Genomic DNA, 67,703 nt, shown 5'->3' on the forward strand with positions numbered 1-67,703 from the left:
TTTTTTTTTTTTTTTTTTAAGAGACGGGGTTTCACCATGTTGGCCAGCATGGTCTTGATCCTTGATCTCTTGACCTCATGATTCACCCGCCTCGGCTTCCCAAAGTGCTGGGATTACAGGCGTGAGCCACCGTGCCTGGCCAAAAAGTTCTTATTTTCATTAGATCAAACATTATATGGATATGTTAAAGGAATTTTTGTTTTTTGTTTGTTTTTACTTGAGAAACTTTAGCTATTAATGTGGAGAGTAGTTTTGTTTTTTATTTTTGTGGCATTTTTACCAGTCAACAGAGAATGTGTTGATGTCTGCCACTATACAAATGTACTAAACACAATTGATTGATACAAAGGGAATACAAAAAACTGGCTGTTGTCCTCAATCTTATGATTTAGTGCAGTTGTTCTCAAAGTATAGTTCCCCAAACCAACAATCTCAGCATAATCTGAGAACTTGTTAGGAAAAGCTAATTACTGGGCCTTCCAGGACATTCTGATACAGGTTAAAGTTTAAGAAACAACTATCTGGTGGAAAAATCTTTGTACTTGTAAATGATATTAAAAGCAACATTTTTTAATCGTCCATAAAACCCTGAATCAAAGTTTAACATTTGCTTAATCACCCCCAAGCTGTATTCATTGATGCCTATTTTTTGTTTTCGTCATTTACTAATTATTTCCCTACTCCCTTTTTAACAGGTAAAACAAAGAATAATAAAAATATATCACAAAGTATTTCCAGTCAGCCTATGGAATCCAATCCCAATATAGTCTTAGCAGATGGAACTAATCTAGCAGTTAAAGGTTCTTTTGAAACAGAAGAATCTGGTAAGAATTTCATTTTGTTAATATCACCAATCCAAATCTTAATATTAGTCTCAGAATTCAAAGGCAGAAAATATTGTTTAATTTGGAAGTAGAAGTTGTTCAGATTATCACAGGTCATTTTTGTACTTTTAGTTTTCTCTCCATTAAAAACAATTATAAGTCTTTGGTAGTTTAATTTTTAAAAATTTGGGGTATTCTTTTACTATAAGCTTTTTTGTTGGTGTATGTTTGTTTTTTTGGGACAGGGTCTCGCTCTTGTCATCCAGGTTGGAGTACAGTAGCACAATGATAGCTCACTGCATGCAGCCTCAAACTCCTTGCCTCAAATGATCCTCCCAACAGTTTGAGAAGCAGAGGTAGCATTACAGGCATGAGCCACCACACTCAACCTCATCCCTTTATAATGCAGTCAGTTCTTGACATGTACAATTTAGTTTTAATAATGTTGTTCAGTTGGTCAGAAGTCTATAATGTTTATTAAGGCACATCCTTTCTACTCACCTGTTTTTAAATGTTATCACCTGCTCCCACCACTAAAAAATGTAATGGCTTCCAATGTTCACATCCTGTCCTCCAGAGACTAGTTTTGGAGAATCTCAGACTGCATGCCTCCTTTAATTCCTCTGCCAACAGTGAAGTCCAATTCTCCATTTCTTCTTAGGCTGAATTATAGTGGGTTGTGTTTTTCTCAGTATATGTAGTCTAGAAGATTGTGTTTCACTTGAGTCTGTCCTGTTCAAAGTGAAACTTGAAACCCTGCTTTCTGAGAAAGTCTTCCCACTTCACTGAGAAACTACTTATCCTGAATTTGTGTGGCCTCTACCCAATTTTCATGATTCTCCCCACAATAAGGATTCAGATGTACTGTGTACTAAATATCAAGTGTCATATTTAATGCAATTAAAGTAGTCCCCTCTTATCTGTGGGGCATGTATTCCAAGGCCCCCAGTGGGTGCCTAAAATTGGGCAGTACCAAAGCTTATACAGTATTTACTGTTTTTTCCTATTCCTATGGTAAAGTTTAATTTAAAATTAGTCACAGTAAGAAATTAACAATAGCTAAAAATAAAATGGGGCAGTTATAACAATATATTGTAAAAAAATAAGTTATGTGAATATAGTCTTTCCTCAAAATATCTTTTTTTGTTTGTTTGTTTGAGACAGAGTGTTGCTCTGTCCCCCAGGCTGGAGTGCAGTGGTGCGATCTCGGCTCACTGCAACTTCCGCCTCCCTGTTCAAGCGGTTCTCCTGTCTCAGCCTCTCAAGTGGCTGGGACTAGAGGTGTGTTCCACCATGCCTGGCTAATTTTTTGTAATTCTAGTAGAGATGGAGTTTCACTGTGTTAGCCAGGATGGTCTTGATTTCCTGACCTCTTGATCCACCTGCCTCGGCCTCCCAGAGTGCTGGGATTACAGGTGTGAGCCACCATGCCCAGCCTCAAAATGTCTTATTTTACTGTACGTACCTATTTTTAGACTGTGGTTGACTGTAGGTAACCGAAACCACAGAAAGCAAAACTGCAGGTAATGGGAGACTGCTGTACATGCTAGCTGACATAACTTTTCTGGTTTTTTAGAAAATATTTTTCATACTCGTTCAAATTCATGTCTTCTGTCCTAAATTGTGAGTGCTGTAAGACACAGTGTATCAAAAATGCTGTGTTGTTTTCTGAAACACTTTCCAAGCCAGGCACAGTGGCTCATGCCTGTAATCCCAGCACTTTGGGAGGCCAAGGAGGGCAGATTACTTGAGGTCAGGAGTTCAGGACCAGCCTAGCCAACATGGTGAAACCCTATCTCTACTAAAAACAGAAAAATTAGCCAGGTGTGGTAGCACTTGCCTGTGATCCCAGCTACTCAGGAGACTGAGACAGGAGAATCGCGTGAACCTGGGAGACAGAGGCTGCAGTGAACTGAGAATTGCACTACTATACTCCAGCCTTGGAGACAGAGTGAGACTCTGTCTCAAAAAAAAAAGAAACACTCTTTTTCTCTCACTCAGTTTATGATACCATCTTTATAAGATCTCCTCGTACAGGCCTCCTTTATAATCCTTTCTCATGTGGTGCCTTTTGTTCCTGTACCATTACAATTTTTGCCATGCTTTCTTACGACTTTCTGTTCTATAGTTGGTTCCTTGACTAGACTAACCTCTCCAAGATTAGAGACTGGATCATTCATCTTTGTATCCCAGTAACCAAGCATGTTTGGTCTTCAGTAAATATATGTTTAATATTAAACAGTACACAATGAGATCAAGTGTCAGTCATGCAAAATGTACTTGGCCTCATTTCACCTTTAAGAATATGTCAGATAGGTCGGGTGTGGTGGCTCACTTCTGTGATCCCAACACTTTGGGAGGTCGAGTCAGCAGATTAAAGTCAGAAGAAATGGTAGAAGTTGAAAAAGTTAGCATTTCAAAATAAACTGCATGTTTGGAGCCAGCGCGTTTTCTACCTATTGAAATATTCTATTTTTTTTTTTTTTAAACTTTTTACTTTTTCCTTCGTTGTATCATCTGTCTTCCGAGAAGCTTAGGAAACAGTTTGCCAGTTGTGTAAAAAGTCATCAGTAACGGCTGGGCGTGGTGGCTCATGCCTGTAATCCCAGCACTTTGGGAGGCTGAAGTGGGTTGATCACAAGGTCAAGAGATTGAGACCATTCTGGCCAAAGTGGTGAAACCTCGTCTCTACTAAAAATACAAAAATTAGCCAGGTGTGGTCGTGGGTGCCTGGAGTCCTAGCTACTCAGGAGGCTGAGGCAGGAGAATCGCTTGAACCCTGGAGGTAGAGGTTGCAGTGAGCCAAGATCATACCACTGTACTCCAGCCTGGCAACAGAGCAAGACTCAGTCTCAAAAAAAAAAAAAAAAATAAGTCATCAGTAATTAGAAAGTACCTGTAAATTTTTTGATACACAGAAAATGAGAAATACAGTGTATCAGACTTCCACTTACTGGTATACAAAGATTAGTTATTTCCTTGGCAAAATAAGTTTTATGGCAAAGATGACTACCTCAGAAGCTGAACATATTTACCATATCTTTATACCTTCCTGGTACTTTGCAGATGGTCAGTCTGGTCAGCCCCCATTTTGTACATCCTATCAGAATGATGACCCATTAAATGCTTTGAAGAATAGCAACAGTCATGATGTGCTTAGACATGAAGACCAGGAAAATTTTTCCCAAATAAGCTCCAGTATACAGAAAAAAGCTGTACTCATTGAACAAAAGTGTGACATTGACATTACCTTTGAGTCTATGCCTAATTTGAATGACTTTAACCAAAGAGGGAATTCTAATGCTGAATGTAACCCACATTGTGCTGAATTATACACCAATCAGATATCTACTGAAACTGACATGGCTATAGAAATTGAAAAGAACTCTTTATCTTCAAATGTACCAAATGAATCTCAGTTACAGACTGAGCAGCCTGATATACCAATTACTTCATTTGTTTCACTTGGTTGTGAAGCTAACAATGAAAACTTAATTCTCTCTGGGAAAAGTTCTCAACTTTTATCCCAAGATACTTCATTAACTGGAAAGCCATCTAAAAAAAGTCAATTTTGTGAAAATTCTAATGATACAGTAAAACTTAAAACTAATTTTCATGGTTCCAAGTCACCAGATCCTAGTGAAATTCACAAGAGTAAAATAGAAATTAATAATGTTTTAGAACCAGTTATGTCACAGCTATCAAATTGCCAAGATAATTCTTCTCTTCAAAGTGAAATATTACCTGTGTCTGTTGAAAATTCACATTTAAATGTATCTGGAGAACAAGTAGAAATTCATCTTGGAGATTCGCTGTCTTCTGCTAAACAACCATCTAATGATTCAACATCTGTTGAGTTAAGTCTTACAGAAAATGAAGCTCAGCCATCCAAGTCTGAGAAGTCACAAGAGCCTTCATCTTCTGTAAAAGAAGAGGATACTATTTTTCTCTCTTTAGGTGGAAATAACTGTGAGGAAGTTGCACTGATGCCTCCAGAAGGTACTCCTATAGAAAACAATGACCCTCTTCCTCCAGAATCTGTGTGTTCTTCAGTGGGAGATCCTCACCCTGAGTCCCAAAATGCTGATGATAAACATTCTAGCAACAACTCAGCAGAAATAGATGCATCAAATATCGTCTCTCTCAAAGTTATCATTAGTGATGATCCATTTGTTTCCTCAGATACTGAACTTAACAGTGCTGTTTCTAGCATCAATGGAGAAAACCTGCCAACTATAATCTTGTCTTCTCCTACTAAATCACCTGCCAAAAATGCAGAATTAGTTAAATGCCTATCTTCTGAAGAAGCTGTAGGTGCTGTTGTTTATGCTGAAGTAGGGGATTCAGCTACAATGGAACAGAGCCTTTTAGCATTCAAACCTGAAGACTCTGCAGTAAACAGCACTCAGAATGAAGATGGCATTACTTTTTCAGCTAATGTTACACCATGTGTTTCCAAGGATGGAGGATATATACAGTTGATGCCAGCCACGAGCACAGCTTTTGGCAATTCAAATAACATTCTGATAGCCACCTGTGTGGCTGATCCAACAGCCTTAGGAACATCTGTAAGTCAGTCTAATGTAGTGGTGTTGCCTGGAAATTCTGCACCTATGACTGCTCAACCTCTACCACCTCAGTTACAGACACCACCAAGGTCAAACAGTGTGTTTGCTCTCAACCAAGCTGTATCACCAAACTTTTCACAAGGTAACTTTTGTAACATAATTGAAATTTGTTTCTCTGGGTTGGGATCTAATTTCTTTTGTATGTGATGTTATTGACCAGGAAGTAATAACTCATGGATGGTACAAGAAAAGATTCTGAAATTTGTATTACACTGCTTCTTTATGATAGCTAATTCAAACCTTTTTTTTTTTTAATCTAGTAAGCTATGGGCTTTAGTAGTTTTTTTCCTTTCCACAAATACTCTCAATCTATGTGCTAATAAGCTACAAAAAACAGAAAAGACAGACTAATTGATCACCAAGCTGTATAAAACCCAATGTTGTGGGGGAGTTTTTAAAAAATAGCTGTTACAGTCATGGTCTTCAGGGAATTTATCATTTATTTGGAGAAACGTTCAATAAAAACTGGAATTTCGACTGGGGTTTGTTGGTAGCCCCTGCCTGTAATCCCAGCACTTTGGGAGGCCGAGGTGGGCAGATCACCCAACGTCAGGAGTTCGAGACCAGCCTTACCAACATGGTGAAACCCCATCTCTACTAAAAATACAAAAAAGAAAATGAGCCAGGGGTGGTGGCGGGCACCTGTAATCCCAGCTACTCGGGAGCCTGAGGCAGGAGAATCAACTGAACCCAGGAGGTGGAGGTTGAAGTAAGCCAAGATTGTGCCATTGCACTTCAGCCTAGGCAGCAAAAACAAGACTCTGTCTCAAAAAAAAAAAAAAATTGAATTTCTTCTTTTATAAATCCTAATTTTTCACTGCCTTCCACCTTCTAGAATCGATCCCTGTCTTTAAAATCCTCTGTTCATGTCTGGGCGCAGTGGCTCATGCCTGTAATCCCAGCACTTTGGGAGGTCGAGGTGGGTGGATAACCTGAGGCCAGGAATTCAAGACCAACATGGTGAAACCCTGTCTCTACTAAAAATACAAAATTTAGCTGGGCGTGGTGGTGGACGCCTGTAATCCCAGCTACTTGGGAGGCTGAGGCAGGAGAATCACTTGAAGCCAGGAGCCAGAGGTTGCAGTGAGCCAAGATCACGCCACTGCACTTCAGCCTGGGTGACAGAGCAAGACTCCATCTCAAAAAAAAAAAAAATCATTTTTTCATAGGGGCTTTTGTGGCATTTATTGCATGCTGTGTTATATGTAGTTAGTGATGGATATGCCTGTCATGTTCATAATTTTTATTGTATGTTCCTCAGAGACAGAGCTTACGGCACATTCATTTACATTTCCTTATGTGTTGGTTCCCAAGCTTCCCTCCTTTCCCTTTTTGTTACTTTATAACCATAAAATAAAATTTCATTAAATATCAGCAATTAGTATTAAACCTAATGGGTCTGTTTTAAGTGCTGTTACAAATTCCATAAAGGAGAGGTCAGAATGGAGTAGAGAAGGTAGGGCTTGAGCTAAAGCTTAAAGAATTAAGGTAGGATTTGGACTTAAAGGACTTTTTATAACTTATAAAATCCATAAGTTAAAAAGAGAAGCAGCACCAGCATAGATAGAGATGCCATAGTGGGTTGCATGAAAATGAGGGGATCAACCTGACAGCAGTTAGTGTATTAGGCAAAAGTTTGTTTATGGGACAGGACTAAAGTACAGTAGCCACAAACTATATTGTTGACTTCTAAGGACCATATAGTAATTATAATTTTACAATTACAAAAATTACAGAATTATAGTTTTCCCTCCACAGTTTTGTCCAATTACGTGTTTACCTTACCCCTTTTTGGGCCAATACCATTGAGATATGTAATAGGTTGGGGTTATAAGCGTACTCCTATAAATATTCAGTGGGGGTTCTAATTTTCTGGTATAAGACTCAGACTTGAAACATTTACCACTCATTTTCTAACTAGTTTCATTATTTTTAGAGGAATCCAGATATGATTATAATATAATTTCTTGGCTGTAGAGTCTTATGGTTGCTCAAGATGGTTCACTGTGACTGAATAACACAAGACCATCTTAATATTTGGATTGACTTTTTCTTTGCCAGCCTTGCTGCTGTTCCTAAGTCAGTTTTGGTTTTTTTGTATTTTTTTTTTTTTTTTTAAGGAGAGTAGATCATAAGGAAGAGTGATTGTTCATAAAATTTATTTCAAAGCAACAATTAATTTGGTGTGTTGTACCCAAACATTTGAAAGAACATCTTATTTTAACAAGAATTGTTTTTTTAGGATCTGCCATAATAATCGCCTCTCCAGTCCAGCCTGTACTCCAAGGAATGGTAGGGATGATCCCAGTATCTGTGGTTGGACAGAATGGAAATAACTTTTCTAGTCCTCCTCGGCAGGTAAGATTTATGAACTGAAAATGATGCGGTGATGCTTTTCAAGCTTAGTGTAATTAATGGCTTTTTCTCTTCTAGGTCCTTCATATGCCTTTGACAGCACCTGTATGCAATAGAAGTATCCCTCAATTCCCTGTCCCTCCAAAATCTCAGAAGCCTCAGGGACTAAGAAACAAGCCTTGTATAGGTACCATTTTTAAGTTCATTATTGTCAACTTTATGTCCGTATATTCATTTGTTTGCAGCAACACCTCAGTGTTTTTTTTGAATACCTAAACCATTTTACCAGCAAGTCATCACCCTACATTTGCTCATAACAGATGTCACAATGCCGCCAACTGTTACTGAACAGCTTTCGTTCTGAGAAAATTGTTTCCTTTGTAGATTCTGTTAGCTTTTGCCCACTAGTCCTTGGTTTGTTCTTTGCAGCTACCCTAAGTTAAGTATGATCCCTATTTTTCCCAACAGCTTTCAAGTGTTTAGTGAATGGCTTGTATAATTGTATGAGACTTTAGAGCAGTTCTTCGTGTATTTTGGTGTGTATATGAACTACTTGGAGATTTTGTTAAATGCAGGTACTGAATTTAACAGGACTGGCACAGGGCCTGAAATTCCTCATTTCTAGCAGCTCCTAGGCAATGCCAGTGCTGCTGGTACTGGACCATACTTTGGGGAGCAAGGCTTTAAAGTTTGCAAATTACCTTCCTTTGTTCGAACCTACTTCAGCCAGCTTCACAACTATCTCTTTACTCATGCGAAAAGCCTGGCAGTCGTTCTTAAAACATATTTTTCCTCTCTTTCTTAGTTCAAGTATTTGTTACTTTTCATCTAAGTTGTATCAATAGTATTTTGTAGTCTCCCTTCTTTTAGTCTCTATTGTTTCAGATCACCTTATATCTGCTTGCTGAGTAACTTTTTTTTCCCTAAAGTACAAATCTGAATATGTTGCTTCCCTGCCTAAAATCTTTCAGCAACTCCCCTTTGCCCACAGGATAATATTGAAATTTCTCAGGGTGAAGTAAATGCATACATTTGTCATCTCGTCACTATCAACCTCTCCATTCTCGTCTCTTACCACTTCCCAGCATGGAACCTTTGTACAAACCATAGTTACTGTTCACCTTATACTTGGTGATCTTTCTTGTCCCTACACCTTTACCAATGCTATCTCTTGTACTACCTAGAAATCCCCCTTCTTACGCAGCTCTTAGCCTCAGTCTGGTTCTTATTTATCCTTCAAACTTAACTCAAATGTAACTTTATCCTAGGAAGCATTTTTAACCAACGGTGGCTAAGGTGGGTATTCCAGTTTTATTGTTTTCTTTAATTCTTAGTGATACCTATGCTACAGCACTTAACACATTACATTGTGAGTGTTTCTTCTCAGTAGTCTGAGTGTCTTAAATGCACTGATTATAGAGAACTCACTAAATGCTCTCATCAAATCAGCCTTTCCTTAGACTAAACAGTGCACATCTATTGATGTAGGCTTAAGTTGCATTTTGACTTACTGAGGCACCCTCTTAGATTTGTGTCATGTTATAGCTACTCTGTTATTTTTATGTTCTTTCTCTAGTTCATTCCTCTTAATGGCCATTTGATATCTATCACTTGCATAAACCTATTTTATTTATCTCCTATCAATGGACTTTTAAGATATTTTTAGAGTTTTTGATCTGACATACAATGTTATGAGGAATATCTTTGTAAATGCCTCTGTGTGGACCCATATGAGAGTTTCTTTGGAGGCTTATTCCCAGAAGTCTTTGGGTATATGGGGTATACATAAAGAAGAAAGTTTATACTGCGACCATTATTTTTTCTGCTTCCCTCACAACACTACCAATGTTTGATGCCATGTGATAGTTTAACTTTTGCCACTATGATGGATGTAAGGTGGTATCTCATATCATTCTTTTGCTTTATTCTGATTACTAATAAGTTGAGAATCCTCTCTTGTAACTATAAATAATATTTTCCCTTCTATGAATTGCTTATTCATATCCTTTTCCTACATCTCTATTAAATTTCCTGTCTGTTGAGGTGTTATACTTTTATTAGTAACACATCACATGTGTCTTTATAGTCTGACACTTGTTTTTATCTCTTACAAAGTTAATACCAGAAAAAAAATTGGTGAAGTTAAGCATCCATTTATGATAAAAGCTCTTAAAGGCTATCTGTAGTAAACGCCGTGGGTTTCCTTTAAAGCTGTGAACAAAACAATTATACTCATTCCCACCCTCTATATAATAAGCCAATGTTTCCAACACCAGTAAATTAATTATTAAGTAATCAAACTTTTCCCCACTGACATCTGATTATACCTCCACCATAGACAAGGTCCCATACATATGTGACTCCAGAAAATTTAGTAAGAAAATGCAACTCGACATGGTGGCTCATCCCCATAATCCCAGCATTTTGGGAAGCCGAGGCAGGAGGTTTGCTTGAGTCTAGGAGTTTGAGACTGGCCTGGGCAACATAGTGAGACCACGTCTCTAGAAAATAAATTTTTACAAAGTAGCCAAGTGTGATGACAGGTACTCCAACTACTTGGGAAGGTGAGGTAGAAGGATTGCTTAAGTCCAAGAGGTTGAGGCTGTCATGAGCCATGATCATGCCACTGCACTCCAGCCTAGGCAACAAACAGGGAGACCCTGTCTTAGAAAAGGAAAGAGATAGGTGTAAAGATTTGAAGAGTGGGAACTAAACTATTATGGGAAATGATGTGATTTTTCACAATAAAGCCACAAAGAGTTAATAAAGAAATTAATAGAACTAATAAGAATTCGGTAAGGTTGCCAGGTATGATTAATTTATTGAAATTTTGTTTTTAGGTGCCAACAATAAGCACCTATTAAATGTAATAGAAAATAAGATACTGTTTATAATAACCACAAAAATGATAAAATATAAAGGAAGAAACCTAACCAAAAATGTTGGAAATGGAGAATATTTGAAATCTTTCATAAAGGATATATAAATAGAAGAGAACCATGTTCATAGATTTTAAGATTTAACAGTGTAAAGATTGCACTTCTTCACAGTTGAATCAAAAATGCAATATAGTTTCCCTTAATCCCAGTAGAATATTTTAGGAGATGGGAAAAACTATTAATAAAATCTATGAGAAAGAATGAAAGTCCACAGCTAGCTAAGATATGAAGAGCAGAGGGCAGACTCATTCTACCAAATAGGAAAATATTGCAAAGCCACAGTAATTGCAAAGACAAATGGAACAAGATAGTTTTGAAGGAGACCTTGTACATGGTAATGTAATGGTAACATCAGAAGTCAGAGCAAGATGGATGGTATAATATATGAAATGTATTGATCATTAAATATATAATAGAGAGGAAAAAAAAAGTAGATCTCTTCCTCATTCAGAGGTGAATGCCAAGATGTTTAAAGACCTCAAACTAAAAAGTCGAACAATTAAATTCTGGAAGAATGTATAAGAGAATATTTTTATGACATTGGGATAAAGGATTTCTTTTTTTTAAATGAGAAGACTTCAGGCACAATGACTCACTCCTATAATTCTGGCACTTTGGAAGGCCGAGACAGGAGAAATGCTTGAGCGCAGGAGTTTATCACCAGCCTAGGCAACATGATGAGACTCTGTCTTTACAAAACAATTATTTTTTTTAATTAGCCAGGTGTGGTGGCGTGCACCTGTAGTCTCAGCTACTTGAGAGGCTGAGGTGGGAGGATCACTTGAGCCCAGGAGGTTGAAACTACAGTGAGCTATCATCATGCCACTGCACTTCAGCCTGGGCAATAGAGTGATACCCTATCTCAAAAAATATATGTATAGAAGAAAATAAAATGAGAAAAGAAACTGGGTGTGGTGGCAAGTACCTGCAATCCTAGCCACTTGGGAAGCTGAGGCAGGAGGATCACAAGCCGAAGAGTTTGAGACCAGCCTGGGCAACATAGTAAGAACCATCTGAAATAAAATTTTAAAATGAGAAATACGTAACTTATAAATTGAAAATTTTGATGTAGTGAACTACTCCAGAATTTTAAGTTCCTGTTCAAGAAAAGATACCATACAAAAAAATAGCACCAGATTTTTATTCAGAACTTGGATGATTAAGGTACCTGGTTCTCAGATTTCTCTCCCTCAATTTTTTCATCATCGTGCATTACAAAATGCCCACTTTGTAAATTTGCCTACCACCCTAACCCTCAAAGTTTTTTGATAACTTCCACTCCTTATTTTATTTATTTAATTTTTTGGAGCTAGAGTCTAGCTCTTTTCGCCCAGGCTGGAGTGCAGTGGCATGATCTTGGCTCACTGCAAACTCCACCTCCCGGATTCAAGAGATTATTCTGCCTCAGCCTTAAGAGATTGTTCTGCTTCAGCCTTCTGAGTAGCTGGGACTACAGGCGTGTGTCACCATTCCCAGCTAATTTTTGTATTTTTAGTAGAGACAGTGTTTCTTCATGTTGGCCAGCCTGATCTTGATCTCCTGACTTCAGATGATCTTCCCACCCTAGCCCCCACAGTGCTGGGATTACAGGCGTGATTCACTGTGCCTGACCCAGATTTTTTCCACCCCTAAGACTTATTTTTACTTCAGCCACCCTCTCCCATAGCCACACCTTGAATTTTTCACCTTTTTATTAGACTTACAAGATTTTAAAAGGTCATTGATATGTCTTAAAACACTCTCATTTCCATTTAACCATTGAATTCCTCTTCAACCAGTGGTAGCTTCTCTTACTTGAATCTTCACCTTTCACCTGAACTTGTGTCTTTCTGGATTCACTTCCTTTACTAAACAGCCTAGAGCCCATGAGCTACCACATTAGCCGCTTTTGCCAGTACTCTTAATAACCTGCATATCCACATTCTTCTACATACCCACCAGCTGCTCTACAACCCATGATCTGTCCAGCCAACCATCTCAGCTTTTACACCTGGGCTTCTTAGCATTGCCTTAGAAGTACGACCATTCCCTACCACTTAAAAATTTATTTCCCACCCACCTGCCACTTGGCACTCATTTTAAATGTCTGCCTGTCTGCTTTCTCTTCTGTTCTTCCTTCAGACTGTTCCAGTCTTGCATAGCACTTCTTCAATCTAGTCCTACTCCTCCCACTCTTAGCTAGTGGTTTTTTTTTCCATCTTACCAGTATTCACCTTATTTTATTTTTTTAATTTTTTTTACACTTCACTTTCTAATCATCACTTCCATTCAGTACATAACCTATCCTACCTCCAAAATCATCCTTCTTTCTTAAAGAAATAACTTTCATTCTTTCTAAGGTTAATGCAGTCTACTTATGCTCCAGATTCTATCTTCTATACATGTTTTAACTTTTCTTTTTTGGCCTCTCTCTCTGGCTGTAAACATAGGTTTGTCCTAGCTGCCAACCTTTTATCCCGAACCTCTCTTAATCTCCCATTTCTTCAACCCAATTACTGTCTTTTCTCATGTTTCTACTGAAACTGTCTACACTAGGGTCACCAGTGGCCTCCTAATATTGCCACATGCACTGAAATTTTTCTATTCTTGCTTAACTTTGCTTTCCCTGTAACTGTTGGTACTATGGTGGCTTCTGGAGCCATAACTAAATGGTTATGCTCCCTTGCTAATTTTGTATGACTCAAGACCTTCAAACTCTACATATTTAAATCTCACCTCTCCTTCTCAAAGACTTCTGCCTAGGTTTTTTCCCCCTTGGTTAATGTCACAATTGATTTTTTCCTTTACTTTTTGTTTCCATGTAAATGCCCATTGTTTCTAAGACCCTCATCATCTCTTACCTGGAATATAGTCACCTACTTCGAGTTTCTGCTTCTAGTTTTCTCTCCTCTCTCTTCCATCTTCCACATAATTGCCAGATTGATCTTCCAAAAACAAAACCAATTCATGCATCTTCCCTATTTAAAACCCTTAAAGGGGCCGGGTAGGGTGGCTCACACCTGTAGTCCCAGCACTTTGGGAAGATGAGGTGGGTAGATCACCTGAGGTCAGGAGTTTGAGATCAGCCTGGCCAACATAGTGAAACCGCTTCTCTACTAAAAATACAAAAATAAGCAGGGGCATGGCAGTGTGCACCTGTAATCCCAGCTACTCGGGAGACTGAGGCACTAGAATCACTTGGACCCAGGAGGTTACAGTGAGGCTAGGTCACACCATTGCACTCCAACCTGGGCAACAGAGCAAGACTCCATCTCAAACAATTAATAATAAATAAAATAAATAAAACTCTTAAAAGATTGCCTCTGAAACCTTTTGCATAATACATAACGTTCTTCGTAATGTCATCTTTGCTCTTTCTAGTTTTGATGTCTTGCTGCTCTCCCACATAAATACTGAAGCTCGTGGAAATTAAAATATGGCTATTAAAACTCCAGAGCATGTGTTCTGAGTGGCATAGGCTTTTAAACATGATAGGTATCTGGACAGAATTTTAAAATAGATATAATCTATTGTTTTCTGTAAGTGACTACCATTACGTGCTATATTGAGCATTATAATTTGTATATCCAAAGACCAGATTTATAATATTTGCTCATGCCTGTAATCTCAGCACTTTGGAAAGCCCAGGTGGGCAGATTGCTTGAGGCCAGGAGTTCAAGACCAGCCTGGCCAACATGGCAAAACCCCATCTCCACTAAAAATACAAACAGTTGGCCGGGTGTGGTGGCTCATGCCTGTAACCCCAGCACTTTGGGAAACCGAGGCGGGCGGATTACCTGAGGTTGGGAGTTTGAGACCAGCCTGACCTACATGGTCTCTACTAAAAATACAGAATTAGCCAGGTGTGTTGGCACATGCCTGTAATCCCAGCTACTCGGGAGGCTGAGGCAGGAGAATCACTTGAACCTGAGAGGCAGAGGGTGCAGTGAGCCAATATTGTGCCATTATACTCCAGCCTGGGCAACAAGAGTGAAACTCTGTCTCAAAAAAAGAAAAAAAAATTACAAAAAATCAGCTGAGTGTGGTGGACACCTGTAATCCCAGCTACTTGGGAGGCTGAGACAGGAGAATCACTTGAACCCAGAAGGCAGAGGTTGCAGTGAGCCGAGATTTGCTGCTTCACTATAGCCTGGGTAGCAGAGTATGGCTCTGCCTCAGTAAAACAAATGAAGTATTTGCCTGAAATCGATACATGTCATTTGCTCCATATTTGGATTTTCTCTGTAGCAGTGGGGGAATGGCCATCTTGTATGTATTTCAAAAGTGCTTGTTAAAAGTTGGCATGGCAAAAGTGTTCTATTTGTACATTAGCTATCATTTAAAAATTTTTCTCATAATATGTGATAATTGTCATCTGTTCCTCTTTAAGAGGAGTATATTCTTTCTCTCAGGAATGTTCATTTATAATTTCAGGAAAACAGGTAAATAATTTAGTGGATTCGTCAAGTCATTCAGTTGGATGTCATGCACAAAGGTGAGCATAAGGTAGTTTCTATCATGGATTGTTTGAATGCTCAGATTTAAAACATAAAGGATTTCTTTATGCTGCTAGAAATATTTTTGTTTTGTTTTAGAACTGAAGTTTCTGACAAAAATATTGGCACAGATCTTGGGAAGAAATCAGAAGAAACCACAGTTCCCTTTCCAGAAGAGAATATAGTTCCCGCTGCTAAACCATGCCACAGACGTGTACTCTGTTTTGATAGCACTACTGCTCCTGTGGCAAATACACAGGGACCAAACCATAAGATGGTGTCCCAAAACAAAGAAAGGAATGCAGTCTCTTTTTCTAATCTCGACTCACCCAGTGTGTCCTCCACCTTAAAACCCCCTTCTAATAATGCTATCAAAAGAGAGAAAGAGAAGCCTCCTCTGCCTAAGATTTTATCTAAATCAGAAAGTGCCGTGAGCCGGCATACTGCCATAAGAGAAACTCAATCAGAAAAGAAAGTTTCACCAACAGAAATTGTGCTTGAATCTTTCCATAAAGCAACAGCTAATAAGGAGAATGAATTATGCAGCGATGTAGAAAGGCAGAAAAATCCAGAAAATTCCAAACTGTCTGTTGGGCAGCAAAATGGGAGTTTGCGAACTGAGAAATCTATAGCTTCGCTGCAAGAACTGAACAAGAAACAAGGCACATCTTCAAACAGTAAAAATGGCCTTTCAGTGGGTACAGCTGTGAAAGATCTAAAACAAGAACAAACTAAATCCGCCAGTTCTTTGATTACCACAGAAATGTTACAAGATGTACAGAGGCACAGCTCAGTAAGTCGGCTTGCTGATAGTGGTGATTTAGCTGTACCCCGGACACCTGGCTCAGGGGCAGGGGAAAAACATAAAGAAGAACCTATAGATGCTATCAAGGCCCCCTCTAGTAGGCGTTTTGGTGAAGACAGTAGCACATCAAAAGTAATGGTCCCTCCTGTCACCCCAGACTTGCCTGCCTGCAGCCCTGCCAGTGAAACAGGCAGTGAAAACAGTGTAAATATGGCTGCCCACACATTAATGATTCTCTCTAGGGCAGCCATCTCTAGGACTACTTCAGCAACTCCTCTGAAAGATAACACACAACAATTTAGAGGATCTTCAAGGAGCACCACAAAAAAGCGGAAAATTGAGGAATTAGATGAACGTGAACGAAACTCTCGAACTTCTAGTAAAAATCTTACAAATTCATCAATACCAATAAAAAAGAAGAAAATTAAGGCAAGTTTGAAAGTTTTAATTTCGAAACCACAGCTTTTTTTCCCTTTAATAATGAGAGAATTCAGCAGTTTTTGCCACAGCAACTTGACTGAATGTTATGGCCAAGACAGCTTTTAGTTTTGATTGACAAAACACGTTGTCCAGCATTGTTAATGTAGTATGCAGAAGGTGTCCAGGTGAAACAGCATTTTCAGAACAACTGCTGAAGCTACTACCTCAGCCTCCCAAGTAGCTGGGACTACAGGCATGCGCCGTCACGCCTGGCTAATATTTTTTTATAGAGACGGGGTTTCACCATGTTGCCCAGGCTGATCGTGCTGGGATTACAGGCATGAGCCACTGCACCTGGCCTTACCTGTGTTTTTTCTTTAAGCATGGTTGTCTACAGGAAGGGAATGCAGGGATAGCACCGATGAATGAAAATCCATATATTTTCAATTTGTTTAGCTATTTAGTAAGTGGATTGAATAGAAAGAAAGTGCCTAAAATATACAAGAAGTATCAGGAAAATAATCTAAGCTTTGTTGCCCTGCAAGTCTGGGTTTGAATCCTGTATCTGCTGCTCATTGGTCCTGTGATCATAGTTAAGTCTGTAGCTTCTCTGACTCTTAGCCTCATCAGTTGACATGGTATGAGGACTAAAAGTAGTATACATGAAGTAGCTGGTATATATTAAGTGTTTGGAACTGATGAGTACCTATTAACTCTTAATATCTCTGTTAGTAAAGCTTTCTAAGCAGTAACAGTCACCTAACATAGAAAGCATGTTCTATCTTGTCTCATTCAACATTCTGACACTCTGGATTTCTATAATGTCTTTTGCCGTAAACTAACATTCAGGTACCATTGAAGTATATTTGATTAACTTTGGGTTTATATGTCTCTACTTCTCTATGGAACTAAAAGTCTAGTAGACTAAAAAAGTTTAACAGTACTGTTTTAAGTGACTTACTAAGAAACTTTTTTGGCCTTGTTTGAGTTTATTTTTTCTTTTCTTTTTTAACAGAAAAAGAAGCTTCCTAGTTCATTTCCAGCAGGAATGGATGTGGACAAATTTTTGTTATCATTGCATTATGATGAGTAAACATTCTGGACACATAAGAACAGTAGCTGTTCAAAACTCGTATCCCTTAAAACTGAGTGTAGGGAATGGGATATTGACAGAATCTGAAAGCATGACCTGCACTTTCATTGTACTGAAATTTCACTTTATATCTAAATCATGCTGTTTCTGAAACAGCTTCCTAGTTTGTAAATAGACTTACTTGGCATATTTTTATTTGGGGAAAAACATTTGCAGAAATGTAAGTAAAGCCAGTCTGCAAAACTGTATAGCTTTGACAATTGCATATTGTAAATATTATGTATATTTGTTGAAATAGAGGTTAAATCAACCTAATGTTCTTACACTGTGTTTTTTGACTTCCTATAATTGAGACTTAATCATCTGGAATAGTTTCTCACTTCTTTTGGAGGAAAATTCTGCTTATTCTTACAAATTGCTTTCAGTAACTGTTCAACAAGACATTTAAATACACAACCACTAAGTACTACAAAATGATAACCACCTCAACTGATAGTATAATAGCTAATTAGAAATCTACAGTTTGAGTTTTTTCCTAGAGTGAATACTACCCCTTTCTTATAATTGCTGTAAATATTGTATTTCTGGAATTTTACACTTTACCTGTTTCTTCTGGTCACTCTGTTCTCTTTGTTTTAAAGAGAGAATTTTGTAAACCTTTTATTGAATGTTCTAATCTTTCATTTATAACTTCTAAGATTTTTTACAGAACTTTAAGTTGTTAGACTATTGAGCCATAAGAAGTTGGGTTTGTAGTAGTTGAGATATCTTGGTATGTACTTTTCCCCTAAATACTGGGGACTTAAAGAATTGCACTAATTCATAGAACTCTTTACATTGTAGTGACCAATGCACATATAATTTAAATCTTGTGTTCTGTTTGAAAGTTTATGTGGAGGATTATCTTCTGGTGTTATGTCCATCATAAGATGTAAAAAGAGAACTCATAGTTTTATATTTTAATTTAGTTTCTCCTACAGTGGGGTATGTGAAATAACTATATCTACAGTTCGATATAGTGCATTGTCTGCGTTCCTTAAAGTGTTACAAAGAGTTTCTCTCAAAAGGTCCGTAAGGAGAGTGAGAGGTAAGAGAGGTGCCTTCTCTGTATTAGACTCACATGTCAGTCAAGTTGAAGAATTGGTTTAAACTTTTAAATGATTACAGAAATTACAATTAGTACCCGACCAATTGTGCCTAGATATTAAAGTATGTTCTCTTTAGTACTTTTCTGTTCAATTAAATATCAGTATATTAGGGATTTTCTTCTACAGGTGTATATTTTGTTAAAGAGTCACTTTGCTCAACCATTTTTTTGTACTGGACCTTTAAAAAAAATAAATCCATCCAACTTTAATACCACATTTCTCAATGTAGAAATCATGTCTTTTTCATTGCTGAACCTTATTGCAAAAATTTGTGAATTTTTATGATGTGGCAGTGTTCTATTCCTAAGGAACTAAATATCATATAGTTAATGTTTATTTAACTCAGCTTGAGACTGTACTACAGTTAGGTTCGAATAAATATTTTCCACTAACTTCAAAAGTTTGAATTACTTTATATTGACAGTCTTGTTTAGAAACTTTGATTAAATTCCTTTGCAAGTCAGTTCTTACTCTTGGGAGTTCATACAATGCAGAAAATCACGTTTTTCTTACTCAATTCATATTGTATGTGCTAGGTACTGAAAATTCATATACAAATAAGTTTACTTTTTTCAAGATTCGTAGTTAAGTAACCAGGAACTGCTAAAGAAAGTCCAAAGATAACTTGTACTTGGAGTTTTGTTTTTTTTTTTTTTTTTTTAATACTTTAGGTTCTGGGGTACATGTGCAGATCATGCAGGATTATTAATGCACATGTACATACATGGCAAGGTGATTTGCTGCCTCCATCCCCCCATCACCTATATCTGGCGTTTCTCCCCATGTTATCCTTCCCCAACCTCCCCACCCCCTGTTTTCCCTCCCCCAGCCCCCACCAACAGACCCCAGTGTGTGATGCTCCCCTCCGTGTCCATGTGTTCTCATTGTTCAATACCTGCCCATGAGTGAGAACATGCCGTGTTTGATTTTCTGTTCTTGTGTCAGTTTGCTGAGAATGATGGTTTCCAGATTCATCCATGTCCCTACAAAGGACACGAACTCACCATTCTTTATGGCTGCATAGCATCCCATGGTGTATATGTGCCAAATTTTCCTTGTCCAGTCTATCATCAGTGGGCATTTGGGTTGGTTCCAAGTCTTTGCTTTTGTAAACAGTGCTGCATTGAAGATACGTGTGCATGTGTCTTTATAATAGAACGATTCATAACCCTTTGGGTATATACACAGTAATGGGATTGCTGGGTCAAATGGTATTTCTAGTTCTAGATCCTTGAGGAATCGCCACACTGTCTTCCACAATGGTTGAACTAATTTACACTCCCACCAACAGTGTAAAAGTGTTCCTGTTTCTCCACATGCTTTCCAACATCTGTTGCGTCCAGATTTTTTATTGATCACCATTCTAACTGGCGTGAGATGGTATCTCAATGTGGTTTTTATTTGCATTTCTCTAATGAGCAGTGATGATGAGCATTTTTTCATATGTTTGTTGGCCTCATATATGTCTTCTTTTGAAAAGTGTCTGTTCATATCCTTTGCCCACTTTTGAATGGTTTTGTTTTTTTCTTGTAAATCTGTTTTAGTTCTTTGTAGATTCTGGATATTAGCCCTTTGTCAGATGGGTAGATTGCAAAATTTTTTTCCCATTCTGTTGGTTGCCAGTTCACTCTAATAATTTTTTTTGCTGTACAGAAGCTCTGAAGTTTAATTAGATCCCATTTGTCTATTTTGGCTTTTGTTGCCATTGCATTTGGTGTTTTAGCCATGAAGTCCTTGCCTGTGCCTATGTCCTGAATGGTTTTGCCTATGTTTTCTTCTAGAGTTTTTATGGTGTTAGGTCTTATGTTTAAATCTTTAATCCACCTGGAGTTAATTTTAGTATAAGGGGTCAGGAAGGGGATCCGTTTCTGCTTTCTGCGCATGGCTAGCCAGTTTTCCCAACACCATTCATTAAACAGGGAATACATTCCCCATTGCTTGTTTTTGTCAGTTTTGTCAAAGATCAGATGGTTGTAGATGTGTGGCATCGCTTCCGAGGCAGCTGTTCTGTTCCATTGGTCTGCATCTCTGTTTTGGTACCAGTACCATGCTGTTTTGATTAGTGCAGCCTTGTAGTATAGTTTGAAGTCAGGTAGCATGATGCCTCCAGCTTTGTTCTTTTTGCTTGTGGACTCTTTTGGTTCCATATGAAGTTTAAAGTGGATTTTTCCAGTTCTGTGAAGAATGTCATTGGTAGCTTGATGGGGACAGTGCTGAATCTATAATATCCCCATTTTACCTTGAAAGTCCACAGGTCGTGGACTTAATTTTACTATTTGGTAACTTATTTGAATACCTGAATGCTCAGTGACTGCATTTCATGGTTGACGTCTACTACAACAATCCATGGGTGTTTTTATAACTATGTGTAAGGATCCAGTCTATAGTTTGGACATTACTTAGAGGTTAATGCAGTCAGTGTATGCCAAATCTGAGAAGTGTTGTAAGTAAAATTCTTGTTACAGATTTAGCCTTGGGTATCATTAGAACTATAGTGTGAGGGCCAGGTGTGGTGGCTGACACCTGTAATCCCAGCACCTTGGGAGGCCGAGGTGGGTGGATCACCTGAGGTTGGGGTTTGAAACCAGCCTGACCTACATGGAGAAACCCTGTCTCCAAAAAAAAAAAAAACTATGGTGTGTTGAAATTGCACAAGAAAAGCATCCATCAGCATTAATGCAAAGGATACATGTCAGGAATGACTATTAGGAATAATTTCAAAAGCATATTACTGTGTATCGGCATTCATCCTTTGGTCTTCTTTCAGGCTTTCTGAAATTTTATGTCAAGTTTTGACTTTATTATTATTTATTTTGCTGCTTCCTTTAAGCAATGGACTCAATTCTGTACCTTTTTCTTTTTGTAAATAATGTTGTTTTGTCATCTTTTTCATAAATTTTTATCTACATTGTTGAACTCATGGCATATATAGCTTCATAATGCTTTTTTGTTTTATTTGAGAGAGGGTCTCAATCTGTTGCCCAGGCTGAAGTACAGTGGCAAAATCATGGCTCACTGCAGCCTCGACCTCCCAGGCTCAAGTGATCCTCCTACGTCAGCCTCCCGAATAGTTGGGACTGCAGGCATATACTGTCACACCCAGTTGTTTGTTTTGTTTTTCCCCAGGCTAAACTCGAACTCTTGGACTCAAGCAGTCCTCCTGCCTCGGGCTCCCAAAGTGTTGGGATTACAAGCGTGAGCCACCACGTCCAGCAGCTGCTTTTACTTCCAATAATATAAAGCTTTTTTCCAGTTTTTAGCTATTATAAACAAAAACAGCAGTGAACATTTTTATAAATAAACATTTGTTTATATTAACTATTTCCTTAGGAGAAATTTTAGAGGGTAGAATTACCAAATCAAGAAGTAAGTGTACTTTTTTTTCTTTTTTCTTTTTTTTTTTTTGAGGGAATCTCACTCTGTCGCCCAGTGGCGTGATCTCAGCTCAATATAACCACTGTCTCCTGGATTCAATTGATTATCCTGCTTCAGCCTCCCGACTAGCTGGGACTACAGGCGTGTGCCACCACACCCAGCTAATTTTTAGTAGAGATGGGGTTTCACCATGTTAGCCAGGATGATCTCAATCTCCTGACCTCATGGTCTGCCCGCCTCGGCCTCCCAAAGTGCTGGGATTAAAGGTGTGAGCCACCATGCCTGGCTAATGTACCTTTTTTTTTTTTTTTTTTTTTTTTTTAGGATCTCAGTACGTTTTGCCAAATGCTGCTATTAAACGTGCATCAATTTACATTTTTACCAGCAAAATGTCAATTTTTTGCATGGCATGTGCTTCTCCATTTCCACAGGCATATTCAACTATATCATCACCTGTTTCTAGGTTTGTATTTCCTGATTTGGTAAAATTAGGAGTTAGCTCTTAATCCGTTTATAATTTGTTTTGGTACCTGATGTGAAAAAAGGGTCAAAGTACATTTTTCCCCTAAATATTTAACTGCTTGACAATTTTTCACTTGACAATTTAACCACTGCACAGTTTGTTCAGATAAGCCTTCCTATCCCCCTACTCATTTACTTAAGATGTCTGCCTTATCCTGTACTGATTCACAATCTCTTATTCACAATTCTAAAACCCAAAAGGTTCTGGCAACCAAGGTTTTTCCCCTAGATTTAACATCAGAACTCATTCTGTGGCAAAGCCTGACCTGAAATGACATGAGGCTACTTACAATCATTATCTCGTTTGTAGAAATGTTGATTAGTCTGCTGCTCCAGACTCAACTGTGGGCATATGGTGCAAACATTGAGTTATTTTTTAGAAATCCAGAATATTCTAATTTATGAACCCCAGCTAACCCCAAAGGTGTATGATCAAAGCTTTTGGCCCTGTATTAAATGTATACACATATATACACACTATATGGTATGTGTATAGGCTATTCTGTGCCACTGATTAAACCATTATAACTTTGTGTCTATTGTTACTGTTTTTGTTTTTTCAAATATTCACCCTTTTATGCTTTCTAATGAACTTTAGAACCACTTGTATTATTTCAAATTTTTATTGGAATTTTGAAGTACATTAATGTCATAAGCTAATTCATAAAGAAGCAAAGGGTAAAAACCATACGGTATATATCAAAGTGTTATAGTTATCCCTATCAAATTTGTTGCTAAACTGGATGTTTTTGTTTGTGACTATTTTTAGGTAGCTCTTCATGTCATAATTAAACAGGTTGTTGCTGTTATGTAGGGATGGTCTTGCTTTATTAATACAAACTTTTTATAGAGACACAAAGAGAAAAGTACACCACTATAAATTCATGGACCTCAGTGATTTTTCTTTAAATACATCCACATAATCACCATGAACATTATCGGTACTCTAGTCATTATCATGACTTCTACACCAGAGATTAATTTAGCTTTGTTTAACGATATCAGTGGATACATGGCGTATATATACTCTGTGAAAAACACTCATGTTTTGTATACTTCGGCTTAGTCATCCTCAATGCTGTGTATGTATTTATTGTATTACATTACAATTAATTCATTTTATACATGAGAAAAGTTATTACGAACAGACTGCTGTGAATGTTCTTGTACTTTGTTTTGTGAATATATTACACTTCTCAGATAGATAGTTAGGAATAGGGTTGCTGGAACACAGTTGCATATATTCAAACATGCAAATTTTTCTATTTTCCATAGTGGCTATAACAATTTATGCTACACTTAACAGTATAATAAGAGTTTTTGTTACTCCCTGTTATTTCCAATGTTTGGTATTTTCATTGTAGCCGTTTTAGTGGTGTATATTAGTATATGTTGTGGTTTTAATTTGGTGTTGTATTTTGGGGGCTGGCTTTTTTTTAATGAAGTTGAACACCTTTTCAGATGCTATGGATATCTTTTGTGGACAGTCCAACGTTTTTGCCCATTTTTGTATTGGGTTGTCTGCCTCACTGATTTTTAGGTGTTCTTTCTATATTCTGGATACAGTCCTTTTTCGGATGGACATTAGATGTTTGAGTATTTTCCCATGTTATTCCTCTAAAAGCTTTATGGTTCAACCTGTTTCATTTTGATTTGACCATCCATATGGAATTGATTTTCCACATTGATAACCAATTTACCCACACTGTTTATTACCAAAGATTTTCCTTTTCCAATTACATTGCATAGTTACTTTTCTCATAAGCTGGTAAATTGTGTATGTGTAGGTTTGTTTCTGGCCTCTATTCTGTTTGATTGGTCTGATTTCTTTAAGATGTGCAAATAACACACTGTCTTAATTACTGTAGGATATCTTTTTTTTTCCTTGTTTTTTTTGTTGTTGTTGTTTTTGTTGTTGTTGAGAGCCTTGCTCTGTTGCCCAGGTTGGAGGGCATTGGTGTGATCTCTGCTGACTGCAACCTCTGCCTCTCAGGTTCAAGTGATTCTCCTGCCTCAGCCTCCCAACTAGCTGGGAATACAGTCATGGGCCACCACACCCAGCTAATTTTTCTATTTTTAATAGAGATGGGATTCACCATGTTGTGCAGGCTGGTCTTGAACTCCTGACCTCAGGTGATAGTCCCCCTTGGCCTCCCAAAGTGCTTTGTTCACCGTGCCTAGCCCAAAATCTTTTATATTTTAGTTGCTATTTTCTGTTCTGAATGAACTCTGTTAGTGCTAATGGATTTACCAGTGTTACTTTTTCATTTACTAAGTATGTATTATATATATGTAATTATTTTCCAATTTTATTTCTTTTTATTACACTGATACTAGCACTTCCAGTGCAACTAACAGTGATCAGAGTCTGCTTTATTGTCTTGTTCTTCTTTTTAATGGCAAAGTATAACGTTTGCTTTTGTTAAGTATAATGTTTGCTTTTGTTTGTAGAGTTTTAAGATTTTACATCATAAGTACCTGTCAGTTAAGTGCCACGTTTAAGCATCAATTCAAACATTTTCATTGAACTCATGAATTTATTTTTATATGAGTGATTCTTTAAGTAAATTTGTTTTGTGAACACTTTATTTAAATGTTTTTTGTTTTTGTTTTTGAGACGAGGTATTTCCATGTTGCCCAGGCTAGAGTGCAGTGGCTGTTCATGGGCACAGTCATAGCCCACTACAGCCTTGAACTCCTGGGCTCAAGGGATCCTCCTGCCTCAACCTCTTGAGTAGCTGGGACTACAAGTGTACACCAACACACCCAGTTAAAAGTTTACTTTTAATGAGATTGGTTTCAAACTTATGACAGTTTTTAAAATGAATTTTAAACCTCTCCTTCTCTTTCCAGTTTATTTGAATTTGGGGATAGTAGTACCAGTGTAAAGTTGATGTGAAGTTTAAATTTTACAATATATGTGAAGTTGCCATTAGAGCTGAGGCTGTTTTTTCTTTTTTCTGCAACAGTTTATTTAGAATGGGAAATAACTATTTCTTGAGACTAAATTATATAGGCCTGGAGCCTTTTGCTTAAGCAGTTTTCCGGGTTCTTTTCTCCTAAATTGCTTTGTGGCTGATTTATTACCTGTTGGGGTTTACCTTTTTTTCTGAGTCAAGTATCACATTTTTTCTAATTTTTGCTTTTGTTCTCTTTTAAATTAGATGTGATTTTTTTCTGTCAAAAACACTTAGATTCAACAGTTGTATACAAGTCTACTTTATTCTTTCTGCTTTCTCCTTTTCTCAGGATCCTTTTTGTATGTTTATTTAACTTAAATTGAATAAAAGTTATTTGATTTTCCCCACCCCGCCCCCCTTAAACCATGTAAGCATTTAAGGCTATGAATTTGCCGTGACTTCAACTTTCAGCAAAATTTGGAAGATGGGGTAAGTACTTTGACTTTCATACATAATTACTTGCAGTAGTGTTATCAAGTTCTTTTTTGCCTTAAAGTGTTTTTATTGTTACCAGGATAAGTTGCAGGTTTTGTAAATGTTGCACGGGTACTTAGAAATGTATTGTTGCCTGGGCATGGGTGGCTCGCACCTGTAATCCCAGCACTTTGGGAGGCCATGGCAGGCAGATGACTTGAGCCCAGGAGTTTGAGACCAGCCCGGGCAACATGTTGAAACCCCATCTCTACAAAAAATGCAAAACATTAACCGGACGTGGTGGTATGCACCTGTGGTCCCAGCTACCAGAGAGGCTGAGATGGGTGTATCACATGAGCCAGGAAGTCAATGCTGCAGTGAGATGAAACCATGCCACTGCACTCCGACCTGGGCAACAGAGACCGTGTCTCAACGTTTTAAAAAAATGTTTAAAAAGTTAAAAAAAAAAAAAATAGGTATTCTTTAGAGTCTGTTTGAATCCTGTCTTTGCTTTAACGCTTTTTTCGCAAATGTTTAATCCATGAAACATTATCTTGGCCATAGTTTTGGCTTTGTTTTCTGCACAGTCTACCACCATCATAAAAGTAGTTCTTTCCCCATTTTAACAGTTTCTGCCTTGACTTCTCCTAATTTATGATACATGCCAACCCTTTTTATTTTTTTGAGACAGAGTTTTGTTCTTGTTACCCAGGCTGGAGGGAGTTTCATTCGTGTTGCCCAGGCTGGAGTCCAATGGCACAATCTCCACTCACCGCAACCTCCGCCTCCTGAGTTCATACGATTCTCCCACCTCAGCCTTCCCAGTAACTGGGATTATAGGCATGCACCACCATGCCTGGCTAATTTTGTATTTTTAGTAAAGAAAGGGTTTCTTCATGTTGGTCAGGCTGTTCTCACCTACCTTAGGTGATGTGCCCGCCTCGGCCTCCCAGAGTGCTGGGATTATAGGTGTGAGCCACTGCTCCCAGCTTCATTTTACTTTATAATTGGAGTTTTAAGCTTTTGTCTTCTATAGTAACTTAAGATACAGAACTATAACCATAACAGGTCCATTGCACATTGTGTGTGACAAGTCAGTATGCCAAGACCCTGGGTTGCAGCAAAAAGGCTTAATTGCAGGGCCACTGAATGAGGAGACTGGAGAAAACTTCAAATCTGTCTCCCCGAGGATTTAGGAAGTAGGCCAAGGTGCAGCCTGTTTAATGCCTAGTTACAACTATTTCTGTCCAGGAACCAGCATGCAATTCTTATAAGTCCTGTGAGGGCAGTCTCAGAACTTGTTCTTCTGGTATTTGCCTTTATTTAGCGGATATATATATATACATGTTACTGATATTTCACCACGTAAAGGCCAAGGGGAACCAGGAGCTGGGGTAAAATACCAAAAAAAAAAAAAGAAACTCAAAGCATTTTAGAATACTTCACTGAAGGTAAGTAGTGCATCCAAAGGTCAGTGATCTGGAAAACATTTGAAAGGTGCTCTTACAATTCTTGGAAAAAAATGGAAAAGGAGAGAAAAAATAGAGAACCAGCCAGTAAATAATATTTCTGTTAAGAGACAAGGTCTCCCTCTGTTCCACAGGCTGGAGTACAGTGGCAGGATCATAGTTTCCTGGAACCTTGAAGTTCCCCTGAAAAATCAGTTTGCAAAAGGCAGATTAGTTGCAGAAAAGGAATGTATGTTTATTTAATGTGTATACATGGGGGCCTTCAGATGAAGATCTGACCCCACCCCCAGTGGGGTGTAGAAACTTTTTTTTTTTTTTTTTTTTTTTTTTGAGACGGACTCTTGGTCTGTCGCCCAGGCGGGAGTGCAATGGCATGATCTCAGCTCACTGCAACCCCTGTTGAAACGATTCCCACCTCAGCCTCCCGAGTATCTGGGACTACAGGCATGTGCTACCACACCTGGCTAATTTTTGCACTTTTAGTACAGACAGGGTTTCATCATGTGACCAGACTGCCCTCCAACTCCTGACCTCAAGCGATCCATCCGTCTTGGCCTCCCACAGTGCTGGAATTACAGGCGTGAGCCACCGCACCTGAGTATAGAAACTTCATACCCTCTTCAGGTTACAGAAGGAATGTGAGCTCCAAGCATGGCCAAAAACATGTTATTTTGGTAAATCAGGTTTTAGTGGCAAGACAGTTTATGGAGAGGGAGAGGAGACCTGGCTGGGAAAGGCGGTCTTGTTATGTAGCCAAAACCTCACAGATAGTAGCTTTCTGAGAGGATGGATGTTAAATGTTTAAGACCTTTAAAGTCAGACAGGCTCTCCTTTAACCTTTTCTAGATTCCAGACAAGGGAAGTCCTGGCTGCATTAATGGACATTCTCATAGATGCAAATTTCTATTAGCCGGGTGTGGTGGTGCATGCCTGTAATCCCAGCTAATCGGGAGGCTGAGGCAGGAGAATCGCTTGAACCCAGGAGGCAGAGGTTGTGGTGAACCAAGATCGCGCCATTGTACTCCAGCCTGGGCAACAAGAGCAAAACTCTATCTCAAAAAAAAAAAAAAAAAAATGCAAATGTTTTCCACAAAAGACAGGTTTGTAGGGCCACTTCTGTTTCCTGGCCCTCTGACAGCCATCTAACTCTTCTGTGTTTTGAGACACACATTCTAGTATCTTATTTTGTTCCATTAAAAATAGGTAGATATTGGTCACTTGTTTTTTGGGGATTGAATGTAATAGAAATAAGAACTCTGGTTACCTATTCTTAGATGTTAGAGGAATTTTTTAAATACATTTTCTCCAGAATGTCTTAGTATGATTTTCTATTAATTTTGCCAATAAAATATGCTTTTTAGGGCCGGGCACAGTGGCTTACACCTGGAATCCTGGCACTTTGGGAGGCTGAGGCAGAAGGATCACCTGAGGTCGAGACCAGCCTGACCTACATGGCAAAACTCTGTTTCTACTGAAAATATAAAAATTAGCTGGTGTGGTGGTGCATACCTGTACACTCAGGAGTCAAAGGCACAAGAATCACTTGAACCCGGGAGGCAGAGGTTGCGGTAAGCCAAGATTGTGCCAGCCTGAGTTATAGAGCGAGACTCTTGTCTCAAAAAAAAAAGAAAAATATGCCCTTTAGAATCTTCTCCTTTATGACTTAAAAACCTGAGTTTTTCTGTTATCTTTCTATTAGATTATTGCTTCAGAGTTGGTTGGCTTTTTTTTTTTTTTTTTTTTTTTTTGAGATGGAGTTTCGCTCTGTCTCCCAGGCTAGAGTGCAGTGGCATGATCTCAGCTCGCTGCAACCTCTGCCTCCCGAGTTAAGCGATTCTCCTGCCTCAGCCTCCTGAGTAGCTGGGACAGCCGGCACTTGCCACCACGCCTGGCTGATTTTTTGTATTTTTAGTAGAGATGGGGTTTTGCTTTGTTAGCCAGGATGGTCTCAATCTCCTGACCTTGTGATCTGCCTGCTTCGGCCTCCCAAAGTGCTGGGATTACAAGCGTGAGCCACTGCAGCCGGCCCAGAGTACCATTTCTTTTTTGAGAAACACCATTTAACCTGGACATGGTAACATCTGCCTATAATCCTAACTACTCAGGAGGCCGAGGCAGGAGGATCACTTGAGAACCCAGGAGTTCAGAGTTACAGTGAGCTGTGGGCATGCCACTGTACTCCATCCAGCCTAGATGACAGACCAATTACCTTGTGTTTTTAAAATAGACCAAAGAAAACCAAACTTACTTGGTGGTTCTCTATTTTCTCTCCATGTTTTCCCAGAATTTTCAGAGCACTTCTCAGATGTTTTACAGATCAATGACCTTTGGATGCAATGTTAGTTTCTGCTTATCTTCATTGAAGTGTTCTTATGTTTTAGGTTTCCGTTTCTCCTATATCTTACCCAGCGCCTGTTTCGGTTATAAGTTCTCCTAAGTTGGGGCAGATCATTATTGAAAGGTAACTAACTAAAGCATAGTAAGTTAAGAACGTGGACTCTGGAGCTACACTGACTTGGAGTTGAACCTTAGCCAGCTACTTACCAGCTTTTTGCCCTTGGAATTTATTTAGGTAGTCTGTGCCTCAATTTCCTTATTTATAAATTAGGGATATTATACCTATTCTTAGAAATTTTTGTGATGATTAAATGAGTTAATACATATAAGAAGGCTTTGTGCTAACACATGATGAACCTCAAAAGTTGGTGATCATTACAGATGTTTTTGAAAATACTCTTCCTCTGAATCTTAAAAGCCTGAGCAATTGATTTTTCCCATATACTGTGTTTTTGTTCCTTCAAAGGATCTACAGTACATTGGCCAAAGGTAACGTGTACATGATGACCTTTACTGCCCCTCCCCTTCCTAGGGGGAGTTCTCCCTTTTTAGAGCTACAGTTGAGGGTAGTAAACGTAGACCCTGCCTGTAGTGCTCTAAATTTTTTCCCAAATAAATGCAATGCAAGATTCTTGTGCTACAGTCTGCCCTGCTTAAGAACAGGCATTGTGGTATAGTGGAAGTGTTGAGCTGCTCCCTAAACCCATTCGGCCTATCAGTTTCTACATCCTTTCCCGTGCTCTAAGCTGCTGTAGTAATTCAGAGCCCAAACTGCAGGGTTTTCTGCTTGACCTCCCCCACCCCTGAATTTGGAGCTTGTAAGAAACTGCCCCCACTCTAGACCCCAAGCACATGGGCTTCTCTCTCGTCTCTAGTACTACTGCACACTGGTTTCTTGAGTGATTATATGAAGCACTGCTAGTTTGTCCAGAATAGCCAGCTCTTACTGTAAAGAGAAGTAAATTACCTAGAGAGCATGCACTTGACCTTTAACAATCCTCAAAAATATAAATTTCTCAAACATGGAAGCTTCTAGAAACTTATGTTAGTCATTATTACACACTGGTATTTGTACTATATTTCTATAAAAATATAGATTCAGAATGCAAAAATATATCAAACATTTAAAGATTACCCAAAAAAGAAAAAAATTTAATTTCAAAAGGTTTTATGATTTCATCATTTTAACTTTTAAAAGTTAACAGAAAATAATAAAAAATGGAACAGTCTGAATATAAGCTGACTCAAAGTAGTCACACTGATTATGGCAGGCCTTCTGGTCACATAGAGTTGTCTCAGCCAAGGTTGTCTACAGTTTCTGAATCAGCATAGCAGAAGCACCACCTCCTCCGTTGCAAATACTGGCAAGACCGTATTCTCCTTTCTTCAAGGCGTGAGCCAAATGAACGACAATCCTGGCTCCAGACATCCTAAGATTAAGAAAGCATTTAGGTGGGTGTTGAACAATGAGAACCCATGGACTAGGGGAGAGGAGCATCACACACTGGGGGCAGTTGAGGATGGGTAGGGGAGGGATAACATGGGGAGAAATGCTGGATATAGTATACACCTAAAGGAAAATAAAATTTAAAGAAAGCATTTATTTCTTTAATGAAGTACAGAATTTATGACAAACCAAAAATATTTCTATTCTAGTTTAACTTCTTGAAAACCTTCCTAGCCACTACTTCTTACTGAATTAACTACTACTATTCTAAAACTTGAAGGACTTGTTTCAGGAAGGGTCACAGATCTTTTAAAGTACAGAACAGTAAAATGGACGATGGAAAGAGGACGTGGAATAAAGTATGTATTGGGTACAATGTATACTACTTGGGTGACAGGTGCACTGAAACCAGCCTCCACCATTGTAAATTCATCCATGTAACCAAAAGTCACTGTACCCTAAAGCTAATGAAATAAATAGGAAGGAGGAAGAAAAGGGGGAAAAAGTCTAAATGTACGCTTTTTCTTCAGCATTAAACATTATTGGGTTTGAAACAACAGATGTGACACGTCTCTGTTCAGTACTGATACCATCTATCAGAAATGGTTTTTGCCTTGTGAAAGATGGGTAGGAAGGAAAACTTAATAGGAATTATCATGAAGCAGTTTTTAAGTTTAGCTAGAAACACAAAGGCAGCTATTTTACCTACCCAATTGGATGCCCCAGAGAAACAGCTCCTCCATTGATATTCACTTTTTGGGGATCAATCTCCAGCATTTTAATGTTTGCTAGTACAACGAGACTAAAAGCTTCATTTACTTCCCACATTGCAATATCTTCCTTTTTCAATCCTGCATCTTTAAGAACCTACGATTTTTTAAAAGACAGATGATGTTCAAATAAGTAGCAATCACTGTCATTTCCTTGAAATTCTACAATTTGATGTCAGTTATTAAAATATGGAAGTTCTTGGTTTCAGATGGATCTCAGTTTTCAGATTTATTTTTTTAGAGAGTCTCACTCTGTCTCCCAGGTTGTAGTACACCTCCGCCTCCTGGGTTCAGGCAATTCTGTCTCAGCCTCCTGAGTAGCTGGGATTGCAGACATGCACCACCATGCCCGGCTAATTTTTGTATTTTTAGTAGAGACGGGGTTTCACCATGTTGCCTGGGCTTGTCTTGAACTCCTGACCTTAAGTGATCTGCCTGCCCTGTCCTCCCAAAGTGCTGGGATTACAGACATAAGCCACCGTGCCCAGCCTATTTTCAGATTTTTAGTTGCTTATCCTATTCCATTATAACCAAAGGATTTTGTTTGCATTGTTTTATGTCTATTTTGACATAAGGTAGGGGACTGAAAATTTGACTTTCTTTCCACAGATACTTGAAAAGGTATGTTTTCTATTCAGGGGTACATAATGCTTTATATAATCTTAAACTCTGCTTTACTGATTTCTGTGTTGCTTAGTTCTGTATTTTTGTTGTTGTTTGGAGACAGGATCTTGTGTCACCCAGGCTGAAGTGGAATGGCACAATCGGGGCTCACTGCAGCCTTGACCTCCTAGGCTCAAGCGCTCAGCCTGCCTCGGACTCCCAAAGTGCTGGGATTACAGGCAAGAGCCACTGCACCCAGCCAGGTCTATATTCTTGACTGTTATGAAAAAGGTTTATTAGCTTCTACTATTCATAATAGTAACACATCCCCTGCAGTTTCTGCTTAATAAAAGTTACTGTAGGGTTATCTGGGGCACAGATACTTACATTTGTTGCAGTTTCATTGTAAGTCATTTATTTAAAATCTTACATTATAGGATCTATTTTGTTTTAGTAGTTCCTCAGCTATGCAGGAAGGTGTTTTTGTGCTAGTGATTATTCCTATAATACCTCTTAAAACATTACTAGTGAGTGCCCTTTTTCTTTACAGAAGAAATTTGGTGGTTGTGAGCAATAACAAAATTAACATGGAACTCTTCCTCCACCTTCCTCTCTTCTACTAATGGGCTAAGGTAGCTTTGTATCCTGTACAGTTCAAATGGCTCCCTCTTCCAACAACAAAAAATATGGTACCCATATATAGCCACATCTATAGCTCTCAGAATGACTACCTTCAGAATCCAGAACTGTTTATTACACATGATGCATTCACTTTCCGTAAGACTTCTAAGAACCCTATACCCCTAAACCTCTTTTCCTGTGACTGCTCAGCAACTTGCCACGAGACTTGGTTACTTCTTGTTTGAGCGCAGTCACTTACTGACTGTGGAATGTGTAGGTTTTCTGTGTCTAGTTGTACTATTTGAAGACCTGCTGCCAGCTGTTCCCTTTCAGAGTGGAGGCCTCTTCTTCTGGGGAGTGACCAGTTGCTTTCCATCCTAGATCTGGAACCATCAGCCAGCATTCCCTTTTCTTTGCCCAACCTCCCTCCCCTTTGTGGTTACCATACCAGGTGTGTGAGTTCAGTATCATACTTAGCAAGTAATTCAGATATGTAGTTTTACCTGTTCTACTGAAGATGCAGCTTGTGGGCTGTTCTTACTTTTTGTTTTGTTTTTTTTATCCTTGTTGCTTTAACTCTTTTTCAGGAGAAGACATGGGAAGATTTGAAACCAAGCTATCTCTCTGCTTTGGCAGATAAACAACATTTAAAATCTAAAAACTGCAACCCTGGTATAAAGCAAAGCAGCAGTTGGCATAATGGAGTATCGTCCCTCACTTTGTTCTCACCATAGGTACGGCATATGCAGGAGCAATTGGGAAATCAATAGGTTCTACAGCCGCATCAGCAAATGCTGTTTAAAAAAAAGGAGGGGTTGTTAAAATTTTGTTTTGCTGTATAGAATATGCAAAAGCCAAGTTTAACCCATTAAATACACATTTCCTAACCCCTTTAATATATGTAAATCTATTTCTTCCTTTTCGAAGATTCTACACTTTATAAGGTAGTCCAGTTATCCAAGACACTGATTTTCATTGGGAGGGAGTTTGGGGAAATTTGTCTCTAGGAACGCTGATTGGCACCACCTAGAGATATTTTTGGTTGCCAGAATAGTTCAGATGCTCCTGAGTAGAGGCTAAGGATGCTGCTCAACATCTGCAATGCATAGAACAGCCCTACAACAAAGAATTACTGAGTGCAGAATGTCAGTAGTGCTGAGGTTAAGAAGCCATGATCTAAGCTAAGAAAAAAATGAAGTTATAAGGCTTTTTATAAAGTAACTTATAAATAGCATCCATTTAAGTCCTTAGAAAGAAGGCAAGGAAGAGTTTTGCAGCTAAAAATCAGCTTAAGGACACTGAGAATTTGCCCAGTGCCACCAAGTTAATAAAAATTAAAAAGCCACACATCTAAATTTGATATTTCTACATTCTTAAACTCATATTCCTTTTTTCCTACACAGCTGCCTCTCTAAGAAAACGCATGTACTTTATTTTCTTCTACTTATATAGGAGAGGAAAAATTTTTAAAGCTTAATCTTTTGAAAAAGAAAATAGACAAGGTCTTGCTCTGTTGCCTAGGCCAGAGCGCAGTGGTACTGCAGCTTTGACATCTTGGGCTCAAACGATCGTCAGCCTTAGCCTCCTGCATAGCTGGGACTACAGGCATGCCACCACACCTGGCTAGTATTTTTCTTTCTTTCAGAGATGGGGTCTCACTATGTTGCCCAGGCTGGTCTCAAACTCCTGGCCTCAAGCAATTCTGCCTCAGCCTCCCAAAATGCTAGGATTACAGGCATGAGCCACTGTGCCCAGCTCTTAAAGCTTAATATATTAAGTATAATGAAAATATTGAAGGAACTTCTCTCTCAGTTGATGTATCAATTAAATTCTGCCACAAAGTACAACCTATAGATAGTAATACATAATATTGGAGTTGGCTGTATCTAACAAGGAAACTCAATTTCAGGAAGAGCTTATAGATATTTAGAAACTTTAAAAGACAGGGTCTGTCACCCAGGCTGGAGTGCAATGGCACAATCTCAGCTCACTGCAACCTCAAACTCCTGGGCTCAAGGCATTGTCCAGCCTCAGCCTCCCAAGTAGCTGGGACTATAGGCACATGCCACCATGTTCAGCTAATTTTTTAACTGTTTGCATATACAAAGTTTCTATATTGCCCAGGCTGGTTTTGAACTCTGCTGCTCAAGCAGTCTTCCTGTCTCAGCCTCTCAAAGTGCTAGGACTACAGGTGTGAGCCACTTCCCAGGCCTTACCTACTATTCTTGCCAGTGGTTTAACGTTGAGCCTCTCGGCTGCATCTGCAGTCATCAGAACCACAGCAGCTGCTCCATCATTCAGCGTACTGGCATTGGCAGCTGTTACTGTGCCTGAAAGCAAAAATGAGCAATAAGTCAAAACATTCCTTCACGATAAATACATTTGGTTCAATTTAACAAATACCTACTGCCCGGGCTGCTAAATGTTTAAAGAAATTACACATATGGGTGGAGACAATTCCTGCCCTCAGGAAACATGTACATAGCTAACAGCAACACAATGTAAAATGCCTGTTTACTAACCATCTTCTCAAAGATCAGAAACATACATGATGGCAGTGGGTAAATGCTGGTCTACAACTCTTCAAAGATAGGGACCAGTTACTAATTTTGTCTCCAGGGTCTAACTTTCCTCATTCCATGTATAGCAGATACTCACTGCATTTTTCAAATCAGATATTTCTTCTCATCTAGAACACCTGGAATTAAATATCAATGAATACTAAAAACTACTGAACCACTTTAAACAGGACAATTTATGGTATGCAAATTATATCAATAAATATATTTTTTTTCAATGCCAATGAAGACCCTACCGTAGACTGCAATATATGAAAAACTGAATTCTATAGTCATGTTATACATCTCTTCCCTGGGATTTATATATTGAAGGTATAAACTGTCAATTTTATACTTTCAATTAATTTTGCATGAGTCTGCTATATTGAAAATGCTAAATAACATCTAGATGTCTTCTACAATTACTTTTTAAAAATCCTTAGGCAATTCTAAGAATTAGATATGGTATACTGGCTCAATTTTTTATTTATGCTTCATTTCTTAACACTAACCATTTTCTTTCTGGAAAACTGTCTTCAGCTTTGGAACTTTGCTAAAATCAACACGTTTGTATTCTTCATCTTCTTTCACCACTACATCTGGTTTACCTAAAATAAAAATATTTTAAGAAAAACCACTCCAACAAGTACTCATTCAGCAAACAACTGTTGTACCTGGTGCCCAGTATTCTGTGCCTCCCTTTGCATCCCTGCCTCCCTTAAACCATCCCAAGTAAACACTAATCTAGAGTCTACTATCTGTAATCTCTATTATGTTACTGTCTTAAAGAGAAACTTATTAAGTAGCTTAACAAATTTTTTTTTTTTTTTGAGACAGGGTGTCCCTCTGTCGCTTAGGCTGCAGTTCAGTGGCATCATCACAGTTTACCTCAACCTCTCCAGGTCCAAGTGATCCTCCCACCACAGGCTCCCACATAACTGGGACTACAGGTGTGAACCATCATCACAGCCAATAATTTTTTTTTTTTTTTTTTGTGGAGGCCGAGTCTCACTTTGTTGCCCAAGCTGATCTCAAACTCCTGGGCTCAAGTGATTCTCCCACCTCGGCCTCCCAAGTGTTGGGATTGTAGGTGTGAGCCAGTGCACCCGGCCACAACATTTAAATCTGATACACCTTCACATCCCATTCTCTTCTCCCTCAACTCCCTTCTATGATCACAGACCCTACTGTCCTGACCCCAGAGGTAGCTATCTAGCCTATACTGGCTAAGCTCTAACATTCTAGCATCTAGAGCAAGTAATCATTTCTGGAATAGAATTGTAACCTAAAGCACGTTAATGAGTCTATACTATGGATTTATTCTGCTGGAACTGGTGAGAAAGTCTCTCTCCTCCTTGAGAACCCTATATGTGTGACGCTATAGGTGGAGGCGCCAACTTAAGAAAGGCTGAGAGAATAAAGCACAAAACCCTGCAGGTATAAGAAGCCAGGAGAGCATGTCCTAGTAGTACTGAATATCCATTTCCAATCCCTGACGTTCCCAGAGCTGAATGGTTGCTACTGTTCATCCTTCAGTTCTTGGAGGCACTCCCAGTAACCTTGTAGTAAACCACTACTCAACTTAAAATACCATGTTGTTGGCCGGGCGCAGTGGCTCAAGCCTGTAATCCCAGCACTTTGGGAGGCCGAGGTGGGTGGATCACTAGGTCAAGAGATCGAGACCATCCTGGTCAGCATGGTGAAACCCCGTCTCTACTAAAAATACAAAAAATTAGCTGGGCATGGTGGCGCGTGCCTGTAATCCCAGCTACTCAGGAGGCTGAGGCAGGAGAATTGCCTGAACCTAGGAGGCAGAGGTTGCGGTGAGCCGAGATCGCGCCATTGTACTCCAGCCTGGGTAACGAAAGCGAAACTCCGTCCCAAAAAAAAAAAAAAATACCATGTTGCCTGTCACTGACAGGAAAACGAGTTCTAATAAATACAGTTCTCGAATGTAAAATAATATTCTTAGAGATCTTATAAATGGATTGAAATAAGACATTAAGTTGGGTGATTTATGTTCTCACTGAACTGGCAACTCCTCACTTTATTAACCATAAGCAGTGTCCTCAGTTGAAATGAACAGAGATAACAATGTCCTAATTTTAAACTGAAGCATAAAACACTCAGCAACATGAAAAATCTGTTCATCTTGTTTGGAACATTATCTCTCTACCTTTTACTGTAACTGTGACAGGAATAACTTCATCTGCAAATTTCCCAGCTTCCCATGCTGTTTTACTTCTGGTGTAAGAGTTAATAGCATAAGTGTCCTGTTCATCTCGTCCAATATTCAGCTTCTTTGCTGTATTCTCAGCACAGTTGCCCTGAGAAAAAGTTGAAATATTTTAAAGCTAGTTAACTTTGTATAATTTAGGAAATATCTATTAACTTTGCATAACTTATAAAAATAGTGGTTAGTTGTTCAATTTAGTTTCTTAAAATACATTTCTTTCTATACTAGGTAACTTTCACTTATGTCTTTTTGAGACAAAGGTTTGCTCTTCTCATCCAGGCTGGAATGCAGTGGTGCAATCTTGGCTTACTGCAACCTCCGCCTCCCAAGTTCAAGTGATTCTCCTGCCTCAGCCTCCCCAGTAGCTGGGATTACGGGCGCACACCACCATGCCTGGCTAATTTTTTGTTTTTTCAGTAGAGACAGGGTTTCATCATGTTGGCGAAACTGGTCTCCAACTCCTGACCTCAGGTGATCTGCCCACCTCAGCCTCCCAGAGTGCTGGGATTACAGGCATGAGCCACCATGCCCAGCCCACTCATGTCTTATCTTCAAATACTTGAATTAGCCTAGGAGTTGCTAACTGAGCATCAGAAAATACCCTATTTAAATGTGGGATAATTTCTTTAATGGCTGAGCCATGCCGATACCATAGGCATATAAAAATATTTTCCTAAAGCACATGGCTAAAATCAACAGTTACAGAGCCCATCTTTCAGTTCAGTTTGTAAAGTATATACAGTAAGAAAAATCAAACAGTACTGGACATTAGATAGCATTTATCCACTAAAAATCCTATTTACCATATGAATTTTATTGTAGACATCAGTTAGCCCGTCTTTCACGATCAAATCTTCAAGCTTTACCCCACCATAGGGCGTTGCTCCTCTGTTCATCACATATGGAACATTGGACATGCTCTCCATCCCACCTGCCACCATCACATCCTGTGCAGCAACGCCAGAAAGACCTAATGTTAACTCAGATAGTTGCAAACCCATGATACCATTTATACAGCTACCTCCAAACAAGTATTCTACATGCATTTATCAAACATTTGTTACACAGTGAATATAGGAAGTACCCTCGTTACAGCTTCGCCCTGATGAAATGGTATAAAATGTGTAATGATAAGTTGGCTGGCCACGGTGGCTCACACCTGTAATCCCAGCACTTTAGGAGGCTGGGGGGGGGTGGATCATTTGAGGTCAGGAGTTCGGGATCAGCCTGGCCAACATGTTGAAACCCCCCCTCTACTAAAAATACAAAAATTAGCTGGGCGTGGTGGGAGGCGCCTGTAATCCCAGCTACTCGGGATGCCAAGGCAGGAGGACTGCTTGAACCTGAGAGGCAAAGGTTGCTGTGAGCTGAGATCATGCCACTGCACTCCAGCCTGGGTGAGAGAGCAAGACTCTGTCTTAAAAAGAGAGAAGTACATTATCAGACATTAATAAGAATACCAGAAATCCTCCATGTAAAACCATCTTCTAAAATACTTACCTTTTTTTAGACAGGGTCCTACTGTTGCCCAGGCTGGAGTGCAGTGGCCCAATCTCAGTTCACTGCAGCCTCCACCTTTTGGTCTCAGGTTATCCTCCCATCCCAGCCTCCTGAGTAGCTGGGTCTGCAGGCATGCACCACCACACCCAGCTAATTTTTGTATAGTATTTTTAGTAGAGACGGGGTTTCACTATGTCACCCAGCAGGTCTCGAACTCCCAGACTCAAGCTATCCTCCCCCTCAGCCTCACAAAGTGCTGGGATTACAGGCGTAAACCACCATGCCTGACCTGAAATTCTTTCCTTCCAACCCTTCATTTCATTCATGCTACTAAAAAGGTAATGTGTTCTAGAAGATTAGAAGTAATCTCAGTTCATGGAAATAATGCCACTTCCTTGATTGAGATCCTCATCATCTCTTCCTGGACAGCTGAAAAAAATGTCCATTTGATCTTCTGACATGCAGCCTTTCCACCAAAGAATCATCTACACTCATCTGACTCGTTTTGGCTAGAATGTAAGTCTGATCATTTCACACCTTAGCGAACTCAGCACAGTATATACAGCCTTTACAGTGTGACTTCTCTCCCTTTTTTCAGTCTCATGGCCTGACCTATACCTCAGGTCACACAGAACTAGTTAAAGCTCTCCAGAGACACTGTGCACATTTACACACACACCTCTGTACTTTCTGACCTATCCACCTACATGTAAAAACACCTACATTTCCTTTAAAACTAATCAGAACACTACTTCATGTCTGCCTTGACCACTTATTTCTATCTTTTCCTGAAACAGTTTCTTTTCCTTCATGTTCCCCAATTACTATGCAATGCTTTTATTAATATTATATGTCAAGTCTTCCCCCTAGACTCTGCTCCTTTGAGGTCAGACACCTTGTCATATTTTTACATCCTTGGCAACTGGCATATAGAGGTTTAATATTAATCAATCAACCTGTTACTACTTTACAAGTCAGCAAAAAAAGTTCACTTGCATTATAAGGGCTAGTTAAAAATATAGTTTAATATAAATATAAAGCCAATGGTATCTTCTTACAGTCGTTGATCAGGCATACAGACAAGCAAGCTCTATACCAAAGAAACCTAAATATTTTGCCTATCCCAAAATACAGAAATTCTTAACCAGTTCTCATCTAAGTTTTATTCACTTTTACTTTTTACTATTAGTGATGGCAATAAAAACTGACAAAATAAAGTATCAATTATTCTTCGTTATAAAGTAAAACTGACCATTTTCCAAGATCATCAATATTCAAAACAAAGCACTTCCAAGTATGCCTGTAAGTCACTGTATTTATGCACAAATGAATCAAGTAATATTAAATGAAAGTATTTCAATGTAGTACAGATAGTATTTGCCAGAGAACCACAATAAATTAATTAAGACAAAACTTTCTACATCAAGCAGCTCTGAAAGTCTAAACAATTTCATGATCGTTTTTCACCCACTGGTTTGACAAGGGTTTGGCTCCACCCAGTGTTGGTGCAGCTGCAGGCAAACAGGTCACACAACTTTTGGAAAGTAACTGGTACAGCTGTTAGGGAAAGCAATTGCTAATATCAAAATGATCAAATCCTCTGACTCAGCATTTCTTTTTAGGAATTTGTCCAACAGAGACCTGCACACGTAGAGATTTTTTTCAATGTTCTGTTCACCACTCTATTTCCAGTGACTGGCACACGGTAGATGCCCAGCCCTCTAACTTTGTGGCTATCTCAGACACACTGAAGATAATCTTCATCTGAGAAATGAAGAGCTCAGATCTGAGAGAATCCTGGTTCTTCTGTGTGCCCAGGTCTCACCTCCTGACATGACAGCATATATGTGCTAAGCAGCCTGTCTCTTGCTTAAGGCTAATTAGAAAGCCTTTAGAAACTGAATCCAGGCATTGTACAAAGTACAAATTAGTCATCAAGCCTGGGCTCAGTCAATGATTTGATTCCCAGGGTTAAGCAACTTGTTCTCCTTTATAATGAAAACCCTTCTTACTCTGTCAAATACAGTACTTATGAATTCTTAGTCACCCATCCTCAGAGAAAGACCCCAATGCCTTGGCTAAAAACTATAAATTTTTTTCTTTTTTTTTGACAGACTTTTGCTCTGTCTCCCAGGCTGGAGTGCAGTGGCACAATCTCGGCTCACTGCAACCTCTGCCTCCCAGATGCAAGTGATTCTTGTGCCTCAGCTTCCGGGGTAGCTGGGATTACAAGTGCCTGCCACCACACCCAGCTAATTTTTGCATTTTTAGTAGAAATGGGGTTTTGCCGTGCTGGCCAAGCTGGTCTTGAATTCCTGGCCTCAAGTAATCTGCCCCGGCCTCAGCCTACCAAAATGCTAGGATTATAGGACTGAGCCACTGCGCCTGGGCCTAAAAACTACTTTTTAACACAAATCACTTTGGCTATCTTTTTTTTTTTAAAAAGAGCAGGGTCCCACTTGCTATGTTGCCTAGGCTGGTCTCAAACTCCTGGGATCCTCCTGCCTCGACCTTCTCAAGTGCTGAATTACAGGCATGATACCCAACCTAGGCTATCATTTTGATTGTTTTTCAAATGGACTTAGCAAATCCAGACACTCTTGAACGTATGAGAAAACATAGTAACTTATGAGAAAGAATTTCATTTCTAAAGCATGAATATGCCTAAATTTTTGTGTCTTTTAGCCCTGGGTATTATTCTGCTTAATAAATGGAAAAGGTGTTTCTTACCTGATGTCCACACATGAGATTTTGAGAGGCCATCATGATGGCTTTCATTCCTGAAGCACAAACTTTGTTTATGGTGGTGCATGGAGTAGAAATAGGTAAGCCTAAAACCAATATAAGTCACTTTTGAAAAACAGATAAACAAAACTGCAGAACTTTAATAGAGCATGTTACTATAATCTGCAACATTTCTTCTGCCAAGGACTACAAATTATATAATGCATTTAGTATTTCATTTAAGCTTAAATAATCATTCTGCCATTTTACACTTTTTTTTTTTTTTTTTGAGATGGAGTCTCGCTTTGTCACCCAGGCTGGAGTGCAATGGCGCAATCTCGGCTCACTGCAACCTCCACCTCCTGAGTTCAAGTGACTCTCCTTCCTCAGCCTCCCGAGTAGCTGGGATTACAGGTGTGTGCCACCACACACAGCTAATTTTTGTATTTTTAGTAGCAGCCGGGTTTCACCACATTGGCCAGGATGGTCTCGATCTCTCGACCCCACGATCCACCTGCCTCAGCCTCCCAAAGTGCTGCAATTACAGGCTTGAACCACTGCACCAAGCCCATTTTACACATTTTAAGTATAAAAGCAAAAATGTCTTCCTAGTACCTGCACCCAATACTGCCTGCCTTGTAGGGGCTTGTCCTGTGCCTCCTTGTAGAACATTACCCATGTATGCTTCTTTCACTTCTTCTTTTGGAATCCCTTTATTTAAAAAAAAAAAAAAAAGCCACAAAGGCATTAAATTCAATTTAATAGTGATTACCTAATAAAATGTGACATTACACAATAGGAATGGTTTCTTTTTCTTATCAGTTTTGAGTTCCAATCTAAACTATATAGAACAAAGCCTTCTTTACAAGGGAAAGCAGAAGTGTAGGCATTAAGTCATTTCTTTTTTATTTTTTTTGAGACAGAGTCTTGCTCTGTCACCCAGGCTGGAGTGCAGGGGCGCCATCTCAACTCACTGCAACCTCTCCCTCCCAAGTTCAAGCGATTCTCCTGCCTCAGCCTTCCAAGCAGCTGGGATGACAGGATGCCTGCCACCATGCCCAGCTAATTTTTGTATTTTTAGTAGAGATGGGGTTTCATCACGTTGGCCAGGCTGGTCTCAAACTCCTGACCTCATGATCTGCCTGCCTCAGCCTCCCAAAGTGCTGGGATTATAGGCATGAGCCACTGCACCCGGCCGCATTAAGTCATTTCTAAGTGTTACATCCATAGTTAATGCAAAATAAGTATATTTTCCATCGAATAATTTTGCTCCCTTAAAAAGCAAAGCAACTACTGACCTGCCTTTTCAATGGCTCCCTGAATTGCAATGGAACCGAGTTTAGTGGCTGGCAGCAAAGAAAGGCTGCCTAAGAAGGATCCAATGGGTGTTCTTACAGCACTTGCTATGACCACTTCCTGGCAAGATATAAGATAGTAAAAATTGTAGGTATTTTACCCAAATCGTATTTCATTAAATAAACCTAATTCATAAATACCCAAAAACACTTATGAATGAGAAGTCATCAAAAATTAATCTAAATAGTTGAATACCAATTCAGTAAGCGCTACCGCTGAATTGATTATCTTTACAGCTGTTCAACTATTTTGTCTAAGGAAGACCTTCGAGAAACCAACTCAAAAAACAGATGTAGATCCTTCCCAGTTCTCCACAGGAGGTTTGAGGTCAGAAGCTTAAGTTTCCTTTCTATTCCTCAGTCGTAACTTAAGAAAAATGGTCACTCTAACTTGGTTTGTTTTTGTATTTTTGTTTTGAGACAGGGTCTTGCTCAGTTGCCCAGGCTGGAATGCAGTGGCATGATCATAGCTCATTGCAGCCTCGAACTCCTGGGCTCAAGCAATCCTCCTGTCTTGGCCTACCAAAGTGCTGGGATTACAGGTATGAACCACCACGCTCTGCCACTTTACTCTTATTAACTGCATAATAAACAACTCTAACCAAGAGGGTCCCTTACTAAAAGGAACTCTGGGCTAGGAATCAAGGCCCGTATCTTAGATGGGGCTATACCACTTAACTAGGACAGAGCCAGACCCATAATTACTTTCTTTTTTTTTTTTTTTTTTTTGAGATGGAATCCTGCTCTGTCGCCCAGGCTGGAGTACAGTGGCGTGATCTTGGCTCACTGCAACCTCTGCCTCCCAGGTTCAAGGGATTCTCCTGCCTCAGCCTCCTGAGTAGCTGGGAATACAGGCACCTGCCACTATGCCCAGCTAATTTTTGTATTTTTAATAGAGACAGGGTTTTGCCATGTTGGCCAGCCTGTTCTCGAACTCCTGACGTCAGGTGATCCACCCACCTCGGCCTTCCAAAGTGCTAGGATTACAGGCGTGAGCCACCCAGAGCCATAATTTCTTAAACAATGAGACAATAGCATGAGCATTAAGCAAAAGAATATAAAAGCCCTCTTGAATGCTATAAAACAGCACTGTGACTGTTCTCTCCTCACACTTGTCTTCCACAGCCTCCTATTTATAGATTAATAACAGAATTGTTGCCTAGGTTTTGATAGAAGGTCTTAACTAAGTCACTTTAGTGAACCTTACAAAACAAAAAGAGGACTCAGAAGGTCCTAGGAGATGCTGTAATGGCCTTCCTTGTCCAATTCCCAGCTGTTCCACTCCCTCTCTTCTAGGATCTTCTATACAGTGTCTGCTTATAACACACACACAATACAATGGGAGTGCCTGTGAGTCAAGGAAGAGTCCAGTTCTAGAGAAAAGGTTGTTTGCAGCAGACGATGGAGAAGCAGCAAACATGAGCAGAGACTAACTGAAATGTTTTTACATTATACTAACCTAGTTTAACTTCATATTTCAATAGTTAGCTATTCCTAACCATTGCATAATCCTGCTCTAACCTTCACATATACCCACATCATCAGTATATACATTTTTATTATTTCCTTTAAATTCTGGAAATTTTAAAGCACAATTTAAATTACTTACCTTCAAAGTGGGTTGTGATACATAACTTCGTTCCACGTATCTTATTTCCTATAATATAAATATTTATAATGTAAAAAATATTAATCTGTATCATTTTATATTTCTCAGTGATAAGGTTTTATAGTGATTTCTTCCTGTACCTTTATGCTTTCATTTCCAAGTTTTTGCAGTCAGAATATATGACTTTTAAAAATTAGAAAAAAATAACTGCTTCATAATAAACTTTTCTGATTAACTATTCGTTGGAAATGTATGGTGTGTTTGTTTTGTTTTGTTTGAGACAGAGTTTGCTCTTATTGCCCAAGCTGGAGTGCAGTGGCTCAGTCTCAGCTCAGTGAAACCTCCACCTCCTAGGTTCAAGTAATTCTCCTGCCTCAGCCTCCCCAGTAGCTGGGATTACAGGCATGCACCACCATGCCTGCTAATTTTGTATTTTTAGTAGGGACAGGGTTTCTCCATGTTGGTCAGGCTGGTCTCGAACTCCCGACCTCAGGTGATCCACCTGCCTTGGCCTTCCAAAGTGCTGGGATTACAGGTGTGAGCCACGGCACCTGGCCGGAAATGTATGTTTTAACTTCTAAGTTTACTATCTCAAAATTTCTAAGTCTTGGCCAAGTGCGGTGGCTCACGCCTGTAATCCTAGCACTTTGGGAGGCTGAGGCGGGCAGATCACCTGAGATCAGGAGTTCAAGACCAGCCTGGCCAACATTGTGAGACCCAGTCTCTAGCAGAAGTACAAAAATTAGCCCAGTGTTGTGGCACATGCCTGTAATCCCAGCTACTTGGGAGGCTGTGGCAGGAGAATCACTTGAACCCAGTAGGCAGAGGTTTCAGTGAGCCAAGATTGTACCACTGCACTCCAGCCTGGGCAACTGAGCACGACTCTGTCTGAAGAAAAAAAATTTCAAGTCTTTCTTAAAATCTAACAAGATATTCTCATTTCCTTTTTTGTTTGTTTGTTTGTTTTTTTGAGACGGAGTCTTGCTCTGTCACCCAGGCTGGGGTGCAATGAATGGCACAATCTCGGCTCACTGCAGCCTCTGCCTCTCGGGTTCAAGTGATTCTCCTGCCTCAGCCTCTTGAGTAGCTGGGATTACAGGTGCCCACCACTATGCCCAGCTAATTTTTGTATTTTTAGTAGAGACGGAGTTTCAGCAGTTTGGCCAGGCTGGTCTCAAACTTCTAACCTCAGGTAATCCATCTGCCTTCGTCTCCTAAAGTGCTGGCATTACACTGCACCTGGCCAGATATTCTCATTTCTTTAAGATTGTTTTCAAGTAAAACTTGCTGTTTCTCTCCATGCACTTCCAAAAATTGTCTTTTTATATGAGGCAAACACATCTCATATAAATATAATCTGTAATAGCAGATAAATATTTTCTTAAAGGAAAGAGTAATCATCTTGCCCCTACTACTTTTCAGTTCTTTCCACGCTTCTTAGGAACAAATGTCAACAACAGATCAGGCGCAGTGGCTCATGCCTGTAATCCCAGCACTTTGGAAGGCTGAGGTGGGTGGATCACTTGAGGTCAGGAGTTGGAGATCAGCCTGGCCAACTTGGCAAAACCTCGTCTTTACTAAAAATACAAAAATTAGCCAGAGGTAGTGGTGGGTGCCTGTAATCCCAGCCACTTGGGAAGCTGAGGCAGGAGAATCTCTTGAACCGAGGCGGCGGAGGTTACAGTGAGCCGAGATCATGCCACTGCATTCCAGCCTGGGTGACAGAGCAAGGCTCCATCTCAAAAATGGAAAAAAAAAAAAAAAAAAAAAAAAAAAAGAAATCATTAACGAAAAAGACACTTGCACACACATGTTCATTGTACTACAGCCTGGGAGAAAAGAGCAAAACTCCGTTTAAAAAAACAAAACAAAACAACACACAGTAAATTCTGACAATGCAGGACTCAATTCAGAGACATAACTGATGTGAAATTAGACTATTTACAGGACAAAGAACAAAGAATACATTTTTTTAATTTTGTTTTGAGACAGGGTCTTGCTTTGTCACCCAGGCTGGAGTGCAGTGGTACAATCACGGCTCACAACAGCCTCGACATTCCAGGAAGAATAAAGTTTTTTATCATCTGAGGTCAGAAAGCACAGCAAACAGTCAAAAGTGACAATTTAGATTTAGAACCTTATCAACTAATTATGGAAAGTTATAATGGGCAATCATCTTGTAAACAGAGCAACAAACAAGGCTACAAATATCTGAACTTTAAATTGACCCAAGAATTTAGCTTTTCACAGATCAACATGCTTTGTCCTGACTCAACAGAAATAACTAAAACTTTCCATTTATAACACAGGACAAAGGAAAGATTTGTCAAGCAGGAGTTATAAACAGTCACAGTAACAAGGAAGCCCCCAAATTGACTTTTTTTTTTTTTTTGAGACGGAGTCTCGCTGTCACCCACACTGAAGAGCACTGTCATGATCTCGGCTAACTGCAACCTCTGCCTCCTGGGTTCAAGCGATTCTCCTGTTTCTGCCTCCTGAGTAGCTGGGATTTACAGGCGCCCACCACCATGCCCAGCTAATTTTATTTTTAGTAAAGACAGCGTTTCACCATGTTGGACAGGCTAGTCTCAAACTCCTGACCTCAGGTGATCTGCCAGCCTCAGCCTCCCAAAGTACTGGGATTACAAGTGTGAGCCACCATGCCCAGGCCCAAATTGATTTGTATAGTGTTTGGATGAGAATAGATATGGCAAATGGCACCGTAAAGAGAGAATGTTTCCCTAGGCAGTGGAAGAACAGAATTTAATTCTAAGGTAAACACTTTTTTGATGTTAATATTATGGAATACGTCGCTCTTATGTGAAAACTTTATGTTAACAACTTTGCTGAATGAAATAAACTAAGTCCTGATTCAATTTTAAAATGTCATCATTACAAATATTGAATGCAGCCCCTATTCCAAAGAGGCCTTTACAGTCTTTTTAGGGAGAGATGACTGACACACAAACAACTATTTAATGCTTCACTTGCTTGACAAACTTGTTGAAATCACTTACCTTATAGAAGGCATTATGAGGAATTTGAAATCTATAAAACCTGGTTCTGTACTCAAGCAGCATTATAATCTTCTGGGGGAAAAATGTTAAAATTACCTGTACATATTTCTTTTTTTTTTTTTTTTTTTTGAGACGGAGTTTCACTCATGTTACCCAGGCTGGAGTGCAATGGCGCGATCTCGGCTCACCGCAACCTCCGCCTCCTGGGTTCAGGCAATTCTCCTGCCTCAGCCTCCTGAGTAGCTGGGATTACAGGCATGCACCACCATGCCCAGCTAATTTTTTGTATTTTTAGTAGAGACGGGGTTTCACCATGTTGACCAGGATGGTCTCGATCTCTTGACCTCATGATCCACCCACCTCGGCCTCCCAAAGTGCTGGGATTACAGGCTTGAGCCACCGTGCCCGGCCCTGTACATATTTCTAAGATAGAATTTGGCAAGAAATACAGGAGTAGCATTTTTTTAAACTGCATTTTAGGTTTTGGGGTACATGTGAAGAACATGCAAGACTGCTGCATAGGTACACACATGGCAGTGTGATGTGCTGCCTTCCTCCCCATCACCTCTATCTGGGGCATTTCTCCCCATGCTATCTCTCCCCAACTCCCCACCCTCCACTGTCCCTCCCCACATTTCCCCCCCGGACAGATCCCAGTGTGTGATGCTCCCCTTCTCCCTGTGTCCATGTGTTCTCATAGGACTAGCTAAACAAACCATCCCAGATTCACAGGAGAACGATTCCATGGTGCTGTACAATGATCACTGAAATGCTTCAGGCAGTTTTACAAACATTTGGTGTCAGATTTGTGTTTACACAATGAGATCACTGATATGTTACATGTTGCTATCAGATTAACTTGTTAGCCCAGACTTTGAAATAAAAGTAATATACTACCTCTGTCTGTATTTCTACTTTCTTAAAGCTATGTCATTAGACAAGGAAGGTTTGTGTTAATTTTCAGTCTCCTAAGCTTCACTCAAGTGATCATGTATAATACTGACCCAGGCCAGCACTTAATGTGTATGCCTCGGTAGGCAAGGCCCAAATGCATCTGCTCTGCAGGTGTACTCCCTGGTATCAGCTGCATAAAAACAAGTGCCCCTCACTCAACATATCACATAATGAGGACTGCCGCTTATATAACCTACTTATCATAGGGGATGCTAGCATATTATGTGTGATCCAGCTTTGAATAAAAATTTCCTACATGGGCCAGGTGCAGTGGCTCACGCCTATAATCCCAGCACTTTGGGAGGCTGAGGCAGGTGGATCACTTGAGGCCATGAGTTTGAGACCAGCCTGACCAACATGACAAAACCCCATCTCTACTAAAAATACAAAAATTAGCTGGGTATAGTGGTCCATGCCTGTAATCCTGGCTACTTGGGAGTCATGAGGCAGGAGAATCACTTGATCTGGGAGGCAGAGGCAGAGGCTGCAGTAAGCCAAGATCACGCCACTATACTCCAGCCTGGGTGACAGAGCAAGACTCCATTTAAAAATAATAATAATAATAAATTTTAAAAATAATAAAATTTACCAAAAAAATTTTTCTACTTGTAGTAAACATGCCAGTCACTGCCTCTCCAAACACACACCTTTCTCAGAGGGCTCTGGAAAGGGCAACCCCAAGTACTCACAAGGTGACTCCCCTGCCTCTGGCCAGAGCTGATAGGATCAAGAGTGGAATGGACTCACATAAGCTAGCACCCTCAGAGACTGGGTCAGTGGATGATGGTGGGCACTGGGATTGAAAAATCACACGGGGCTGGAGCTGACCAGCCAATGCCACCGAAAAGCAGAGGTTAGAACAAAGAGAAAGGCCATGAATACGCTGAGAAGCAAAAGAATGGAACATGTATACTCAGAGACAGGAAAAATAGACCACAGCATACCAGAAGAGACAAAAGACGGCTCGGTTAGTGATTTTCTAGTTTGGATTCTGACAGGGTAAGTTGCACTTTATTTTGTTTCCTTTTTTAAAAATTTTACATATTAAAATAAATAAACCAGAACTCCTAGACTCAAGCAATCCTCCTGCCTCAGCCTCCAGAGCATCTGCGACTACAGGCACATGTCCCTGCACCCAGCCAGCTGCACTTTATTTCCGATCCCCTTTCTGGAGATTCCTTTAAGAACTAAAAGTAGAACTACCATTTGATCCAGCAATCCCACTACTGGGTATCTACCCAGAGGAAAAGAAGTCATTATACGAAGTCCAGGCACGGTGGTTCCTGCCTGTAATCCTAGCACTTTGGGAGGTCAAACCAGGTGAATCACTAGAGGTTAGGAGTTCAAGACCAGCCTGACCAGCATGGAGAGAAACCCTCTCTCTACTTTAAAAAGTACCAAATTAGCCAAGCGTGGTGGTGCATGCCTGTGTTCCCAGCTACTCAGGAGGCTGAGGCAGGAGAATCGCTTGAACCCAGGAGGCAGAGGTTGCAGTGAGTGGAGATGATACCACTGCATTCCAGCCTGGGTGACAGAGCAAGACTCTGTCTCAAAAGTGGGGAAAAAAAAAAAAAAAAAAGAATTCATTATATGAAAAAGACACTTGCACACACATTTTCACAGCAGCACAGTTCAAAACTGCAAAACTATGGAACCAGCCCAAATGCCCATCAATCAATAAGTGGATAAAGCAAATGAGTTGTATATACCATGGAATACCACTCAGCCATAATAAGGAATGAAATAATGGCATTCACTGCAACCTGGATGGAATTAGAGACTTTCATTCTAAGTGAAGTAACTCAGGAATGGAAAACCAAACAGCCTGTGTTCTCACCCATAAATGGGAGCTACATGGCCGAGCGCGGTGGCTCACACCTGTAATCCCAGTACTTTGGGAGGCTGAGGCAGGTGAATCACGTGAGTCGGGAGTTCGAGACCAGCCTGACCAACATGGAGAAACCCCATCTCTACTAAAAATACAAAAAATTAGCTGGGCTTGGTGGCTCATGGCTGTAATCCCAGCTACTAGGGAGGTTGAGGCAGGATAATCGCTTAAACCCGGGAAGTGGAGGTTTCAGTGAGCCGAGATTATACCATTGCACTCAAGCCTGGGCAACAAGCAAATCCTGTCTCTAAAAATTAATAATAAAAATAATTTTTTAAAAAAGTGGGAGCTACACTATGAGGACACAAAGGCATAAGAATGATACAATGGCTGGGCGCAGTGGCTCACACCTGTAATCCCAGCACTTTGGGAGGCCAAGGCAGGCGGATCACGAGATCAAGAGATCAAGAGCATCCTGGCCAACGTGGTAAAACCCTGTGTCTACTAAAAATACACAAGTAAGCTAGGCTTGGTGGCATGTGTATGTAGTCTCAGCTACTTGAGAGGCTGAGACAGGAAAATCACTTGTACACAGGAGGTGGAGGCTACAGTGAGCTGAGATCATGCCACTGCACTCCTGCCTGGGCGACAGAGACTCCGTCTCAAGAAAAATAAACTTTGAGGACTCAATAGAAAGGGTGGGAGGGGGGTGAGGGATAAAAGTGTACACTGCTCAGGTAAAGTGTACACCAAAATCTCAAGTATCACCACTAAAGAACTTATATCATCAAACACCACCTGTTCCCCAAAAACCTATTGAAATAAAAATAAATTTAAGTTTTAAAAGTTCGGTTTCTACTTGGCTAGTTCGTTCCTTGTTTACTAAGCCACTTCTCTTCTTTCTCTTTTCTACTTCAGTTTAATGGGAGCTTCCCTGACTTTCTCCGCTTTGCTGTGGATCCCATCTCCAGTTGCCTTTTCGAAGCTGGCACAGTTACCCTTTCCCTCTCCCCTATGACATTCAGCCCTCTTATTTCTGGATAACTCCATAAACATACGAACAGCTAAGATTCCCCCCACCTAAAAAAAAAAAAGTAAAAACAAATGTCTCTTGACCCACATTCCCACTGAGCTTTCACTCCTTTTTTTTTTTTTTTTTGAGACAGAGTCTTGCTCTGTCACCCAGGCGAGAGCGCACTGCAACCTCTGCCACCTAGGTTCAAGTGATTCTCCTGCCTCAGCCTCCCGAGTAGCTAGGACTACAGGCACGCCACAATGCCTGGCCAATTTTTGTATTTTTAGTAGAGATGGGGTTTCACCATGCTGGCCAGTCTGGTCTTGAACTCCTGATATCAGGTGATCTGCCTGCCTCAGCCTCCCAAAGTGCTAGATTACAGGCATGAGGCATGGCCTCATCTCACTTGAGTTCCCTTTGGCAAGAAAGTTTCTCCATGCACCTATAATGTCTGTTTACTTGTCCTCACCTCCTCTTTCGGTTCAACCCACTCAGATCCAGATTTTATTTCTGCCAGTTTACCACTGCTGGTCCTGGGAAAGATCAACAATGTCTGTGTAGCAAAATCCAACTCACTATAATGGTCTCACTTAACCTTTTAACATCTCAGCAAGACTGGGCTCACCTTTATTTGAGATACACGCCAAGCAGTTAAGCACCTGGGCTTCCTAGCTCAGTATTCTTTGTTTCTTTGTTTGGTAGAGACAGAGTCTTACTATCTTACCCAGGCTGGTCTCAAACTCCTGGGCTCAAGCGATCCTCCTGCCTTGGCTTTCCCAAGTACTGGGTTTACAGGCGTGAGCCATTGTGCCCTGCAAGCTGAGAATTCTCAAGCAAGTTACTTAGACATATTTACCTTGGCTTGCTCAAATACCCTCCACAGGCTATAATGAGAATGAGGTAATATGTGTAATCCGCTGCAGAAACTGTTCCTTGTCTTGGCTTCCATTACATATGTGGCCTCCTTCCCACCTCATTAGTCATATTTACCTCAGTCTCCTTTACTATCTCCTCTTTCCCTTCCAACAAGTGCAGAATGGCCTTGCACATTTAACTTCACTATCTCCTTAGATAATCATATCCAGTTCTATGGTTTTAAAAAGCAGTTATGTGCTGATGATGTTCCAAATTTATCTCCAACCCTGACCTGTCAACTGACCGCCGGACTCACAACCAATCGCCAACCTGACAGCTGCAGGTGAATGTCCAAATCATAGCTCACAATTTCCAACCCTAGAAAACCTGTTTGTGGCCAGGCGCAGAAGCTGACGCCTGTAACCCCAGCGCTTTGGGAGACCAAGGCGGGCAGATCACGAGGTCAGGAATTCAAGACCAGCCTGGCCAACATGGTGAAATCCCGTCTCTACCAAAAATACAAAAAAAAAAAAAAATTAGCGGGGCATGGGGGCACGTTCCTTGCCTGTAATCCCAGCTATTTCAGAGGCTGAGGCAGGGTAATTGCTTAAATAAAGGAGGCAGAGGTTGCAGTGAGCCAAGATCATGCCACCGCAACCTAGCCCGGGCAAGAGTGTGATCCAAAAAAAAAAATCAAAAACAAAACAAAAAGTCTCCCTAGCTCTCCATGGCTGGCTCATTTTTGTTCTTCATGTCTTTTCTAATGACCCATTCCCAAAGTGAATCCGAACGTACTCTAACCTACTTTAAAGTTGCCCTCTACTTTTTCCACTTTTATATGAATATCATTATTTCTTTCAAATCACCTCTCACACTTTAAGCATGTGGTTCACCCTCCAACCTAATGCAGGATTCCTGATGGCAGGACGTGTCTCTTGTTCACTGCTACATCCCTATCCTTAGCATAGTGCCTAGTGCTCATTAAATATCAGAAATGAATGACAAAATCACAGTATGGTCAGAACACTGAACCTTATAGTGTGTAGTAAATACATGCTGAATGAACACAATCCATTAAGTTTTATCTGCATAACACAATTATCTTTCAGGGAGGGCTCAGCTGCAGCACCAACTCAAGACCTGGCCCATACCAGGCAGAGGTCGGCATTCCTATCTCAGCTTCCACAACACCCGTGCGCACTATTTTTTTTTTCGAGGCAGAATTTTGCTCTTTGTTGCCCAGGCTGGTGTGCAGTGGCATGATCTGGGCTCACTGCAACCTCCGCTTCCCCAATTCAAGTGATTCTCCTGTCTCAGCCTGGGGCCTACACAGAGCACCCGGGCCACGGGAGCCGCAAGGGCCGCGGGCAGAACGCTTCCGAGGTGGGAACTCCTCGCATCCAGGGTCCGAGCGCGGTGGGGACAGACCCCGCTCACCTGCAGCAGCCTCCGGAGCAGGGGACTGCGGCTGCCGCCGCGCAGAAGTGCCGCCAGCACAGCCATGGTCGCAGAGCGCGGAGCGGTAGCTGCACTGGAAGAGAGGACGTGGCCTCCTCCCCACCCGCGCCGCCCAGAGCGGGCACCGCCCCTCCTGTCTGCTCCAATAGCAGCCCAGGGCCTTCACAGTCAGCGGTGATTGGCGGGAAGCCAAGGGCGGAACGGAGCCTGGCGCTGGAACCTAGCAGACTGGCGGGGTGAGGGGGTGGGTGGGAAAGGTTAACAAGTGAAGGACGCGACTGGAGACTCTGGCACCGGCGTTAAAGAGCACGTGACACGCTGCTGGTTCCCTTTTCCACAACATCTAACCTGCTCGCTCAGTCCATTGGTTTATGTGTAATCCGAGCTTTTTCCAGTCACTGAGCATGCTTCCCTTATGCCCACCCAGCACAAACTCAAAAGTATTTTACGATTTTTTTCTTTTTCTTTTTTTTTTTTAAGATGGGGTTTTACCATGATGGCCAGGCTGGTCTTGAACTCCTGACCTCAGGTGATCCACCCACCTCGGCCTCCCAAAGTGCTAGGATTACAAGTGTGAGCCACCGCGCCCAGCCGATTTTTTTTTTTTTTTTTTTTTTTTTTTTTTGAGACAGGGTCTCACTGTGTCACCCAGGCTGGAGTGCAGCGGCGCGATCACAGCTCACTGCAATCCGAACTCCATGGCTCAAGCGATCCTGCCTCCCAAGTAGCTAGGACTACAGGCACAAGGACTCCACAACCGGATACCTTTTGTATTTTTTGTGGAGAGGTTTCACCATGTTGGCCATGCTGGTCTTGAACTCCTGGATTCAAGTGAGCCTCCCGCCTCAGCCTCCCAAAGTGCTGGGATTACAGGTGCTAATTTTTGTATTTTTTGTACAGACTGGGTCTCCCTATGTTGCCTAAGCTGTTGTGAACTGCTAGGCTCAAGCAGTCGGCCAGCCTCGGCCTCTCAAAGTGCTGAGATTACAGGCGTGAGCCATCACATCCAGCCGTGAAAATATTTTGAAGCAATCAAATTCCAGCCTCAGTCCAGATACAAATATGGGTAAAAAGGCCTCAGGTGATTCCAGTCCCCAACCTTCAAGCACTCCAGCTGACACCCCAGACATCATGGAGCAGAGACAAGCCATCCCTACCATGCTGTCTGAACTCATGATCCATAGAAACGAGATAAAATAAATGGTTGTTATTTTTTTAAGCCATCATGTTTTAGCTTTTTTTTTTTTTTAAGATAGGTACTCCCTCTGTCACCCAGGCTGGAGTATAGTGGTGCGATCATAGCTCACTGCAGCCTTGAACTCCTGGTCTCAGGGGATCCTCCCATCTCTGCCTCCCAAGTATCTAGGGCTACAGGCACACTCTACCACGCAAAATTTTTTTAATTTTTATTTTATGTAGAGAAAGGGTCTTGTTATGTTGCCCAGGCTGGTCTCAAACTCCTGGCCTTAGGAGATCTTCTGGCCTTGGCCTTCCAAAGCACAGAGATTATAGGCATAAGCCACCTCACCAGGCCTGTTTTGGAGTAATTTTTAAATATAGCTGTACATAAATGCAGCACCCTGTCTTTAATTTCCCAGTCACCCCAGGTTTGTCTTAAGTCCTCTGTGATTCCTGCACCAACAAGAACCTCTCTATTCAACAGCTCACCAAGGCCTACCTCCTTCCTTGGAATGTCACACTCACACCCTTCCCTTCTACCTGAGACCAAACACAAATATTTTTCATACCGGGTTGCTTCAAGAATTATTGAAAGGAAGTCATTACACTGTATGTCAGTGTTTAACCTCGTGTGTGTGTGTGTGTGAAATAGCTAATATTTCTAACTGAAAAAGTTGAATTTTTAAAGAAATAACTCAGAAAACTAAAGGTCTGGCCCCATAGAGATTACCAGTTGTGAGAGGCCAAAGCTGATGACTAGGGCATCACACAGTAAAAGGTGACTGGTTAGGCTGGGCATGGTGGCTCACACCTATAATCACAGCACTTTGGGAAGTCGAGGTGAGTGGATCATTTGAGGTCAGGAGTTCGAAAGCAGCCTGGCCAACATAGTGAAAACCCATCTCTTCTAAAAACATAAAAATCAGCTGGGCATGGTGGTGAGCACCTGCAATCCCAGCTACTCAGGAGGCTGAGGAGAATCACTTGGACTTGGGAGGTAGAAGTTGCAGTGAACTGAGATTGCGACACTGTACTACAGCCTGGGCAACAGAATGAGACTGTCTCTCAAAAAAAAAAAAAAATACTGGTTATATAGCTATGTATATAGTTCTTAATATGGACCAGTTCTTTCACAGTTTAATTCATTTAATCCTCACAAAAATCCACTGGATTAGTAGCATTATCCATGTTTTCCTGAAGTTTGTCCAAAGGCACAAAGCTAGTAGTTAGTGACACAGTTGCAATTGGAATCTAGTCTTGCTCTGTCACCTAGGCTGGAGTGCAGCGGCGTGATCATAATTCACTGCAGCCCCCTGGGCTCAAGTAATCCTCCTGCCTTGCCCTTCCAAGTAGCTAGGACTACACGTGTATGCCACCATGTCCACCTAATTTTATTTTTTTTTTATAGAGATGGGGCTCTCACATTTCCACTAATTGTCTCTTCAAGGCAATCTAGGCTTAGTCTATCATGTGCCTCAAAAATCTTCCTCTGTCCATCACCCCATTCTATTAATAAAGGCACTTCCATGTTTGTGTATATTAATATGGCAGCACCCCACTTTTCAGTACCAAAATCTTTGTTTCCTAAGGTTGCAGTAGCACATTACCACCAACTGGGTATCTTAAAAACAACAGAAGTGTATTATTTCACAGTCGTGGAGGCTGGAGTCCGAGATCTAGGGGCTGGCAGGATCAGTTCCTTCTGTGTGTTCTAAGGGACAGTCTGTTCCCTGCCTCTCTCCAAGATCTTGGTGGTTCTTGGAAATCCCTGGCGTCCCTCAATTTGTAGAGGCATCAATCCAATCCCTGCCTTCTCCCCTGTGTGTGGCTCTTTTTCTCCACTCTTGCTATAAGGACACCAGTTATTGGATTTAGGGCCCATCCAAATCCAATATGACCTCATCTTAACTTCATACATATTCCAAGTTAGAACTCTAACATATCTGTTAGGGGGCAGGTGTGGTGGCTCATGCCTATAATCCCAGTGCTTTGGGAGGTTAAAGCTGGAGGATCTCTTGAGGCCAGCAGTGTGATACCAGTTTGGGTAACCCAGTAAGACCCTGTCTCTATGAAAACATTTTAAAAATTAGCCGGGGCCACACATGGTGGCTCATACCTATAATCCCAGCACTTTGGGAGGCCAAGGCAGGAAGATGACTTGAAGCCAAGAGTTGGAAACCAGCCTGCTTACATTAAAATCCAAGAGGAAAGATCTAGAGCTAGGAACTGTTCCCGAATGGAAGGTCTTAACTGTGAGTTGTCCAAGTTCTTGGTGTATTTAACAAAAAAATTGAACAAATGCACAAACAAAGCAACAAAAGAATGGGCTAGCAAAGGCACAGATTTACTGAAGAAGCAAAAATACAATTCACAGGGTGGGAGTGGGCTCAAGAACCTCTTCAATTGGGGTTTTTATGAAGCTCAAAGAACCCAGCAACACCTCTTGGTGCCCTTTAGAGGATTCCAATCAGACACACCCCGTTAGGCCTGTGACCAATCAGAGGCTGAAGTGAAGGTTTGGCACACAGTCAATCAGATGCTGATGTGGAAACTTCTGTCTCCTTATTACAGGAGTGAGGAGCCTGTGTGCTGCCCAATTTTTCCTAGAAATGGCTGCACCTGCTGTTCTTTTGCTTCTTCTTTAACCCTTGGTTACCCTAATTCCCTATCCTCCTGCCTCAGAATTGTTAAGCAAAAAGGAACCAAGATTTGATGATTTGGAAAATTCTAGGCCTAAATATACTGCCAAGGATGAGAAGGTCTGCCCTGAAGAGTGTGTCCAGACAATAATTTGCTAAAGAGAATAGTTGTGTGACATATGGATCCATCAACGATGTCAGCAGAAGCCAGGAATAGAGTTGGGGTTATCCAGGAAAGATCTGTGGAGAACCTTGTGTCTAAAGGTGTGGATCCCCTTGATAGCCACAGAAAACTGACAAGATTTTTGAGAATTTTATACCAGCAGAAATACTGCCAGCCTGGATGGAAAGGTACAGAGACAGAACAAATGGAAGGAAAAATGACTGACTCCCAGGCCAGAGTCATGGATGCAAAGGCTAGGGAGGGCTGAGCTGCTGGCCCAGAGGCCAAGGCCAACTGCACCCACTGGGCCCAGAGGCTGGATCGAGTCAGAAAGTTATTAAGGCCTTGAAAACGAATGTAGTTTTCCCTTTTATGTCACAAACTTGTGTGAGACCATGACCCCTTTAATTCCTTGCAAATTCTGTCCTTCACAATGGAAGTGTCTGTCCTATGCTTGCCTGGTCTCAGTCCCTTTGTGCTGCTGTCACAGACATCTGACACTGGGTAATTTACAAGTAATAGAAATTTACTACTCACAGTTCTGGAGGTTTGGAAGTCTATGATCACAGTGCCGCTATTAGGAGTCTGGAGAGGGCCTTCTTGCTACGTCCTCATGTAGCAAAAGAGCAGATAGGCAAAAGGCCACCTAAGCAGGTTCCTTCCAGCTCTTTTATACTGCGAGCCAGCTCAGCCACAGAGACCCCCACCGAGGCAGTGCTGAAGGAACTGAAAGGCAGACACCCAGATAGAACAGCGAAGTGAGTCTATCTGAGGAGCCAGTAGCCTTCTGAACCAAGAGCCTCAGGAGCTGACAGCATTGCAGTCTGAAGGCCCCCAGCAGATTCTGATCCATGTATTCATTCTCTCTGAACAGGTGATTATTATTAACAAACAGGTGTTCTGTATTTTCTCATAACACAAAACTATACCAAGTAGGCAGCTGGTGCCCACTTACCACTGATTACAAACAAGCTAAAAAGTATTCTCCAAGAGGGAGCCACGGGAGCAGAGTCAGATATCTTAAAGAATTGTTTTGACCAGTGTATGATATTTACATATTGTCCTGCCACTTTGGAATGCCCCAAGTAGTTTACTATTTGTGGGGGTGGGGCGGATGGCTAGGTTTTCTTTGCCATCGTTCTTCCTAGCAAACAAAATATTTTACCATACGCTCAGCATTTCTTAATAAAGTTAACATTTCTCAACACTTTCATGAGGTGCCAATCCATTCATGAGGGCAGAGCCCTCGGGGCCTCATCATCTCCTAAGGGCTTCACCTCTTAATACCACAACAATGCAATTAAGTTTCAACATGAATTTTGGAGGGGACACATTCAAACCATTGTACCCACCATTGTATTTTGGAAGCAGATAACTTGTTTTCTAGTTTCACATGTCCACAGTTAGGAGAGGAATTTTGGCCTAGAATGTATCATAACATACCCAGAGTCTCACTGATACCTGGTGTGCATGATTTAGATAATGAGATTTGCAATATTTAGAGTTGACAATACTCAGATGAGATTTTGGATTCACAGTTAATGCTGAAACAAGTCAAGATTTTTGAGGATATTGGGATAAGGTGAATGTATTTTGCATGTGGGATGAATGTGAATTTTTTTTTTTTTTTTTTTTTTTTTGGGGGAGGGGTTTTGCTCTTTTTACCCAGGCTGGAGTGCAATGGCGCAATCTCGGCTCACCACAACCTCCGCCTCCTGGGTTCAGGCAATTCTCCTGCCTCAGCCTCCTGAGTAGCTGGGATTACAGGCACGCGCCACCATGCCCAGCTAATTTTCTGTATTTTTAGTAGAGACGGGGTTTCACCATGTTGACCAGGATGGTCTCGATCTCTTGACCTCGTGATGCACCCGCCTCGGCCTCCCAAAGTGCTAGGATTACAAGCGTGAGCCACCGCGCCCGGCCGAATGTGAATTTTAATAGGGGCTTAGAGGATTGACTATACTGGGTGGAAGTGTTCCCCCAATATTCACATCCACCAAAACATCAGAATATGTCCTTGTTTTACAAACAAGGTCTTTGAAGGTGTGATTAGTTAAGATGAGGTCATACTGGTGTACACTGTTCTGTAAATCCAATATAACCGGTGGTGTGCTTAGAGACGACACAGGGAAGGTGGCCTTGGGAAGATGGAGGTGGGAACTGGCGCACTGCAGTAATGAGTTAAGGAATGCCACAGATGCCAACAACCCCCAGAAGCTAGAAAAGAGCATGAAAGGGCCCTTCCCTGGAGTCTTCAGAGAGACAGAGTGAGAGCAGCATGGCCATTTGCAACACCTCCATTTCAGACTTCCAGCCTCTAGAAATGTGCAACAATAAATCTATTGTTTTAGGACACTCAATCTGTGGTACTTTTTTACAGCAACTCTAGAAAACAAATACAGATGCACATAGCCTTTCTGTATGTTTGCTAGCTTCGGAGCTGGAAGACGCCTCCACTGAAATCCTGAGGCAGGTATAAAGTGTCAACAGGGCTGCTTTAGCGGGCATGGGCAAATGGCAATGTCTGTACCGTCTGTATCAGAATAAGAAAATGATTACAATATAAATAAAAAGATGCAAAAGACAACAGTAGAGTGTTCCCAAAAAACTTCACATGATTTATCTTGGGATTCTGAAAGTTGCAGATACCAGAATACAGTCACTTTTGTTGGACCCAGGCAAAATAGGGCCAGAAAGGAGACTTATTCTTGGATGTCTAACAACTGCTTCCACAGACTTACTAAAAACTGTTTCATGTGCTTCACTCATCTTCTGCTCTGGTAAGGTTTTTCATTAAACAGTCTTTAGGATTGCAATAATTCAAACAAGACATTCTCCAAAGAATACCTGCCCAGTAATAGCATCTCTATCAATGAACTGATGTAACTCTGGCTTTGAACCTATGAAACCCATGGACTCTGTTTCTAAGCAGCTTATGCAAATCTTTTTTTTTTTTGCTAATAAAAGCTCTCCTTACACAGAACACACTGGACGCTTGCCATTAATGCATTACAGATTATAATTTTTCTTTTATCCCCAAGTAAACGCAACATATTTAGAGAGAATTTTCTCTAGTGTCTTTTTATTAAAAATGTAGATAGGATCTTAGAACAAAACAAAACAAAAACAAAAACAGAAACAAAGGTCCAAGAGGGTATTTTAGACAGTTTTTTTTTTCGTTTTTTGAGACAGGGTCTCACTCTGTCACCCAGGCAGGAGTACCGCGGCGCGATCAACTCTCTGCAGCCTCAGCCTGTCCTGCCCAGGCGATCCTCCCACCTTAGCCTTCTGAGTAGCTCAGACTACAGGCGCACACCAACGTGCCTAGCTAATCTTTGTATTTTTTGTAGAGATGGGTTTTCACCATGTTGGCGCAAACTCCTGGGCTCCAGTGAGCCTCCCACCTTGGCCTCCAAAAGTGCCAGGATCACAGACTTGAGCCATTGCGACAGGCCAGGAAATTGTTAAGCGTCAGACATTAGTCCTACTTGCCCAGAGAATGCCTTTGGGCTTGTTTCATGTTCCTCCACTTTAGAGGATGATACGGTCCATTCAACGGTGATTCTCAAACCTATCAATTCAATTTCACAGATAGTGGGTCCATAATTAAGCATAGACTTGTACTAAGAAAGTGTGAGGAGGGCCGGGCGCGGTGGCTCAAGACTGTAATCCCAGCACTTTGGGAGGCCGAGGTGGGTGGATCACGAGGTCAAGAGATCAAGACCATCCTGGTCAACATGGTGAAACCCCGTCTCTATTAAAAATACAAAAAATTAGCTGGGCATGGTGGTGCGTGCCTGTAATCCCAGCTACTCAGGAGGCGGAGGTTGCGGTGAGCCGAGATCGCGCCATTGCACTCCAGCCTGGGTAACAAGAGTGAAACTCCGTCTCAAAAAAAAAAAAAGTGTGAGGAATTTAAAAATGATAAAAATCCATGCCCTGCTTTTATGTCTTAGATTTGGAGTGATCTCTCAGCCACAGGCTAAAGAGAAATGCCCCATTCACATTTTCTGGGGTCTTAGGGCTTAGGCACTAAGCTCAATTAAGAGAAAACTTGAGGTTAGGCCGATGGTTGAAAATTGCCAAGAACAAACATAATCTTACTGACTACGGCTTAATCACTCTATACATTTAGGTAATCAACTTCAAAAATGCAGGCCAGCCCAGAAGGGAGAAGCACACAAAGGAAAAAATGAAAGAAAAAAAAAAAAAAAAAAAAAAAAGTAAGCCAGAAGTAACTCAGCAGCTAGTTAAGGTGCATCATTCCCTACCTCAAATGGTATAAGCATGTTATGGAGTGTGCGTATTCAGTGAACACAGGAGAAGCAGAGGTAAACAAAGGCTAGCTTCTGGAGATAAGACAGAAGTGGAATCAATAGTGTGGTGTGGGCAGGGGAGCAGTAGGGAATTACATCAAGGTTGCTAACCTGGGCAACTGAGATAGTATGAATTGGGGCAAGTGACAGACGATGTGTTGAAGTAGGTGAAAATACCTGCTGCCCTTAGAAGAGAAACCTGGGCTGGAGACAGTCTGAAGCATCTACATGCAGACAGTGTCAAAGCCAGGGAAGTAGGTGACATCACCCAGGGAGAGTATGTAGCTTAGCAAGAGTGGAGAGTTGTGAGATGAAATCACAGGATGTGCAGGCAGAAGAGCCAGAGAAACAGACAAAGCTGAGAGAGAGGAGTGACACCAAGAGAACAGTGTATTTGAAGCCAAGAAATGAAACAAACTGAATAAGTAGGAATGTTCAGAGTGCAAATGCTATAAGAAGATCAAGTAAGAGGAAGCTTGAAAATGAATTTTTTTTTTTTTTTTTTTTTTAGAGATGGGATCTGGCTCTGTTGCCCAGGTTCATCTCAAGTCATCTTCCCACTTTGTACTCCCAAAGTGTTGGGATTACAGGCATGAGCCACCGCACCTGGCCAGGAATGAACTTCTTGAGGTCACTGATGACCTTGGCAAGAGGAACTGTGGGGACGTGAGCCAATTAGTACCATATTGAAGATATGAAGGCCAGGCATGGTAGCTCATGCCTAATAATCCCAGCACTTTGGGATGCAGAGATGGGAGGATCCTTTGAGGCCAAGAGTTTGAGATCAGCCTGAGCAACATAGCAAGACCCCATCTCTACAAAAAAACAAAACAAAACAAAAACCAGGCATAGTGGCATGCACCTGTGGTCCCAGCTACTCGGGGAGGCTGAGGTGACAGCATTGTATAGTAGAGGTTGCAGTGAGCTGTGATCGCACCACTATGCTCTAGTCTGGCCTGGGTGACAGAGCAAGAGCCTATATCAAAAAAAAAAAAAAAAAAAAAAGAAGATATAGAGACAGTAAGACTCAGTAAGACTGTGGAATGCTCTTCCAATATGTTTAGCAGAGAAGGGGGATAATAAGGCCATAGCATGACCAAGGTAAGCGAGGAGGATTTTTTGAAGGATGGTGGGTTCTTCAATGTTTATACGCCAGTAATTTTCAAACTTCACTGTCATCAGCATTACCTAGAGGGCTTCTTAAAATTCAGACTGTTGCACCTGAACAAGTTTCTGATTGAGTAGGTCTGGGGTAGAGCTCAAGAACTTACATTTCCAACAAGCTTTCAAGTCACAACAATGCTGCTGGTCTGTGGACCAAAACGTAGAGCCACTGTGGTAGGTGAAGAAAAAAAATATTCAAAAGAAGAATGTATGAGGCCGGGCGTGGTGGGTCACACCTGTAATCCAAGCACTTTGGAGGCCAAGGCGGGCGGATCACCTGAGGTCAGGAGTTCAAGACCAGCCTGACCAACATAGTGAAACCCCATTTAAAAAAAAAAAAAAAAAAGAAAGAGATATTTAGGCGATGGAGATAGTTATAGGGCAAAACACAGGAGGAAGGAGGGGATGAGATTCAGAAAAAGTTAAAATGGTCTTGAGCAGTAAGTGAGGTTATCTCTTCCTCTGAGACAGGCAGGCAGATGAAGACGTACATGATTAGAGGTAAAGTTTATAGGTGGAGAAAAGGCAAGTTACGAGTTCATGCCTGAAGGCTTTATTTTCTCCGCTTATTTTTTCAAAGCAAGATCATCTACTGAGAATTTAGGAGATACGGTAGAGTAGGGGAAAATATATATTAATAATTATACATTTAGCACCCACAGGGAAAAAACATGTTAAAGAATTCCCAAGTTCCACTTCTTTTTAAGACAGAGTCGGCCGGGCGCGGTGGCTCAAGCCTGTAATCCCAGCACTTTGGGAGGCCGAGGCGGGCGGATCACGAGGTCGAGAGATCGAGACCATCCTGGTCAACATGGTGAAACCCCGTCTCTACTAAAAAAAAATACAAAAAATTAGCTGGGCATGGTGGCGCGTGCCTGTAATCCCAGCTACTCAGGAGGCTGAGGCAGGAGAATTGCTTGAACCCAGGAGACGGAGGTTGCAGTGAGCCGAGATCACGCCATTGCACTCCAGCCTGGGTAACAAGAGCGAAACTCCGTCTCAAAAAAAAACAAAAACAAAAAAAAAAAAAACAAAAAAAAAAAAGACAGAGTCTCACTCTGTTGCCTAGACTGGAGTGTAGTGGTACAATCACAGCTCACTGCAGCCTCGACCTCCTGGGTCCAAGCAATCCTCCTGCCTCAGCCTCCTAAGCAGCTGGGACTACAGGTGTGTCCCACTACCCTTGGCTAATTTTTACATTTTTGTAGAGATGGAGGCCTCATCATGTTGCCCAGGCTGGTCTTGAACCTGGCTTCAAGTGATCCTCCTGCCTCAGTCTCCTAAAGTGCTGGGATTACAGGTGTGAGCCATGCCTGGCCCATCAAACACTGCTGAAGAAAAATCTAAATACCATCGGTCTGTCTCAGTAGCTACAGCATAATAAAGGAGAAAAGGAAATACTCTATTTCCTTTATTTAGTATTAAGTAAAATAGCAAGAACCCATGAACACCCAGAGAAGTCTTCTGTTATTTTCTGCATAAGAAGCAGGGCAGATCTAAGTTTGGATCAGCACTCCTAAAGTTAGGCCGTGACCGATCCGCAAAGCAAGCTACTACTCACTTTCCTTACTCTAGGACATCACTATTAAAGATTCTTAATCTTGGGTGTGTTACCTCTTAACATTTATTTATGGAATTGTTTATTTTTATATGCATGTATTTTGCATTCATCAGATGTTCACAAAAGTCTAGAACTCTCACCATCAACTGTTAATTGTCACCCTGCTCTGGACTGTCCACTGTCAAAACAGGAGTTCAGTGACATAAAAAGTCCATATCCAATTGCATAGCCCAGAATGGGGAGTGGGAAATAAAGTCTCCACATTTAAAATGTAAAATATTGGCTAAGTGCGGTGGCTCACGCCTGTAATCCTAGCACTCTTGGAGGCCAAGACAGGACTGCCTGAACCCAGGAGCTTGAAACCAGCCTGAGAAACATAGTGAGACCTCCCCTCTGCAAATAAAAATAAATAAATAAATAAATAAATAAATAACCTGGGCATGGTGGTGTGTGCCTGTGGTCTCAGCTACTCAGGAGGCTGAAGTGGGAGGATCACTGGAGCCTAAGAGTTCAAGGCTGCAGTGAGCTGGGATTGCACCGCTGCACTCCAGCCTAGGTGACAGAGAGACACTGTCTCAAAACAAAACAAAGTAAAATACAGAACTATATTCTCAGGCACATGTGCTTATCATTCATTCAATCCTACTATGTGCCCTTTTTTACATTCAGGTTTAACAGAGCTAAATCCATCTTGATATTTTGGGGGCCCTCTTTAAGAAAAATAATACAAAATCAAAAATACAAAACTGCTAACACCCCTCCCAGGGCTTTGTTCAAGTTAAAGGGCCCAAAAGCTTAAGCTTAGTGAAAAATATGTTTATTGGTTCAGATGAAATTTTTCACTTAGAAAATATTTTTCTTTAGCTTTATTTCCAAGTCAACTCTTCCCCCCATCCAACCTCCCAAATGCCAGTGAAAAGTCTAAGGTTGAGTTTAGTGTCATTATGAAGTCAAATGTGTTCCTCCATCCAGCTGTCCAAAACATTTATTGACTACCACAGTAGGAACAAGCTATGACCTCTCAATGTAAAGGAGCTTTATAACATTCATACATTCATTCATTCATTCGACTGAGTCTTGCTCTGTTGCCTAGGCTGGAGCGCAGTGGTGCGATCTCGGCTCACTGCAACCTCCGCCTCCCAGGCTCAAGTGATTCTCGTGCCTCAGCCTCCTGAGTAGCTGGAATCACAGGTATGTATTTTTAGTAGAGATAGATGGGGTTTTGCCATGTTGGCCAGGCTGGTCTTGAACTCCTGACTTCAAGTGATCTGCCTGCCTTGGCTTCTCAAAGTGCTGGAATTATAGGCATGAGCCACCACATCCGGCCTAAAAAAATTTTTTTTTTTTTTTTGAGATGGAGTTTTACTCTTGTTACCCAGGCTGGAGTGCAACGGCACAATCCCGGCCTGCCATAATCTCCGCTTCCCAGGTTCAAGCAGTTCTCCTGCCACAGTCTCCAGAGTAGCTGGGATTACAGGCATGCACGCCACCATGCCCGGCTAATTTTGTATTTTTAGTAGAGACAGGGTTTCTTCATGTTGGTCAGGCAGTCTCAACTACTAACCTCAGGTGATCCGTCCGCCTTGGCCTCCCAAAGTGCTGGGATTACAGGCAAAAGCCAGCACACCCAGCCCTAAAATTTCTTTTAGTTCCTTGCTGTAATTAAGTCCCTGTATGCAATTCAAGTTTCTTATAGTCAGAGTTTTATTTGATTCTTTTTTTTTTTTTTTTTTTTTGAAGGAGGAGTTTCGCTCTTGTTACCCAGGCTGGAGTGCAATGGCGCGATCTCGGCTCACCGCAACCTCCGCCTCCCGGGTTCAGGCAATTCTCCTGCCTCAGCCTCCTGAGTAGCTGGGATTACAGGCACGCGCCACCATGCCCAGCTAATTTTTTGTATTTTTAGTAAAGACGGGGTTTCACCGTGTTGACCAGGATGGTCTCGATCTCTTGACCTCGTGATCCACCCGCCTCGGCCTCCCAAAGTGCTGGGATTACAGGCGTGAGCCACCACGCCCGGCCCTTGATTCTTAAATTGTTCACTTGATCAGTAACTAATTGCTATTACCTATCCAGTTTCACAACCTTATTATTAAACTATTTCTAGCTTAAAAATAAGTATTTCGCCAGGCGCGGTGGCTCAAGTCTGTAATCCCAGCACTTTGGAAGGCCGAGGCGGGTGGATCACGAGGTCAAGAGATCGAGACCATCCTGGTCAACATGGTGAAACCCCGTCTCTACTAAAAATACAAAACATTAGCTGGGCATGGTGGCGCGTGCCTGTAATCCCAGCTACTCAGGAGGTTGAGGCAGGAGAATTCCCTGAACTCGGGAGGCGGAGGTTGCAGTGAGCCGAGATCGTGCCATTGC

The 67,703-nt window shown here is 40.9% G+C and overlaps 2 protein-coding genes across 4 annotated transcripts in view; one reads left to right on the forward strand and one right to left on the reverse strand.

The window, feature by feature from the left end:
- LOC116556350 (protein NPAT) overlaps window positions 1-18,903 on the forward strand; it is a 61,788-nt gene extending 42,885 nt beyond the window's left edge. Inside the window, exons 12-18 of the mRNA XM_032285680.1 lie at window positions 684-824; window positions 3,891-5,534; window positions 7,695-7,810; window positions 7,886-7,994; window positions 15,160-15,220; window positions 15,321-16,455; window positions 17,462-18,903. Coding sequence (XP_032141571.1) covers window positions 684-824; window positions 3,891-5,534; window positions 7,695-7,810; window positions 7,886-7,994; window positions 15,160-15,220; window positions 15,321-16,455; window positions 17,462-17,539 — 3,284 coding nt within the window. The 3' untranslated portion in view covers window positions 17,540-18,903. The remainder of the gene's footprint in view (window positions 1-683; window positions 825-3,890; window positions 5,535-7,694; window positions 7,811-7,885; window positions 7,995-15,159; window positions 15,221-15,320; window positions 16,456-17,461) is intronic.
- An 8,173-nt stretch (window positions 18,904-27,076) lies between these two features.
- Window positions 27,077-54,440, reverse strand: ACAT1 (acetyl-CoA acetyltransferase 1). Of its 3 annotated transcripts, XR_004270957.1 has the most exons (13): window positions 54,294-54,381; window positions 45,188-45,235; window positions 43,522-43,639; window positions 42,839-42,934; window positions 42,230-42,330; window positions 38,803-38,946; window positions 37,940-38,090; window positions 36,276-36,371; window positions 35,422-35,535; window positions 33,935-33,999; window positions 31,921-32,078; window positions 31,574-31,824; window positions 31,352-31,535 (listed from the first exon to the last, which is right to left on the reverse strand). XR_004270957.1 is itself a non-coding variant. In XM_032285682.1 (12 exons), the coding sequence occupies exons 1-12, from the start codon at window positions 54,357-54,359 to the stop codon at window positions 27,317-27,319; spliced, it is 1,188 nt and encodes a 395-aa protein (XP_032141573.1). In that variant the 5' UTR covers window positions 54,360-54,381; the 3' UTR covers window positions 27,077-27,316. The 3 variants fall into 3 exon arrangements, 2 of the variants coding, with proteins under 2 accessions (XP_032141573.1, XP_032141572.1); XM_032285682.1 differs by lacking the exons at window positions 31,352-31,535; window positions 31,574-31,824 and adding an exon at window positions 27,077-27,347; XM_032285681.1 differs by lacking the exons at window positions 31,352-31,535; window positions 31,574-31,824 and adding an exon at window positions 30,896-31,194 and having other exon boundaries at window positions 54,294-54,440.
- Between the last annotated feature and the right edge of the window lie 13,263 nt (window positions 54,441-67,703).

This window comes from Sapajus apella, unplaced genomic scaffold (genome assembly GCF_009761245.1).
Source record: "Sapajus apella isolate SASKATOON/1434 unplaced genomic scaffold, GSC_monkey_1.0 scaffold16, whole genome shotgun sequence".
Taxonomy (NCBI): Eukaryota; Metazoa; Chordata; class Mammalia; order Primates; family Cebidae; genus Sapajus; species Sapajus apella.

What these genes read in the sequence shown, in the direction of transcription:
- ACAT1 (XM_032285681.1), bottom strand. Translation starts at nt 54,359, where the DNA reads ATGGCTGTGCTGGCGGCACTTCTGCGCGGCGGCAGCCGCAGTCCCCTG. An exon ending in GCAGGCAGTATTGGGTGCAG is followed by an intron (nt 42,331 to 42,838) that starts GTACTAGGAAGA and finishes TATTGGTTTTAG; the next exon opens with GCTTACCTATTTCTACTCCA. An exon ending in TGTCACAGTTACAGTAAAAG is followed by an intron (nt 36,372 to 37,939) that starts GTAGAGAGATAA and finishes TTTTTATTTTAG; the next exon opens with GTAAACCAGATGTAGTGGTG.